The sequence below is a fragment of the Nicotiana sylvestris genome, chromosome 12, assembly GCF_000393655.2.
Source record: "Nicotiana sylvestris chromosome 12, ASM39365v2, whole genome shotgun sequence".
Taxonomy (NCBI): domain Eukaryota; kingdom Viridiplantae; phylum Streptophyta; class Magnoliopsida; order Solanales; family Solanaceae; genus Nicotiana; species Nicotiana sylvestris.
This window is the reverse complement of record NC_091068.1, coordinates 122532458-122594351: the sequence shown is the minus strand read 5'-3', so window position 1 is coordinate 122594351 and position 61894 is coordinate 122532458. Positions and strand designations below refer to the sequence as shown.

Genomic DNA, 61894 nt, shown 5'->3' with positions numbered 1-61894 from the left:
GATGCCTTGTTACTGCTGCTGTGTTTCTTCTCTAAACTTGAATTTGGGCATACAAATCCCTTTTTATTGAAGAGCGTATCCACCAGGTTATCCAACGCCTCAGGAGTCAGTCGAAATCCATCCCAATGCAAATACGAAGCCCGATCAAAACATGCAATAACTCTGTGGCATATTCTGGTTTGCGAATTGGGTCACCCTCGGGAAACAGAGTCCGAAAACCAGAAAGCAGCCCACGAATGAATTCCAGATACTAAGTTTTTTATTTTCTCCAGCTTCATTGATGAGCTTTTCAACTGAATTTTTAATAGTCTCCACCACTTCAGGCACAAGATGAGACACTTCAGATATGGATTTTCCATGTAAGAAAGCCTGCTTGTCGTCATTGATACCGAGTTGATCCATAAAGATAAGTGCTTTCTGGAGAACCCTGTTTCTGCCAGAGTCATGAAAAAAGGTGCAGTCTTTATAGAAGAACTTCATGAAGGAGACAATCTTAGATAGGTTATGAGATTGACCGGCAGTGCAGTTTTTCAGAAAACCACATATATATGTAATTCAAAAAATGCACATAAACACCATATTCTTGTTTCATGAAAAACTTAGTTATCTAATTAGATGTGAGTGAGCTCTGATACCAATTGATGGATTATTATATGCAGCGGAAGCAATCCCAGTATCAAAATCACATGTAATTTAGACAACTAGCATAAACGGGATTTCACGGGTTACCTCTTGAAGCGTGAACATATCTCTTCTACCACGTGAGCCTTCAGTTCCATAACTTCTCAATGGAATCTCCATCACCCGCACAATCGTGATCCTCGAACGTTCCACGGTCTTCTACTGTGTTACCCAAATAATACCCGAAAATAGCAATTTCGTGTGGGCGAAATTTCTAGGAAAACTTGGCTAAAAGTTTCAGCCACCATGTACTCATCCCTCTAGGTGGAAAACCTTATGTATTTATAGCACAAGTTTTAAGGGTTAAGACCCTTTTCCAAAACCTGTTAGGTTTTCTTTTCCACCAGAAAAATGATTCCTTTATTTCCTATTATTTAGGCACAGTAGGGACCACAGAATTTAATTAACAAGGCTTCCAATTATGGAATTAATTTGTAATTTTCGAAATTAATATCCACCATAATTAATTACGAATTATTCCACTAAAAATTCGTAATTACACTCCTTATTCAATTTCGAAATTCATCCATTAAATCTTATTTAACTCCCCATGTTAAGATTCAGATACGAATCAATTAAATTAAATTACTGACGATTTAATTTATTGATTATTTCCTTTAGACTTTCGCTTAACTTATTTCATGTGTCGGATACAAAATCCACCGGCCGGGTTTACACATGCAAACTTATAAGCTTTCATAAAGGTATATCATCAATCTCTAAACCGAGACATGGATTCCATCAACTAACTATTATTTCGCCAATGTATATTATTATTATCCAATTTACCAGGCATATTGACCCACGAAAGAATCTCGCCTTTTAATAAATCAAAACAATAATAATATACACAACTAATAATAATTATATCAAGATTAAGAGTATAAGTACATTTAATGGCTAGAGAGTTTATTTTATTAAGTCAGTATAAAATACTTATCTCTACCTGGTCCGTTCAATACATACAAAATGTACTAGCACAAGAAGTTGGAATTAAACCATTCCCATAATCAAGATTAATTATATTTAATCTTGTGCTACAATCATTCCTGATGGTTTGTCCAATTCCATCATTAGATTGTGAACTCAAACTTTATACTTATAAGAACCGATGATTTAATCTTCCGTGTATAAGCTAAACTCTATACACTAAATTATCTACTATATAAGCAAAAGACACAGACTATTATATGATCTATTTAAAACTTTATTAAAACTGAATAAACAATTATTTCATAATAAATACTATATCTGAACCAAACTCATGGTTAATAGTATATATCCCAACAATCTCACACTTAGACTTTTAACCATGATAATTATTAGAATATACTATATCCAAATGCATGGTTAATAGTATATGCCCCAACAACAATTTGATCATGAGCTAATGATGAAGAGTCGCTATCCCCAAAACTGTAAATGGAGTTAAAAGGGCCGTCTTCCTTCGCAAAAGAGAAAGACAGAACAAGGAGAAAAGACTGGAGTACTGGACCAATAGCACGAGCAACAAATAATGGCTGCTACAAAAGAAAGCCATTGAAGCAAAGAAATTAAGAGCTCAAACAATATGAGAAAGAGCAAGATTGATGCAAAAGTGGTTACAGATTGTGATTTATTTCCTTATTCTTTCTTTTTCTATCTTTTATTGCAAGTTTCTTCACTTTTGCAATAAATCCAGGCTTATTTGCTTATTCTTTCTTTATTCCAAAGTAGTTACAGGAGAAGGAACATTCTTAACGTTCCGCTTCTACGAGGATATGGAAAGTGACACTGCGTTTTCTTTTTAACAGATCCTAGTAATTTTTATTATTCAAACAACCCCATGACTTTTTCTAGCTAATTATTTATCCACCTGAGAAAAATAATGCCAAAGAAACAAATTATACAATCAAATAGGCATTAGAAACATATAATGTATAGTTTTGGGTATCTTTCTTTTTGAAAATAAGGCATATTGATATATACAATACAGTGGTGAAACTAGTAATTTATTCAAGGGCATTCAAATTTGAAAGAAGTGAAAAATATTCTGACAAATGGTGTTCAATACATATTATATACCTCTAAAACATAATATTTTATCTATATACACAATACAATTTTTCGACGAACTTGTAACCATGTGGCTTCGCCACTGACACGACAGGATATGCATTTCCAATGATGACTGATCGTAACGCCATAACAACAACAACAACAACAATGATCCAGTATAATCCCACAAGTGGGGTCTGGGGAGGGTAATATGTACGCAGACCTTACCCCTACCCCGAAGGGTAGAGAGGCTGTTTCCAGGAGACCCTCGGCTCAAAAAAGCAATAGGAGATGATATATTAGTACCATAAAAATGCATAATAAAAATAACAACAATATATAAGAGATATGAAATACAGAATACGAAATACGAAATACGAAATAGATGGCTGGTATAGTACAACTAGAAGGTAAAGCCCTGCATCGATAGACGACCAATGACATTCCTAGTCTAACTTCTAACTGGATAGTCTCACTCTATTGTGCTGTAGAAATATTCACACTCTCCCCTAACCTACAACCTTAATGTTCGACCTCCATAATTCCCTATCAAGGGCCATGTCCTCAGTAATCCTAAGTCGCGCCATGTCCTGTCTGATCACCTCTCCCCAATACTTCTTAGGTCGTCCTCTACTTCTCCGCGTGCCCACTACAGCCAGTCGCTCACACCTCCTCACCGGTGCATCAGTGCTCCTCCTCTGAATGTGCCCGAACCATCTGAGTCTTACTTCCCGCATCTTGTCCTCCATGGGGGCCACACCCACCTTCTCTCGAATATCTTCATTCCTAATCTTATCCATCCTTGTATGCCCGCACATCCACCTCAACATCCTCATCTCTGCTACTTTCATCTTCTGGATGTGTGAGTTCTTTACCGGCCAACATTCAGTTCCATATAACATGGCAGGCCTAACCACTGCTCTATAAAACTTACCTTTTAGTAACGGTGGCACTTTCTTGTCACACAAGACTCCCGACGCTAACCTCCACTTCATCCACCCCACCCCTATACGGTGTGTGACATCCTCGTCAATCTCCCCGATCCCCTGAATAACCGATCCAAGGTACTTGAAACTACCTCTCTTGGGAATGACTTGAGAGTCAAGCCTCACTTCAACTCCCGCTTCCGTCGGCTCAACTCCAAATTTGCACTCGAGGTATTCCGTCTTCGTCCTACTCAACTTGAAACCTTTAGACTCAAGAGCATGTCTCCAAATCTCTAGCCTCTCGTTGACGCCGCCTCTTGTCTCGTCAATTAGAATAATGTCATCAGCAAATAGCATGCACCATGGGATTCTCCTGATCCAATCAAAATCATGCAAGCTAGTTGGGGCTACGAGAGATGCTGGTCTCATTTTCCCATGCCATCTTTCTCTTTTTCTAACAAAATAGAAATATACATGTAGTTATCGGAAAAGGCTGGATTTACCGCGAAAACTCTAGTTGCTTTTTGAAGGGACAGCAGAATCAGATCTAGTACATTCTCTGACCATCTGGTAATTACTCAATAATAATAAGATTTGTGATTGTTATATCTTTATATTTATTGTGCTATTGAACATCATGTCCCTTTATAATTTACTATTTAAGAAAATGACCTTTACTTATATGTAAAAAGACAGATGTCTTACCAAGTAACGAAAGGAATATGTGATAAGGAATTCACCAAGTAATTCGCCACAATCCCCTTTTTTGAAGCACTCTGCTCGTTTAAGCAAACAGAATTTCAAAAGGAGTGAAACAATCACTGTAACGTCGTTAAGATGCTTCTGTGCTCACCTTCTTCCATCTCTGCTCACAATCTTAGCAGAAACAGAACCAGACCTTCGCCTATCAATTCTATGGCAGTTGACAGAAGCAGCTCCCGCGTTGCCACAACTGCTCCGCAGCGCAGGAACGGCACGTCAGCTCTCGAAGCTCGCATCTCCCTCGTCATCGCTCTCGCCTCCCAAACCTCTTCTCTCTCTCAGAAACGTAATTTCTTCACTCCAATTCCTAATTTCTCGCTTTAATCGGATTTTAAGCATTTGTCTCTCAAAAAAATTGATTTCTTTTAACATTTCGTCCGGTGCTTTCCAGGGAAAAAAAATTAATTTAGTTTAAAAGACTAATTATTTACCTGTACGGGAATGGAATTGTGCTTGATGGCTGAAGCGCAGCAGATATAAATGATTCATGTTGTCCTCTGGCTAGTTTAGGAATGAGAACCTAGTCGATTGACTGATTCATTAATTGTTATTACATTTTTTTTTATTGTTAGCAGTTCTGACGGAATTGGCGGGTGAAACCGCGAAATACGTGTTTTCGAAGAGGATATTCGAAAATCGGACTTTAGAGGAAGCTTTGATGTCTGGTATTCTTTCTCAATTTTTTCTATGATTGTTATATTCTCTATTTTAATAATAATGAGAATTTTGATGGTTAAAATTAATGACTAGCTCCCATTACTGTTATCTTCTTGAAGTGCCGGATCTGGAGACAGTGAAATTCAATGTTCTGAAACGCAGTGATCTGTATGAGATAAGACAAGTTGAGGTATTTACCCTATGATTCTATTTATTACTAATGTTTGACTCAAAAGATATTAAAACTTTTTTGAACAAATCAATCAAAGATGAAGGGGTAAATCTTAGTCAAACATAATTAATTCAAGATCGAAAAATTATCAACAATAATTGCATATGGGATGAAAGAGATGTGATCGATCTTATTAAGATTCGGCATTGTCTTTCTCATCAATCGATGAGGAAACAGATTTACACATTTTCTTCGAGGTCATTTCCTCTTTTTTTAGAATACAAGAAGGGAGCTTTTTGTCTTTCTTTTGGGAAATCGGAGAAGCCCCCAAGTTGAGAGCTTTCCCTGGCTATATATAGTCAGGGTATCCTTGCCCTTTGCTTGACTCGACATTTTCTTGCCGCTGATGTGTCTTGTTCATGATTTTAGGCGTCACTCTTACCGATTCGTCGGATGTCATAGAAGAGAAATGGAGTGGGCTCTGTTGACCTTCACTGCCTAGTTACTTAGACAGGTGTCTGTCAGCTTGGTCGTGATGGTCAGATTTTGACCAATACAGTTAGTCCCTCCGTCTGTCGGGGTCGTCCTATGTCGGACTCGGCAGACGGATCATGTTCGTTACGACTTCAAGAGAAATCTGACCTACGACTTTCCGTTCCTTAGTCACATTTTGTAGGTTTTTAACGGAGTGGCGACGTTCTTTTGATCCTCTTGGACCGTTGCGGCGGTTTCGAAACCGAAACATCGTTTGGTATTGAAGCGTTGGTTCGTGGTTATCACCATTATGACACACGTTTCTAGGAGACTGAAACGTTTCGTGCCCTATCTGATTTGAATGGCGACTCTTAGGTTTCGTGCTCGGGGGATTTATGTCTCTTATAAATAGAGGAAACTTGTCATTCGATTGACACACTTCATCTTTCACTTGGGAGAATTCTGCTGATATACTTTCTTTCCGATACCTCGAATTTCTTCGTGCCCCCCTTGTTTGCTGAAAACTTTCATCTCTTCTTTCTGTTATTTCTTTGGCGTACTTTCTGACAAGAATGGCTGGTGATTCTTCTCGTGACAATCTCCCCGCTGCTAATCCGACACCGGAAAATGTTTCCCAGATCACCGGAGGGGCAGACGTGGTGGAGGATGAGGAGGTCCCCTCAGTGATTGAGATCTTGGCCCGCCTTGTGAGAGAGCCGACTGACTTCAATACTCCTGCCGGGGTTGAACCAGAACCTGTTCACTCTGTCATGAGGGAGAGGGACATTGTAGAGTTGAAGGAAAGGTGGGGGATTCCCGGTTACGTGGATATGCGGCCGGCAGTGGGAAAAGACATAGTTCATTTCGACTGCCCCGGGTACTGTGTGTTCTACGCCTACCCCTTCATCGTAGGGTACACACTTCCTCTTCCCCTATTGGTAGTGGATTTTTGCCGCTTCTACGAAGTGTGTCCCGCCCAACTGTCGCCATATTTGTACAAGATATTTCTTATGCTGCTCAAGTATGCGGAACTCGCCAGTCGTGAGGTTACTTTGGACCATATGCTCAGCATCTTTGCTCCTCAACTTATTCGTGGTTCAATGATTCACATGTGCCCTCGGGGGTCGAGGGGTCTGGTGGTGAAGATGGACGACAGGACCAACCGTCGTTTCTATGAGAATTACTTTTATGTGCGGACTGAACATATTGTGGCGGACCCAACGGGATTCCCTGAGAGATGGAACTCCTCACGTAAGTTTGTATTTTTAGTTAGTGAAATGCTCGACCGTTTTTTGCGAGTACTAAACTTTATCTCGTCTTTGCAGCTGAGAGATTGCCCCCTTTGCCTGTCGAAGGTATCCGTGAATGGGTGGAGGCCATACTTCCCCATACAGTGGGGATTCGCACATGATCGACCTTTCATGAGAGGTTCGGACGCAGGCCCCTTACAGGTGAGACGACTTCTCTGTCTACTGTTCTTCCTCTTTTTGTTTAGCTTCTTATGCGTTGTTCGTCGTTGTTAGGGAGGGTGCGGAGAGCAAGGGCTCCTTCGTTAGCTTTCCGCCAGCTGGCCGCATCCGCTCGCCCTATCGCAGTACCCACTGCCCGACCTTCATCGAGGGTTGCTTCAGTTGAGTCTGCGGCCTTGGTTACTCCGGCGAGGGCCACTTCTCATGACGAGATTCCGACCAATATCGTTCGCCCAACGGGTGAGTCACCATCTACTGGAAAGGAAGAGGGACCGTTGAAGAGACGGAGAGTAGAGTTTGAGACGGCGTCCCCCAACAGTAATTCATCTGGACGACTCTCCCCGACGGGATCTGGAGAGGGTGCTATTGCGGCTCCACCCATAGGGACGAAGCAAACCGTTGGAATGGTCGGTGTCCGCGATCAGCAATCAGAAACTCCCGCCGCCGTCTTGGCTCAATCAGAAATCCCTGCCGTTGTTGGTGACCAACAACATGTCGCGGTGGAGAATCAGACTTCTGGGGTTGCCGTCGTGATTTCAGACATGCCCTCATCTTCTGCAGCAAGTCGTGCTTCCTCTTCAGCTGCAGAAAGGGGAAAAGGCGTGGTGGTTGACGACTATGAATCTGAGTCAGACCTGGACCCCGATGATGTTAGGATGTTTGAGGAGGGTCTTACTCATTCGGTGGTTAATGCAGGGGGCTTGGCCCGTATTCTTCGGATCCCTTTTGGCGTTAATCTCTTGGCGGAAGGGGAGGATCTGGTACCGCAATTCAGCCTGTTATGCTCCGAAGCTGAGAATGAGTCCCTTCGGTCTGTTCCTGATGCTGAGTTGATAGACGAGGTGGCCGTCATGGTCTTAAGGGTACGATACATTTTATTTCGCTTTATGCTTCCGCCCTTCTCGAAAGTACTATTTTAACCCCGTCTTTACGTTTTTCAGACATATATGGTGGAAGTGGAAAACATTCACAGGGCCAACATCCGGGCAAGGATTTTCTTGAAGATGCTGGAGAAATAGCGTCGCTATTGCGACAGGTGTCGCGAGATGTATGAGCGGTTGAGGACGGACCCCCGTAATCGGGCTCTTGGTGAGGAGTTGGAGAAAAGAGACCAGGAATTGATGCAGACCATCCGCAGCAGGAGCGCACTCGAGGAGCAACTTCGAATTAAGGACGAGGAGCTCGAGCTGGGTAAGGGGGTTGCAGCGGAATGCGAGCATCTGCAGGGAAGGTTGAGGTCGATGCAGCCGGAGATGGACCAGAACTTGGTCAAGGTCGAGGCGATGAGCGTGGAGTGGATGAGAAAATTGACTGCGCTGGAGAGCAAAGTTGCTGGGTTGGAGAGCATTGAGAGTGCCTGGTCCGAGGCTTTGGCGAGGGCGATGGCCCTGGAGAACACCATCCGCGTCCTCCAATTCGAACAGGAGTCGGAGAGAGCGACAACTACCCTCAGGGAGGCGAGGCTCGAGGAGCGCATCAGCGTGATTGATCAAGAGGCATCGGTTCTGGGAGATCGGGTCGCGGCTTTGGAGGCAGAAAATGAGCGATTATTGGCTTAAGTTGAGTCATCTTCCGCTACCGTTCCGGCCCAATTGCATGAGCTCTGGGTTTATGCTGAAGCCCAGCGGGATATATATAAGAGTTTGTGGGAGGCGAGCACCGTGGCTGAGGCTGCTTATGAAGAAGCACGAGCGAAAGCACGGGAGGCTCGCATCAATTGTGGGTATGACGCAGCGACGCCCAAAGCTAATGGGGATGCGGATGATGGTAATGGAGAACCTCTTGGAGACGACGATGATGGTGGTGATGGTGATGGTGCTGGTGACGGCGGTGATGACGCCGAATGAAGAATGTTGTCCTTTGTTTTTATTTTCAATTGTTTGTCGATTGTCGTTCGTTCGTGTTGTTGTTGTTTTTTTTTGGTTGGCTTGGGCCATATGTAAGTGGCGATAGCCCGCACTGTGACTTTGTATAAATGAGAGTTCTTTTCTTAGCTATTTGTCTTGTACTTCACTTTTATTTCAACTGTTTATGGCTTTGGTGCAAGATAGATGCCCGTATGGCGAGTCCCGGTTTTTCTTTCCTTCCGTGGTTTTCAGCCTTAACGGGTGTTGTTTCGAACTTATCGAAATGACGGCCCGTCGTCGTTCTATCGAGGTCGAACCCTTCTCTTTTTTGGCGAAAGCCCTTGGCCTTTAGGGTATTATTTCGAACTTATTGAAATAACAGCTCGTCGTCGTTAGATCGAGGTCAAATCTTTCTCTTTTTTGGCGAAGGCCCTTGGCCTTAAATGGTGTTATTTCGAACTTATCGAAATAACAACCCGTCGTCGTTCGATCGAGGTCGAACCCTTCTCTTTTTGGCGAAGGCACTTGGCATTAAAGGATGTTATTTCAAACTTATCGAAATAGCAGCCCGTCGTCGTTCGATCGAGGTCAAACCCTTCTCTTTTTTGGCTAAGGCCCTTGGCCTTAAAGGGTGTGATTTCGAACTTATCGAAATAACAACCCGCCGTAGTTCGATCGAGGTCGAACCCTTTTCTTTTTTGGCGAAGGCCCTTGGCCTTAAAAGGTGTTATTTCGAACTTATCGAAATAGCAGCCCATCGTCGTTCTATCGAGGTCGAATCCTTCTCTTTTTTGGCGAAGGCCCCTGGCCTTAAAGAGTGTTATTTCGAACTTATCGAAATAACAGCCCGTCGTCGTTCGATCGAGGTCGAACCCTCCTCTTTTTTGGCGAAGGCCCTTGGCCTTAAAGGGTGTAATTTCGAACTTATCAAAATAACAGCCCGTCGTCATTCGATCGAGGTCAAACCCTCCTCTTTTTTGGCGAAGGCCCTTGGCCTTAAAGGGTGTTATTTCGAACTTATCATAATAACAACCCGTCGTCGTTCGATCGAGGTCGAACCCTTCTCTTTTTTGGCGAAGGCCCTTGGCCTTAAGAGGGTGTTATTTCGATCTTATCGAAATAACAGCCCGTCGTCGTTCGATCGAGGTCGAACCCTTCTCTTTTTTGGCGAAGGCCTTTGGCCTTAAAGGATGTTATTTCGAACTTATCGAAATAACAGCCCATCGTCGTTCGATCGAGGTCGAACCCTACTCTTTTTTGGCGGAGGCCCTTGGCCTTAAAGGGTGTTATTTCGAACTTATCGAAATAACAGCCCGTCGTCATTCGATCGAGGTCGAACCCTCCTCTTTTTTGGCGAAGGCCCTTGGCTCGAACCGTCGTCATTCGTCGTTCAGTTTCATCTTGTTGCAGGCGTGCAACCCGATCCCATTTCTCATATCTCGTGGTAGGCGTACCACCCGCTCCCATTTCATTATATCTCGTGGTAGGCGTACCACCCGCTACCATTTCATTATATCTTATGGTAGGCGTACCACCCGCTTCCATTTCATAATATCTTGTGGTAGGCGTACCACCCGCTCCCATTTCATAATATCTTGTGCTAGGCGTACCACCCGCTCCCATTTCATAATATCTTGTGGTAGGCGTACCACCCGCTCCCATTTCATAATATATTGTGGTAGGCATACCACCCTCTTCAATTTCATAATATCTTGTGGAAGACGTACCACCCGCTCCCATTTCATCACACAATTACAAGAAATCTCGGCAAGGGAACATAAGCGATATAATAACCTCCTGGCGAGGGAACAAAAACAATATAATAGTTTCCCGGCAAGGGAACAAAGATATCGAAACAATCATCTCGGCAAGGGAGAATCAGCTATAACCAATCTTAACTTAGCTTGTACTCAGCCCAAATAATGACAATGCTCAAACATAAATAAGATCTACGAGGATAGAACAATTCTTTGCGCAATATAAAAGATCATTAATTAAAGCATCTGAAATGTCGTTTAAGGACACAACCACTTTCAATTTAAGACTCACGGTCATGCTTGACACCAACGTATAGATACTCGTCATCATGCCTATACGTTGTACTCAACAAGAAGCAAGTAGCAAATATGACTCCACTCCTAATCCCTCAAGCTAAGGTTAGACCAAACACTTACCTCTAAGCTTTGAACACCGCTCAAGCCTCAATTACAGCACCCACCGCGGACCGCGCAAAGGCGACCGCGGTCGCGCTGGCCCCTCCGCGCCCGCACGCAATTCCTCGCGGGCCGCGCTAAAGGGTTCAGAGGCCTGCAATATTTACCTGAACCTGCAACATCTGATCTTTTAAGCCTACAGCATCCCGGAACCTATTCCGAACTCACCCGAGCCCTCGAAACTCTAACCCAAGTATGCACACTACCTCAAAAACACCCTACGGACATATTCGTGTAATCAAATCACCAATATAATATCATGAACATCGAATTAAGCCTCAAAATCAGTGAAATTTCTTAGATTCCCTTTCAAACATCAATTCCCAATTAGGGTCCGGATCACGTCAAACGACGTCCGTTTTTAACCAAACTTTACAGGAGTGATTTAAAACATATATAAGACTTGTACCGGGCACCGGAACCAAATTACGGGCCCGATACCATTACTTTCTAATCAGGTTTCATTTAAATTTTCCTTAACAATTTCAAAAAAACAATTTTACTCAAAAATTCATTTCTCGGGATTGGGACCTCGGAATTCGATTCCGGGCATACGCCCAAGTCCCATATTTTCCTACGGACCCTCCGAGATCGTCAAATCGTGGTTCCGGGTCCGTTTACCCAAAATATTTACCGAAGTCAAATTTTATTCATTTTAAATATCAAAACTTAGCATTTTTCACAAAATTTCATATTTAAGCTTTCCGGCTACACGCCCGGACTGCGCACGCAAATTGAAGCGACTCTAAATGAGGTTTTCAAGGCCTCGAAAGCACATAATGGGTAAGAAAACAGGTGATGACCCCTTTGGGTCGTCACAAGAACAAAACTTCAGCTCAAAAACATGTTGTACTTTTACAAAACACAAAACCGAAAAACTTCAGATCAAAACTTATAGAACATATTGTGTCGAGTAATTCATTGTCATCAAAGTCACTTGTAAAACGGTAAGAACGACTATGGGTACGAGATGATTCGCCAATAAAAGGAGTTTGATTCGCTTCTTTTGATCGACTCCGATTACGTGGTGATTCACCAATAACAAGAGTTCGATTCAATTATTTTGATCGACTCAGAGTACGTGGTGATTCACCAGTTGAAGGACTCGCGTTAAGTACCTTTGAATGAATCCGACTGCATGGTAATTGGCCAATTAAAGGCATTGAATTCAATTCCTCTTCTGTAGGAATTATATCCAACACCCTAAAGCTGCGATATTTCTGTTTAATACAAAAAAGTATATTATGAAAAGAAGAAAACTAATACGTCAACATATTAATACAAAGACAAAAAAAGTAACTTACTTCATGACTACGGAACATCTCAAAAAGTTCGGGAAATTTAGGCTCTCCCACACATACATAACGTAACATCCTGGGAACCTGAGGGGTATCAAGGTACTCATCCTCTCTTATATACTTCTCCCGAATATCTGGGAAGCGCTCATAGAACCAAGCACATAACGGATAAGAAAATCCACCAAGTTTATACTCAGTTGCATGGAATTTGTTCTGCTTGTCCAATGCATGTTTCAGTGAGTAAATGAGCTTCTCATAATCCACATTACCCCAAGGATATTCAGCATAAACCTTATCATCTTCAACAATAGATGCATACTCCTCCATCACAGATGACTCAGTCTTTTTCCCAAATAAAATAGACTCTACAACAAGAATTTCCATAAGCTTCACAGCATCATCATCGCTCTCGCATACGTGTATGTGATTCACAACATTCTTTGGAATTTCATTCTGAGTCATAAAATCTCGAATATCCTTCAAAGTCACACCCTTGGACTTACCAAAATAGCGCTTCAGAATATTGCTCTCTCGATTAATTGGTTTTTTAACATTATATGCTGTGATCCGCAAACCACACATAATGTGAAAGTCTTCAAGGGTGAAGGAAACATCATGGCCAAAAATCTTGAAACTAATCGAGTCTCGATCATTCATGAATATTCGAGAAAGACACAGACAATGAACCAACTTCATGCTGCATTTGAAATTCTCCATAGCCATAATGTATCGAAATGTACTATTATGATGCTTATCCCGTTGTGTAGGAGTCAAGAAAGTTGCAATTAATTTCTTCAAATCGTGGTTCCCCTTCCAGTAACCCTTAGAGTTAAACCAATCTCGAAACTCAAAATATCTTTGACCTGGTCTTGTAGGTGGAAGAGCAGGGACATAAGGACCTGGGGGTATTACAGGTTGTCTAGGTGCTTTAGGTGTATTAGCTGCTTTGCGTACTTTAGCTGCATTAGGATCTTTAGGTGTTTTAGGTGCCATCTGTTCAAAAAAAGTAAAACATACAAAAAATAACATCAGGACATTATCAAAAAGATCAGTTAAAACTTCAACCTCTAAGAAGGCTGAAGTTCGACAGTTACAAAACAAAATTTCAGCTCTAAAGCTGAAGTTCGCCAGTTACAAAAACAAAAACTTCAGCTCTAGAGCTGAAGTTCGACAGTTACAAAAACAAAACCTTCAGCTCTAGAGCTGAAGTTCACCAGTAACAAAACACAAAAATTTCAGCTCACCAGTTACAAAACACAAAACATTCAGCCCTATGTTGTAGTTTTTACAAAAAACCAAACACAAATTCAAATCCAAAAATAATTCCAAAACATAAAAAAAACTTCAGCTCCTATCTAAGGTATCATCACTTTAATAGTATCATCTATTTAACTCTCAATTTTTTTTAAAATTTGGACGTCTAATCACTGAAGAATTTATAGAATTTTCATCAACAACATAAAAACTCGTTCAAAAAATCTAAAAACACAATCGTAAAAGTAAAACTAATGCACTTATCAAACTAAACACTAAGAAACTATTTAATCATAAATACATGACTATCAAAACCAAAACAAGAAAAAAAACAGGAAATCGTAAAATAAAACCCAGAAAATTAATGCAATGTACATGTGATTAAATCGTAATGTGGGAACAACGACGAATAGCAGTTGAAAAATCAAAATAACGACGAAAACCCTTTGATTTCAGAAAGAACAAATCAAAAAATGCGAATAACGGGAGAGAGAGACAGAGACAGTAAAGGGCTAGCGTATACTTGGAGAGAAAGTAGTCTTTTAATGAAGACGGCAAAATAGTCTTTTTAAAAGGCTTTTAAAAAAAACGGGTACGGGTACAAACAGAAAAACAAAGCGGCTACAGGTTAAAAAGGGGCGCCCAAATAGAACGCCCGTGCAATTTTTACGTATATTTTTCTACCATTTTAAAATGAAAAACAATTATAAATTATAGTAGTAGTACTCAAATGGAATGTAGTCTACAATCGAGGCCCACTAGTTAGTTATCAACCAAGTGGGCCTTAAACTAAACAAGAAACAAAAGCCCAATAAAACGCCAACCAACTTATAGCCTGTTTGGCCAAGCTTCCTTTGGCCAAAAGCACTTTTGGCCAAAAATTGAGGTGTTTGGCCAAACTTTTGGAAGGAAAAAAAAAGTGCTTTTGAGGAGAAACAGAAAAAAATAGCTTCTCTCCAAAAACACTTTTTTGAGAAGCACTTTTGAGAAAAATACATTTAGAAGTAGTTTTTTAAAGCTTGGCCAAACTAATTGCTGCTCAGAAGTGTTTTTCAAACTAATTAGCCAAACACAAACTCTAAAACACTTTTGAAAAAAAATACTTCTCAAAATAAGGTCGTTTTTGCAGCTTGGTCAAACCGGCTATTATTCTCCCTCATGGGCTGCAGAAGAAGTTTTTGCTCTGTTTATATTGCGGAAGCTCAACACTGGAGTTCGTTTGGAACGATACACAGAAGATTAGCATGGCCCCTGCTCAAAGATGATATGCACAATCGAGAAATGGTCCAAATTTTTTTTGCCCCTTCGCCGGCGGTGATGCTTCGCTCCCAAACTCAACTCTTTTTGCCGGTCGGCGGCGGCGATGCTCTCTCACGAGATTTCTTAAGGTTCGTAAACTATTCAGTATTTTTTTCATCTGTTTTATTTCCTGTTTCCCCAAATTTAGCTGACGGCGATAGGCGTGTTATTATTCCCTAATTTGATTGTTTAGCTTTTATCATGATGTTATTGTGAAATTCACACATATTACATTAGGAACATTTATCACTCCATGGTCTTTTGCGTTTCTTCTTTTTGAAGGTAAATTTTGAGGCAAATTTGAAAGATCATTCGTTGTTTAATTAGTTTTCTTTTAATCACAGCGATGTCGTAATGCAATGGTTTACTTTAAACTTGATTATCTTTTGTTCCCCATTATGCAAGGGTTTACAATTGCTTGTTTGCTATTCAAAATCAATAAATTCATAGATTCGTTCTACTATATTTAATCTACTTGCACATTGAGCCGCTTTTTGTGCAATGGCTTTTCTCCATCCTTCTATACTCTTTTAAGTTGAGGAAGCTCGTCCAAATTGTTGGTAAATTCCTTTATGAGATTGGTCTCTGCAGTGAAAAAACTATGAATACTAATTTGCAGTTATTCTAAGTCAAGCATGCGCGGAAGTATCTATGTTCTAAGCTTCTCATCTAGTAACCTTCGTGTCATATAAGCAACTTTTTCCTTTCTTTAACAATGACGTGTTAAAGACGTCAATGAAGCGAGGACATTGAAGGAGGAGCCTTCCTATGGAAAAGGTGAAAAAGGGATTTCAATGAAAGGTCCTATGGTTGTTCGAATAACACGTGGTTCTTTTATATGCTTAAATGTCATTATAGCACCTACGGATATGTGAAGGATGTTAAGACGAGGTACTGTGCTTTTTGTTAATGTTTGTTGATCTTTGAGTGCTGTGTGAACTGCTTTACTTCTTTCTTTTTTTTTATCAGTGGAATTACTGACTTAAGTTGTACGAAAGATAGAGACATGATTCTTTCTGAAGTCCCCGACATTTAAATTTCTTGACTTTTCATAAATGATATCTCTCTCCTAGTAATATTGCAGCATATAAATAACTATGCAGTTTGCGGGATCTATTCCTGATTCCCAGAAGATAGTGAAAGTTGGTTCAACAGATGGACTACAAAATGAGAAGACAATGGTACCTAATGAAGTGAATTATGAACTAATATAGAAAAAACTTATAAAATTGATTGTGTCTATCCCTTGCAGCCTGTTGTGCAAGCGACTAGTTCTGTCTGTCGAAAATGTGTACCACATGTACATGAGTTTTCAGTGTCCGAATAGCATAATTAACATAACCTAGAACATTTGTGATGCAGTAGGATGTTTTATCCTTTGCACATCTTGCGTTTGTTGTTCTGTTATATATGTGATAACATCAGAATGTCTAGATGGCTAATATCATGCGGCATATGTATTTTCAAAGTCAAACAAAATGGATTAGGTTCAATTTACCTTTCCCCATAATCCCCAACTTCCATCCCTAATGATTTGATCTGACAGAAATGTGAATTAACTGTGATTCTCCTAATTCTTGTATTCTCTCTTTACCAAGTGAAGTGAATTGGGTTAGAGCCTGAATTGCTGTTAACTGGATTTTCATATACAAACAGCGGATACCAGCAGGTAGACCAGACTCAACTAGTCTGCTTATGTTTGATCCTTCAACTAAGCCAAAAGGTTAATTGGGCAAAAAGATTGCTTTAGTTCTCAATCATCAAATCATAGATGATAAGTCACAACCCTATAGTGCCCAAGTCTTTTCACAAAAGAAAAAGAATCTTACTTATTAAGTACTAGATAAGTGTTGCCCGTGCATAGCACGGGCCCAACAATTTGAATTCTGATCCCGTTTTGTTCTTGTCTAATATCGCATTCACATAGCGAACCTACAAAACTATAAAGGTTTAGAATTAGGCCAGTCCGATGATTTTTGTGGTCTAAAGCCAAACTTTATGATAGCCTTAACTTTTTAATTTTTTTTTATGTGAACTCTATTTTTCTAGCTTTTTTTAGCTGCAAAGTTATTAATAATATTCTTATAATCAATTTCTTCTAAAGAGTGTTTCTCAATTGACAATATAGCTAATTCATTTAACCTCTCTTGAGACATTGTTGATCTTAGGTAAGAATAATTTTAATTTTGAAAAACTTCTTTCCGTTGAAGCAACGGTAACAAAAGCAATTAACATTATTTTATAAGCAATATAAACATTTGAAAAAGAATCAAATCTTTTTATTTGATTGAATATATCAATTAAACTATTATCTTCTAATTATACTATTTTTCTTAACACTACTAATTTATAAAATAAATCTAAACCATAAATATCTGATTGATTATTATGCTTTAAGGAACATTCATGATTAAGACAATATTTTTTCAAATTTCTATCATCTAGTGATCTCAGTTTTTTTACCGCTAAATAGAAAACCAAAAATATTTTCATATGCTTCAAAGTATTCAAATTTGTTGTGAAATAAAAAATTAGCCTAATCTACTATGTATAAAAAGTAATCAACTCTAAAGGACTCTTCAAGAGATTTTGAAATTTCATTATCAACATTTTCATCAAATTATTTCTTCCTACATATCACACGTTATTTGCGTTCGATATTCATTTCAAATGTAATTTCCTTGACATAAATCATAGCAATTGCTAATCCTTCTTCTCTATATTTGTTAAAGAAAGAATCAAACATTTTCATTCACAACATTTTTAGGTGTAATAAAAAATAAGACCCCCATAAATATGGGGCCTAAAACGTTGTTTTACCCGCTTTAAAGAAGGGATGCCCCTGTTTAGAATTGGACATAAGTTCACAAACATAGAAACACACTTCCAACCTTGGAAAATAGTGACAAATATAGAACAATATATATTGCTTCCCTAGATTTATCAAAATTGAGCAAATATTTCCTTTTCTTCAACTTCCTTTAAATATACTTACAAAATCAAACTCAAGCTCAAGTACGCCTTATTTCTTCATCGTTTTCTACCCACTATCTTATGCTACGTGATCAACTAAATATATCAGTTGCTATCCGTGTTTGTACTATAAACAAAAGAGAACATAGTCCAACTAAGAGCCACATAAAGTATGGCAAATATTTTGTGTATTGCATTCATACATCTGCTACTATGTGTTCTTCAGACAACCTGTCCTATTCCAAGTAGAGAATAAGAAGTCAAATATTTAGAGATAGAAAATATTAAATGATAGCAAGAATTGAAAAATATCACGACATAAAGAGATAAGTGCGATCACCACAAATAAACTACTCGAAAAATACTATACTCAAGAGTCAAATTATGGCCTTTTATAGCAAGACACTGTTACTACAATCTAAAGATACATCAAATATAATATTTTATCAAAACAGTATAGGATCTTCCTATCATTAAGATTTAACCACCTAACAATTAACGAAAAAATCGAAAAAATGCTAAGCCTTATGTTTTCTTTGATAAGCTAATGCTGACACAACTTATGTGAAATGCAAATGATGTCCAGAAAAGTTGGTCAATGCATTTTACTTTCCCTCATATAAAAGAAAAAGATACATTAATATCATATGACTATTAAGTGACACAAAAAGTTCATTCGTTATAAAGAACATATAAGGATATGAAGTAAATACATTGATATATTTTTTGTCATCACTGCAAGAATAAATATGGACTGATATTAATATTTCTTTTATGTCATCTCAGCATTATCTTAGTGTGGTCTTTGTCAATAATAAAATTTTCTAATACACGAAAAGGGAAATATAAAAAAGTGATCCACTTTGCTTTTCTCATTTTCTTCACAAACCTTAATTGAAAAGTTTCTTCTCTGTTTCAAGACATAGATAGATTGATTTATTGACTGTATTTATCACATAAAGTATCAAACTGAAGTTCCATAAGTCAAATATCGAAAGGAAACTGAGTAGATAGTTTAATTCAAGTACAAACTCTTCAAGACAATTACAATAAAACACATTCTTTATATCTAAATATATTGAGTAAGCTGGTAGTGCTCAAGACCTAATACATACCTCAGTCATGGGGTTCTTTTAAATCTCCCATTGATGAATAATCAATTTCTACCAGAGTCAACAATGAAAATAATTTAGAGTTCACGAAATACTGAAGAAGATATAATCAAACATAAAATTGTGTTCAAGATAGTTAGCTCAAGATGGTACTTATTCTAGAACTTCCCAAACAACGGTCAATCAACAAACTTCTAATGGTTGATCAACTAAGTAACAATAATGACGTTTTTGTGTTATTCTATCTGCAAGAGCACCTTATGTTTGAAATGGCACTCAGCCTAGGTAATATGTTTTTTTTTTTCCTCAAAATTTTGGTTTGTTCTTGTCACCCTTTTTGCATAAATTGCACTTTTTTATAAATACATTTGTAGTACATTATATTTAATTTGCAAAGACTTATAACCAAGGAAACAAACAAAGTTATACCATGCCACTGTTACCAAATACACTACAATAATTATGCAAAACTATCCTTGATTTCTTATTTTATTTGTCCTTAATCTTAGTAGATAAACTCATAGAACGGAAAAATATCTCATGGTATTAATACACTGTGCGAAAGAGTTATATACTTCAATTCACAAATAAAACTCAATACCTAACAATAGTACAATTTTACGAAGTACTTATTTCCGAAAGTGTACATACTACGACATGTTATTGTATCATAAATCACCCTACCTATTCAGCCAAATAAAAATTAAAGCAACTCTTGTAGCCACAAATAATAGGCAATATCAAAGCTAGAACTTTCAAAGTATGAATATAAAACCTCCTCGATCACCAGTTATTTCATGCATTACAATACTACCTTTTCTAACTAAGAGGAAAGTTTTTGAATGCTAGACTTATCGCCTGTTTGGCCCAGCTTCTCCAAAGCCAAAAGCACTTTTCTTTTTAAAAGAAGTACTTTTTTTTCAAAGTTAAAGTGTTTGACCAAGCTTTTTGAAGAAAGAAAAGTGCTTTTGAGGAGAAGCAGAAGCAGTTTTGGAGAAGCAGAAAAAAGTAGCTTCTCTCCAAAAGCACTTTTTTGAAAAGCACTTTTAAGAAAAATACACTTAGAAGCAGTTTTTAAAAACTTGGCCAAATACTAATTGCTGCTCAGAAGTGCTTTTCAAATTAATTAGCCAAACACAAACTGATTCTCACCAAAAAATACTTTTGAAAAAAGCACTTTTGAGAAAAAACACTTCTCAAAATAAGTTAATTTTTGCAGCTTGGCCAAACAAGCTATTAGTCATCATATGTTCCGGAATATTAAAAAAAAATCAATTGATCTTTGAACTTGTAACTACAACTTGAAAGTGATGAAATAAATTAAAAGCACAAAAGCAAACACACCAATTGATTTAAGAAACTGAATGCGAAGAGAGCTGGGCCTTACCATCAATAATCACAATGATAAACATAAATATGAAGAAAAAAAAACTTACACCCAAAAAGGAAGTAAAGAGCAGCATGTAGAGGCCTTGATGGATAAAAAGAAGGGTACCAAGTTAAATAGTTCACAGCCTTTGCCACTTGAAGTGATGGAGGAGGACCTTTGAGTACTCTTTCATGACCTTGAAAATAATCCTTTTTCTAGGTTCCTGTAATAGTTTTAATTTGTAAAAGTTGAAAGTAATCATCATGGAAGAATGTTTTAATACATGCTATATTTATGTTAAAACAAAGTGTATTTATGAATGCAATAATATTTTCCACTGATAAATATACAAACCTGATAATCCATATGCATTCGGTACTGAACTAACAGGAGAAAAAACCAATTGTCAAGAAGTAACCAAGTGAATCAATCAGTCAAGTATGCAAGATGGAAAGATCCATCCGTCACTTATACTTTTGGACAAAATATCTTAATAAAATACAAACTTAAAGAATATTCTAATAAAATTGCATAAAAGTAGAGAATAATAAGAAAGTATAGGTGAAGATAACATATGTTGATAATAAGACATGGACATATCAGTAGAAAATAAGACAAATTAGGCTTAAAGATGGGTGAATGAGAATTTCCAATAAGACAAACAACTATAATTTATAGTTGAACACACATTGTATCAGTGGATGCCAATAAACAAGGAATAAAAAAATAAAAAAAATTAAGCTACTTCCTTGGCTTAGGTATCCTCTTATACATGTCCTTACATCTCTATTCCTCTTGTCTGCTTCTTAAAGTTTTGGATATCTGTGCTATTTTCTCGTCCTTTTTCTGGACCATTAGTGTCTTGCAACTTCATACAATCTTTATCAATCCTCGGTGCTCTACTTCCTACTCCTCTACTTTTAAATATTCCTCTACTTTCAAATCCCATCAACAACAATGAGTCATCATATAAAGCAATCCCATTACATGCCCTTTAACATACCTTCCTTATTCCATAAATTTGTAGCCAGATAAATGAATTTAAGTTTAAACAATCAGATGTTGCTCGAACACAACTTTTAAGAAAAGTTCCCAAATCATCTTAAGCCTAATTAAGCATTCCTAAGACATGAAATAATGAATAAAATCTGTCAATAGAAATTTATATGCATAAATTTTTCCCAATAGCCATTTGACTTAATTCATTCACTTTATTTCAATCTCAACCCATACACCAATTTTAGTGCTTTATCAAAATTAGGTTATCATGAGTTCTTACTGTTCTTTTCCTCGGCTATGGAGAGTGAGGGGTGTGCGCAGAGGCAGTTAAGAAGAGCCTGAAAACATACTCGCGATTCACAATTCATAGAAATATAACATATACAAAAAATGTAAAGAAAAGGAAGAACAACATGAATTAGGAGTAAAATTAAATATCCTTTTTGTTTTAAGTTAGTAGAACAATAAATTTCAATACCTTATGAAGAAGAAGAGATAGAGGTGAATCAGCAAGAAGAAGGCAACATCAATGAAATTGGACGGAGAATAGCCCTTAAAATGGTAATTCCGCATCATCTGGTTGGAAAATACAAAATCCAAGGAAATTTATCCATGAAATTGAAAACAGTTAAATAGATCTAAAAGTAGCAAAGAAAGAAAAGAAGACAAAGAGAAAACAAAGAAGATGCGAGCAAGGATTGAGCGAATAATGCCTGAAATCTAATAGATAGATAAGAAGACGAAAAGAGCTACGAGTATTGTTGAAAGTTTGAAGAAGGCGAACTGAAACTCCTCCATCGGTTGGAATAGAAGAGACGGAAGACGAGAGCAGATTCTAGACTCTGTCGTGTGTGTCAAAAATGATGGAAGGCACTTTTTCCTTTGAGCAAAATGACAATTTTGCCCTTGATCGACATCTTTCCTTTTCTATATAATAGAAATAAATAGAAAAAATATAATATGAAGTTAATTGATGGTAAGATCCTTATTTCTGTTGCTAAGCTTCTTACAAATAGTTACACCTTTTTTTTTATTAATCTCAGGCTTAGAAATAAAGGTTTAAAGGCAACAGGAAAATAAGCTAGATAACAAACATATAAATAAGCCTTGGAAAAATATTTGAATTAAATCGGGATACTTTTATTTAGTATGAGCGAAACGAATTGCTAGTTGTTTCAGAAGCTAAGAGGGGCATTCCCCTGTACATATGAAGCAATGAGAACCTAGTCTTTGCATTAAACAGATTAGAACAAAATCTAATGCTATTGTATTGAATACAGAGAACTGGCATAGACGAGGAGTAAATTCCTAACAACAGAAGACATATCTCTAATTCGTGAATGATCTTGGAATGATGCCTTGTTACTGCTGCTGTGTTTCTTCTCTAAACTTGAATTTGGGCATACAAATCCCTTTTTATTGAAGAGCGTATCCACCAGGTTATCCAACGCCTCAGGAGTCAGTCGAAATCCATCCCAATGCAAATACGAAGCCCGATCAAAACATGCAATAACTCTGTGGCATATTCTGGTTTGCGAATTGGGTCACCCTCGGGAAACAGAGTCCGAAAACCAGAAAGCAGCCCACGAATGAATTCCAGATACTAAGTTTTTTATTTTCTCCAGCTTCATTGATGAGCTTTTCAACTGAATTTTTAATAGTCTCCACCACTTCAGGCACAAGATGAGACACTTCAGATATGGATTTTCCATGTAAGAAAGCCTGCTTGTCGTCATTGATACCGAGTTGATCCATAAAGATAAGTGCTTTCTGGAGAACCCTGTTTCTGCCAGAGTCATGAAAAAAGGTGCAGTCTTTATAGAAGAACTTCATGAAGGAGACAATCTTAGATAGGTTATGAGATTGACCGGCAGTGCAGTTTTTCAGAAAACCACATATATATGTAATTCAAAAAATGCACATAAACACCATATTCTTGTTTCATGAAAAACTTAGTTATCTAATTAGATGTGAGTGAGCTCTGATACCAATTGATGGATTATTATATGCAGCGGAAGCAATCCCAGTATCAAAATCACATGTAATTTAGACAACTAGCATAAACGGGATTTCACGGGTTACCTCTTGAAGCGTGAACATATCTCTTCTACCACGTGAGCCTTCAGTTCCATAACTTCTCAATGGAATCTCCATCACCCGCACAATCGTGATCCTCGAACGTTCCACGGTCTTCTACTGTGTTACCCAAATAATACCCGAAAATAGCAATTTCGTGTGGGCGAAATTTCTAGGAAAACTTGGCTAAAAGTTTCAGCCACCATGTACTCATCCCTCTAGGTGGAAAACCTTATGTATTTATAGCACAAGTTTTAAGGGTTAAGACCCTTTTCCAAAACCTGTTAGGTTTTCTTTTCCACCAGAAAAATGATTCCTTTATTTCCTATTATTTAGGCACAGTAGGGACCACAGAATTTAATTAACAAGGCTTCCAATTATGGAATTAATTTGTAATTTTCGAAATTAATATCCACCATAATTAATTACGAATTATTCCACTAAAAATTCGTAATTACACTCCTTATTCAATTTCGAAATTCATCCATTAAATCTTATTTAACTCCCCATGTTAAGATTCAGATACGAATCAATTAAATTAAATTACTGACGATTTAATTTATTGATTATTTCCTTTAGACTTTCGCTTAACTTATTTCATGTGTCGGATACAAAATCCACCGGCCGGGTTTACACATGCAAACTTATAAGCTTTCATAAAGGTATATCATCAATCTCTAAACCGAGACATGGATTCCATCAACTAACTATTATTTCGCCAATGTATATTATTATTATCCAATTTACCAGGCATATTGACCCACGAAAGAATCTCGCCTTTTAATAAATCAAAACAATAATAATATACACAACTAATAATAATTATATCAAGATTAAGAGTATAAGTACATTTAATGGCTAGAGAGTTTATTTTATTAAGTCAGTATAAAATACTTATCTCTACCTGGTCCGTTCAATACATACAAAATGTACTAGCACAAGAAGTTGGAATTAAACCATTCCCATAATCAAGATTAATTATATTTAATCTTGTGCTACAATCATTCCTGATGGTTTGTCCAATTCCATCATTAGATTGTGAACTCAAACTTTATACTTATAAGAACCGATGATTTAATCTTCCGTGTATAAGCTAAACTCTATACACTAAATTATCTACTATATAAGCAAAAGACACAGACTATTATATGATCTATTTAAAACTTTATTAAAACTGAATAAACAATTATTTCATAATAAATACTATATCTGAACCAAACTCATGGTTAATAGTATATATCCCAACAATCTCACACTTAGACTTTTAACCATGATAATTATTAGAATATACTATATCCAAATGCATGGTTAATAGTATATGCCCCAACAACAATTTGATCATGAGCTAATGATGAAGAGTCGCTATCCCCAAAACTGTAAATGGAGTTAAAAGGGCCGTCTTCCTTCGCAAAAGAGAAAGACAGAACAAGGAGAAAAGACTGGAGTACTGGACCAATAGCACGAGCAACAAATAATGGCTGCTACAAAAGAAAGCCATTGAAGCAAAGAAATTAAGAGCTCAAACAATATGAGAAAGAGCAAGATTGATGCAAAAGTGGTTACAGATTGTGATTTATTTCCTTATTCTTTCTTTTTCTATCTTTTATTGCAAGTTTCTTCACTTTTGCAATAAATCCAGGCTTATTTGCTTATTCTTTCTTTATTCCAAAGTAGTTACAGGAGAAGGAACATTCTTAACGTTCCGCTTCTACGAGGATATGGAAAGTGACACTGCGTTTTCTTTTTAACAGATCCTAGTAATTTTTATTATTCAAACAACCCCATGACTTTTTCTAGCTAATTATTTATCCACCTGAGAAAAATAATGCCAAAGAAACAAATTATACAATCAAATAGGCATTAGAAACATATAATGTATAGTTTTGGGTATCTTTCTTTTTGAAAATAAGGCATATTGATATATACAATACAGTGGTGAAACTAGTAATTTATTCAAGGGCATTCAAATTTGAAAGAAGTGAAAAATATTCTGACAAATGGTGTTCAATACATATTATATACCTCTAAAACATAATATTTTATCTATATACACAATACAATTTTTCGACGAACTTGTAACCATGTGGCTTCGCCACTGACACGACAGGATATGCATTTCCAATGATGACTGATCGTAACGCCATAACAACAACAACAACAACAATGATCCAGTATAATCCCACAAGTGGGGTCTGGGGAGGGTAATATGTACGCAGACCTTACCCCTACCCCGAAGGGTAGAGAGGCTGTTTCCAGGAGACCCTCGGCTCAAAAAAGCAATAGGAGATGATATATTAGTACCATAAAAATGCATAATAAAAATAACAACAATATATAAGAGATATGAAATACAGAATACGAAATACGAAATACGAAATAGATGGCTGGTATAGTACAACTAGAAGGTAAAGCCCTGCATCGATAGACGACCAATGACATTCCTAGTCTAACTTCTAACTGGATAGTCTCACTCTATTGTGCTGTAGAAATATTCACACTCTCCCCTAACCTACAACCTTAATGTTCGACCTCCATAATTCCCTATCAAGGGCCATGTCCTCAGTAATCCTAAGTCGCGCCATGTCCTGTCTGATCACCTCTCCCCAATACTTCTTAGGTCGTCCTCTACTTCTCCGCGTGCCCACTACAGCCAGTCGCTCACACCTCCTCACCGGTGCATCAGTGCTCCTCCTCTGAATGTGCCCGAACCATCTGAGTCTTACTTCCCGCATCTTGTCCTCCATGGGGGCCACACCCACCTTCTCTCGAATATCTTCATTCCTAATCTTATCCATCCTTGTATGCCCGCACATCCACCTCAACATCCTCATCTCTGCTACTTTCATCTTCTGGATGTGTGAGTTCTTTACCGGCCAACATTCAGTTCCATATAACATGGCAGGCCTAACCACTGCTCTATAAAACTTACCTTTTAGTAACGGTGGCACTTTCTTGTCACACAAGACTCCCGACGCTAACCTCCACTTCATCCACCCCACCCCTATACGGTGTGTGACATCCTCGTCAATCTCCCCGATCCCCTGAATAACCGATCCAAGGTACTTGAAACTACCTCTCTTGGGAATGACTTGAGAGTCAAGCCTCACTTCAACTCCCGCTTCCGTCGGCTCAACTCCAAATTTGCACTCGAGGTATTCCGTCTTCGTCCTACTCAACTTGAAACCTTTAGACTCAAGAGCATGTCTCCAAATCTCTAGCCTCTCGTTGACGCCGCCTCTTGTCTCGTCAATTAGAATAATGTCATCAGCAAATAGCATGCACCATGGGATTCTCCTGATCCAATCAAAATCATGCAAGCTAGTTGGGGCTACGAGAGATGCTGGTCTCATTTTCCCATGCCATCTTTCTCTTTTTCTAACAAAATAGAAATATACATGTAGTTATCGGAAAAGGCTGGATTTACCGCGAAAACTCTAGTTGCTTTTTGAAGGGACAGCAGAATCAGATCTAGTACATTCTCTGACCATCTGGTAATTACTCAATAATAATAAGATTTGTGATTGTTATATCTTTATATTTATTGTGCTATTGAACATCATGTCCCTTTATAATTTACTATTTAAGAAAATGACCTTTACTTATATGTAAAAAGACAGATGTCTTACCAAGTAACGAAAGGAATATGTGATAAGGAATTCACCAAGTAATTCGCCACAATCCCCTTTTTTGAAGCACTCTGCTCGTTTAAGCAAACAGAATTTCAAAAGGAGTGAAACAATCACTGTAACGTCGTTAAGATGCTTCTGTGCTCACCTTCTTCCATCTCTGCTCACAATCTTAGCAGAAACAGAACCAGACCTTCGCCTATCAATTCTATGGCAGTTGACAGAAGCAGCTCCCGCGTTGCCACAACTGCTCCGCAGCGCAGGAACGGCACGTCAGCTCTCGAAGCTCGCATCTCCCTCGTCATCGCTCTCGCCTCCCAAACCTCTTCTCTCTCTCAGAAACGTAATTTCTTCACTCCAATTCCTAATTTCTCGCTTTAATCGGATTTTAAGCATTTGTCTCTCAAAAAAATTGATTTCTTTTAACATTTCGTCCGGTGCTTTCCAGGGAAAAAAAATTAATTTAGTTTAAAAGACTAATTATTTACCTGTACGGGAATGGAATTGTGCTTGATGGCTGAAGCGCAGCAGATATAAATGATTCATGTTGTCCTCTGGCTAGTTTAGGAATGAGAACCTAGTCGATTGACTGATTCATTAATTGTTATTACATTTTTTTTTATTGTTAGCAGTTCTGACGGAATTGGCGGGTGAAACCGCGAAATACGTGTTTTCGAAGAGGATATTCGAAAATCGGACTTTAGAGGAAGCTTTGATGTCTGGTATTCTTTCTCAATTTTTTCTATGATTGTTATATTCTCTATTTTAATAATAATGAGAATTTTGATGGTTAAAATTAATGACTAGCTCCCATTACTGTTATCTTCTTGAAGTGCCGGATCTGGAGACAGTGAAATTCAATGTTCTGAAACGCAGTGATCTGTATGAGATAAGACAAGTTGAGGTATTTACCCTATGATTCTATTTATTACTAATGTTTGACTCAAAAGATATTAAAACTTTTTTGAACAAATCAATCAAAGATGAAGGGGTAAATCTTAGTCAAACATAATTAATTCAAGATCGAAAAATTATCAACAATAATTGCATATGGGATGAAAGAGATGTGATCGATCTTATTAAGATTCGGCATTGTCTTTCTCATCAATCGATGAGGAAACAGATTTACACATTTTCTTCGAGGTCATTTCCTCTTTTTTTAGAATACAAGAAGGGAGCTTTTTGTCTTTCTTTTGGGAAATCGGAGAAGCCCCCAAGTTGAGAGCTTTCCCTGGCTATATATAGTCAGGGTATCCTTGCCCTTTGCTTGACTCGACATTTTCTTGCCGCTGATGTGTCTTGTTCATGATTTTAGGCGTCACTCTTACCGATTCGTCGGATGTCATAGAAGAGAAATGGAGTGGGCTCTGTTGACCTTCACTGCCTAGTTACTTAGACAGGTGTCTGTCAGCTTGGTCGTGATGGTCAGATTTTGACCAATACAGTTAGTCCCTCCGTCTGTCGGGGTCGTCCTATGTCGGACTCGGCAGACGGATCATGTTCGTTACGACTTCAAGAGAAATCTGACCTACGACTTTCCGTTCCTTAGTCACATTTTGTAGGTTTTTAACGGAGTGGCGACGTTCTTTTGATCCTCTTGGACCGTTGCGGCGGTTTCGAAACCGAAACATCGTTTGGTATTGAAGCGTTGGTTCGTGGTTATCACCATTATGACACACGTTTCTAGGAGACTGAAACGTTTCGTGCCCTATCTGATTTGAATGGCGACTCTTAGGTTTCGTGCTCGGGGGATTTATGTCTCTTATAAATAGAGGAAACTTGTCATTCGATTGACACACTTCATCTTTCACTTGGGAGAATTCTGCTGATATACTTTCTTTCCGATACCTCGAATTTCTTCGTGCCCCCCTTGTTTGCTGAAAACTTTCATCTCTTCTTTCTGTTATTTCTTTGGCGTACTTTCTGACAAGAATGGCTGGTGATTCTTCTCGTGACAATCTCCCCGCTGCTAATCCGACACCGGAAAATGTTTCCCAGATCACCGGAGGGGCAGACGTGGTGGAGGATGAGGAGGTCCCCTCAGTGATTGAGATCTTGGCCCGCCTTGTGAGAGAGCCGACTGACTTCAATACTCCTGCCGGGGTTGAACCAGAACCTGTTCACTCTGTCATGAGGGAGAGGGACATTGTAGAGTTGAAGGAAAGGTGGGGGATTCCCGGTTACGTGGATATGCGGCCGGCAGTGGGAAAAGACATAGTTCATTTCGACTGCCCCGGGTACTGTGTGTTCTACGCCTACCCCTTCATCGTAGGGTACACACTTCCTCTTCCCCTATTGGTAGTGGATTTTTGCCGCTTCTACGAAGTGTGTCCCGCCCAACTGTCGCCATATTTGTACAAGATATTTCTTATGCTGCTCAAGTATGCGGAACTCGCCAGTCGTGAGGTTACTTTGGACCATATGCTCAGCATCTTTGCTCCTCAACTTATTCGTGGTTCAATGATTCACATGTGCCCTCGGGGGTCGAGGGGTCTGGTGGTGAAGATGGACGACAGGACCAACCGTCGTTTCTATGAGAATTACTTTTATGTGCGGACTGAACATATTGTGGCGGACCCAACGGGATTCCCTGAGAGATGGAACTCCTCACGTAAGTTTGTATTTTTAGTTAGTGAAATGCTCGACCGTTTTTTGCGAGTACTAAACTTTATCTCGTCTTTGCAGCTGAGAGATTGCCCCCTTTGCCTGTCGAAGGTATCCGTGAATGGGTGGAGGCCATACTTCCCCATACAGTGGGGATTCGCACATGATCGACCTTTCATGAGAGGTTCGGACGCAGGCCCCTTACAGGTGAGACGACTTCTCTGTCTACTGTTCTTCCTCTTTTTGTTTAGCTTCTTATGCGTTGTTCGTCGTTGTTAGGGAGGGTGCGGAGAGCAAGGGCTCCTTCGTTAGCTTTCCGCCAGCTGGCCGCATCCGCTCGCCCTATCGCAGTACCCACTGCCCGACCTTCATCGAGGGTTGCTTCAGTTGAGTCTGCGGCCTTGGTTACTCCGGCGAGGGCCACTTCTCATGACGAGATTCCGACCAATATCGTTCGCCCAACGGGTGAGTCACCATCTACTGGAAAGGAAGAGGGACCGTTGAAGAGACGGAGAGTAGAGTTTGAGACGGCGTCCCCCAACAGTAATTCATCTGGACGACTCTCCCCGACGGGATCTGGAGAGGGTGCTATTGCGGCTCCACCCATAGGGACGAAGCAAACCGTTGGAATGGTCGGTGTCCGCGATCAGCAATCAGAAACTCCCGCCGCCGTCTTGGCTCAATCAGAAATCCCTGCCGTTGTTGGTGACCAACAACATGTCGCGGTGGAGAATCAGACTTCTGGGGTTGCCGTCGTGATTTCAGACATGCCCTCATCTTCTGCAGCAAGTCGTGCTTCCTCTTCAGCTGCAGAAAGGGGAAAAGGCGTGGTGGTTGACGACTATGAATCTGAGTCAGACCTGGACCCCGATGATGTTAGGATGTTTGAGGAGGGTCTTACTCATTCGGTGGTTAATGCAGGGGGCTTGGCCCGTATTCTTCGGATCCCTTTTGGCGTTAATCTCTTGGCGGAAGGGGAGGATCTGGTACCGCAATTCAGCCTGTTATGCTCCGAAGCTGAGAATGAGTCCCTTCGGTCTGTTCCTGATGCTGAGTTGATAGACGAGGTGGCCGTCATGGTCTTAAGGGTACGATACATTTTATTTCGCTTTATGCTTCCGCCCTTCTCGAAAGTACTATTTTAACCCCGTCTTTACGTTTTTCAGACATATATGGTGGAAGTGGAAAACATTCACAGGGCCAACATCCGGGCAAGGATTTTCTTGAAGATGCTGGAGAAATAGCGTCGCTATTGCGACAGGTGTCGCGAGATGTATGAGCGGTTGAGGACGGACCCCCGTAATCGGGCTCTTGGTGAGGAGTTGGAGAAAAGAGACCAGGAATTGATGCAGACCATCCGCAGCAGGAGCGCACTCGAGGAGCAACTTCGAATTAAGGACGAGGAGCTCGAGCTGGGTAAGGGGGTTGCAGCGGAATGCGAGCATCTGCAGGGAAGGTTGAGGTCGATGCAGCCGGAGATGGACCAGAACTTGGTCAAGGTCGAGGCGATGAGCGTGGAGTGGATGAGAAAATTGACTGCGCTGGAGAGCAAAGTTGCTGGGTTGGAGAGCATTGAGAGTGCCTGGTCCGAGGCTTTGGCGAGGGCGATGGCCCTGGAGAACACCATCCGCGTCCTCCAATTCGAACAGGAGTCGGAGAGAGCGACAACTACCCTCAGGGAGGCGAGGCTCGAGGAGCGCATCAGCGTGATTGATCAAGAGGCATCGGTTCTGGGAGATCGGGTCGCGGCTTTGGAGGCAGAAAATGAGCGATTATTGGCTTAAGTTGAGTCATCTTCCGCTACCGTTCCGGCCCAATTGCATGAGCTCTGGGTTTATGCTGAAGCCCAGCGGGATATATATAAGAGTTTGTGGGAGGCGAGCACCGTGGCTGAGGCTGCTTATGAAGAAGCACGAGCGAAAGCACGGGAGGCTCGCATCAATTGTGGGTATGACGCAGCGACGCCCAAAGCTAATGGGGATGCGGATGATGGTAATGGAGAACCTCTTGGAGACGACGATGATGGTGGTGATGGTGATGGTGCTGGTGACGGCGGTGATGACGCCGAATGAAGAATGTTGTCCTTTGTTTTTATTTTCAATTGTTTGTCGATTGTCGTTCGTTCGTGTTGTTGTTGTTTTTTTTTGGTTGGCTTGGGCCATATGTAAGTGGCGATAGCCCGCACTGTGACTTTGTATAAATGAGAGTTCTTTTCTTAGCTATTTGTCTTGTACTTCACTTTTATTTCAACTGTTTATGGCTTTGGTGCAAGATAGATGCCCGTATGGCGAGTCCCGGTTTTTCTTTCCTTCCGTGGTTTTCAGCCTTAACGGGTGTTGTTTCGAACTTATCGAAATGACGGCCCGTCGTCGTTCTATCGAGGTCGAACCCTTCTCTTTTTTGGCGAAAGCCCTTGGCCTTTAGGGTATTATTTCGAACTTATTGAAATAACAGCTCGTCGTCGTTAGATCGAGGTCAAATCTTTCTCTTTTTTGGCGAAGGCCCTTGGCCTTAAATGGTGTTATTTCGAACTTATCGAAATAACAACCCGTCGTCGTTCGATCGAGGTCGAACCCTTCTCTTTTTGGCGAAGGCACTTGGCATTAAAGGATGTTATTTCAAACTTATCGAAATAGCAGCCCGTCGTCGTTCGATCGAGGTCAAACCCTTCTCTTTTTTGGCTAAGGCCCTTGGCCTTAAAGGGTGTGATTTCGAACTTATCGAAATAACAACCCGCCGTAGTTCGATCGAGGTCGAACCCTTTTCTTTTTTGGCGAAGGCCCTTGGCCTTAAAAGGTGTTATTTCGAACTTATCGAAATAGCAGCCCATCGTCGTTCTATCGAGGTCGAATCCTTCTCTTTTTTGGCGAAGGCCCCTGGCCTTAAAGAGTGTTATTTCGAACTTATCGAAATAACAGCCCGTCGTCGTTCGATCGAGGTCGAACCCTCCTCTTTTTTGGCGAAGGCCCTTGGCCTTAAAGGGTGTAATTTCGAACTTATCAAAATAACAGCCCGTCGTCATTCGATCGAGGTCAAACCCTCCTCTTTTTTGGCGAAGGCCCTTGGCCTTAAAGGGTGTTATTTCGAACTTATCATAATAACAACCCGTCGTCGTTCGATCGAGGTCGAACCCTTCTCTTTTTTGGCGAAGGCCCTTGGCCTTAAGAGGGTGTTATTTCGATCTTATCGAAATAACAGCCCGTCGTCGTTCGATCGAGGTCGAACCCTTCTCTTTTTTGGCGAAGGCCTTTGGCCTTAAAGGATGTTATTTCGAACTTATCGAAATAACAGCCCATCGTCGTTCGATCGAGGTCGAACCCTACTCTTTTTTGGCGGAGGCCCTTGGCCTTAAAGGGTGTTATTTCGAACTTATCGAAATAACAGCCCGTCGTCATTCGATCGAGGTCGAACCCTCCTCTTTTTTGGCGAAGGCCCTTGGCCTTAAAGGGTGTTATTTCGAACTTATCAAAATAACAGCCCGTTGTCGTTAGATCGAGGTCGAACCCTTCTTTTTTTTGGCGAAGGCCCCTGGCCTTAAAGGGTGTTATTTCGAACTTATCGAAATAACAGCCCGTCGTCGTTCGATCGAGATCGAACCCTCCTCTATTTTGGCGAAGGCCCCTGGCCTTAAAGGGTGTTATTTCGAACTTATCGAAATAACAACCCGTTGTCGTTCGATCGAGGTCGAACCCTCCTCTTTTTTGGAGAAGGCCCTTAGCCTTAAAGGGTGTTATTTCGAACTTATCGAAATAACAGCTCGTCGTCGTTCGATCGAGGTTGAACCCTTCTCTCTTTTTTGGCGAAGGCCCCTGGCCTTAAAGGGTGTTATTTCGAACTTATCAAAATAACAACCCATCGTCGTTCGATCGAGGTCGAACCCTCCTCTTTTTTGGCGAAAACCCCTGGCCATAAAGGGTGTTATTTCGAACTTATCAAAATAACAGCCCATCGTCGTTCGAACCCTCCTCTTTTTTGGCGAAGGCCCCTGGCCTTAAAGGGTGTGATTTCGAACTTATCGAAATAACAACCCGTCGTAGTTCGATCGAGGTCGAACCCTTTTCTTTTTTGGCGAAGGCCTCGGCCTTAAAGGGTGTTATTTCGAACTTATCGAAATAGCAGCCCATCGTCGTTCTATCGAGGTCGAATCCTTCTCTTTTTTGGCGAAGGCCCCTGGCCTTAAAGGGTGTTATTTCGAACTTATCGAAATAACAGGCCGTCGTCGTTCGATCGAGGTCGAACCCTTCTCTTTTTTGGCGAAGGCCCTCGGCCTTAGAAGGTGTTATTTCGAACTTATCGAAATAACAGCCCGTCGTCGTTCCCAGTTTCTTGAGAGTTGGACATCTTCCGTAGGAGTCCCAGTTTGTTTGGTATTGCTTGCACCAGACGGTGCAACGCTGGTGAATACGAGGTGTTGATATTTCGCTTAGGTTCGTGCTGTGTACGAATTATAGTTTTCTTGTCCGACTCCTGCCGTCCAGCTCGGAGATGTTGCTGGCAGGAGGTATTTCAGCTGTGTTGAAGCAATTTTTGTCCGTCAATCGAGATGTTCCTGTGTACGTTCGTCCACGCGGGTCTTATGTGCTTGTCTGGACAAAGAGTGGGAGGTGAGGATGAGATTTCCTTCGCTCCCGCTAGGTGGTCCGGTGGGGGAGAACAGGTTGGTAACACCGCTTGCCTTGTTTAGTATATGTGTGGTTGATGTGGCGAGGATTTCTAGGCTTGGTAATCCTACTTGGCTCTCCTTCCCTTACTGCGCTGCTCCCATGTCTCGCGTGGGTTGGATTCTCTCTTCGTGCTTCCTTTGGTGGGTGATTGTGTTTCTTGGCTTTGATCTGAGAGAAACTAGGAATTTTCACTAAGAAATCCCCACAGACGACGCCAAATTGTTTGATTCAAAAGATATTAAAACCTTTTTTAACAAATCAATTAAAGATGAAGGGGTAAATCTTAGTCAAACATAATTAATTCCATATCGAAAAGTTAACAACAATAATTGCATATGGGATGAAAGAGATGTGGTCGATCTTATTAAGATTCGACATTATCTTTCTCATCAATCGATGAGGAAGCAGATTTACACATTTTCTTCGAGGTCATTTCCTCTTTTTCTAGAATACAAGAAGGGAGCTTTTTGTCTTCCTTTTGGGAAATCGGAGAACCACCCCAAGTTGAGAGCTTTCCCTGGCTATATATAGTCAGGGTATCCTTGCCCTTTGCTTGACTCAACATTTTCTTGCCACTGATGTATCTTGGTCATGATTTTAGGCGTCACTCTTACCGATTCATCGGATGTCATAGAAGAGAAATGGAGTGGGCTCTGTTGACCTTCACTGCCCAGTAACTGAGACGGGGTGTTGGTCAGCTTGGTCGTGATGGTCAGATTTTGACCAATACAACTAATGTTCTCATTTGTTTTTCCAGTAGAGTCTAGATTTGTATGCATCCATTCTGCAACTTTATCAGGGGAGACTGGTTCCAGATGAGAGGGGAGCAATATTTGACTGGAAAAAAAATGAATCTTCATTAAAATATGTTGAAGATAGAGGGCAAACTTGTTATGAGAAACCTTTAGAATACTACTTACATAGATACAAATAGTAGGTAAGATACGTTTTGTTCACACCAGCTATATATTCTCAAATAAAGATTAATCATTTAGTCAGTAATTCTTGATATATGGTGATTATAGTGAAGTAGAATGATCCGTTTCTTGAAGTAATCAAGGTTACTAATACAAGAAAGCATTAGTTGGTAAAATTTACCAGGTCATGTAAATAGAAACAAGAGACATTCATGCAGATTTTGTTGTAACTTGATTCTACGATCTTTTCCAATAAAATGGGCCTTAGCTCATATATGTGATTTCCCTTATTATGGTCATAAAAAACAAGCACCTGGGGATTGCAAATGGATTATGAAATGCACAATACACATGGAACGAGGAGAGTAAGGTTGTTTAAGTACATGGCACAACTGGAGAGCGATAGTTGTAGCAGGGGGTCAGCATGTCTATTAATAAGAAAGAAAAAGAAACAAATGAACCTGAATGAGATTTGGTATTCAAAAGTATTTTGGAAAAGAATGGAGTTGACGGAAATAGACTAATGATCACAAATCAGGAGTTTTCTCAATTTTGAGAAACATGTTGTTGACTCAGTGTTAAAACATGATGAGAAAGCAGAGGTGCCAGTTTTTACAAATAATCATCTTATGTTCTAATTTTTGGTTTGATCACCTAGAATTAAGCATGTCATAAGCTCTTTCCGTGCACACGGAAGCCCTGGATCCTGATATTTGAAAGTCCTCATTGACATAAAATCGTTTTGGCAGATCGACTTTTGTATTAAAATTGAATCTGGACCATCAGTCGCCCTGTTATTTATGGTGCAGATATTTCTTCTTATGTGTATATGCTCTTAAATTCTTGTCCTCCTTAGTCATTCCTAACTTATTTTTATTAATAGCATTAATCTAGATTATAGATATGTTGTATTATTAGAACTTTAATCACCGACATCTCTTTATGTTGTCATATTGATAATTATTCTTTTCTTTATTGTCCCTTTAACCATCTTTTCTTTTCGTTATAACTCCGAGTTGATTTATCTAAAGTAATATTGTGACTTTAAACAGCCTTACTTTGCGGCGGAGGCTACAATGCTTGGGAAATATGGGTTTGATTTTAATGGTGCATCTCAATCCTTCAACACATTGGCAGAGTACTTGTTTGGTAAGGTAGTTAAAGGTACTTATAGAGAGTCAAACTTAGATCGCCTCCAACCACATTGTAATGGTGTTCTTCTTTGGTTATGTTCTCTTTCTTGATGATTTCCAGAACACAAAGAAGGAAAGTATGGCGATGACAACACCCGTAATCACTCGTAGAACTCAATCTGATGGGGAGAAGATGGAAATGACTACTTCAGTGATAACTAAAAGGGTACAGATCGTCTTCTGGTCATTCCTTTTTCCCTTTTAGTTCTTGTGCTGTGTATATTTACTACGTCATTCGTGACATATGGTTTGGTTACTAATGCGCATGCATTTTTGTATGACATGGTGTTACTCAAAATATTAACTGCTAATCTATTGAAGTTGAGTCACCACATAACTTGGGAAATGGTAAATGAAAAACTACTCTAAAATGACCACAGGTCGTCAAATGGAAATACAGACTTCACTGATTCTATTGAAAAGAAACATCATCTGGTTACCTATCACAAGGAAAACATTTAAGCTCTTGATCTGGAATTGATAAAAGAGGACATGTGCTTTAGATTGAGATTTGAGGATCTTTCAATTGTATGCTAGGCCTATACGCCGGGGGATGGGGGTACATATAAAACGTAAACATTCTGGATGCTTATAGTTTAAACCTGTAATACTCTCAGATAGTATTGCAAATCCATATCTGGGAGAGTGGAAACTGTTAGATTCCAGGTTTGATTATGTTGCATGGATCCTTCAAACAAGTGTGACATGGGTGTGGGTACTTCTTGCAGGTTCTTCAAAGTATACTAATAATTAGGAAAAAAATGCACAAAACTCCTATCAGATACTTACACACACACAAACACACACACATGGTATATACCTATAGGTTTGTCCATATAATGCGATATCTAATCTTAGTCTAGAACAAGTGTCGAATGGAATAACAGTCACAAAGAACGATCTTCTTAATGATAAAGGTTATGGTACGAATAAAATATACACCCCTATATAAACGATAACACATTTTCTTGTAATTCTTAAGTTAATTTCTGAGAATAACATTTTGTAACATAAAAAACCAATTTTATGTGAAAATGGGCCCTCCATATAGATTGGCATCCTATAAGAATTCTTTACTCCCAGAAACCTTGAAACCGGATTTAGTCCATTCTAGAAAAGAAAAACTCATTTTAGCTTGATGTATGATCCTATGTTATAGGGCTTAAACCCAGAAGAAAAAAAGATAAACATTGTGTATATAGTTTTTGTATTTCGGAATGTCGTGCGCACATATTTTCACCAAAAAATATACCCACTGGAATTTCATTAAGAATTTCATTAGGTGGAAGATCAAGGAAAGTGGAGGATGTCCTTTGTCATGCCCTCAAAGTATGGTTCGGACTTGCCACTACCAAAGGATTCCTCCGTAACTATCAAGGAGGTGCCTAGGAAAACTGTCGCCGTTGTTGCTTTTTCAGGTTTGTGATTTCAGATTTTAGCATGTCAATATAAAGTTCTATTTTATATGATGATGATATGAGTTGAGCTTATCGAAAGAAGTGAGGATTCATAGCGCCGACCCCAACTTTGTGGGACTGAGGCATAGTTGTTGCTGTTAATACAAAGTTCTAGACAGATTTGCATTAAAGTTTATTTGAAATTCAATATCCTAGTAATTGGAAGCCGAGCTCTGTCTCATTGGTCTATAGAAGTAAATCTTGTTTAAGTTTACTTAGTGCTTTATTGATAGCTTCTCTTGTTTTGATATGAGAGAAACTTGCATCTAGTTGTATTTTCTGTGCCTTTCCTTTGACGTGCTATATGCCTGTTGTGGTAGATAGCAATTTCCATTCAGAGTTCAAAAGCAAAAACATTTAGGAATTCTATTTTCAAGTTTTATATCCTAACTTAGCTAGCTTTCTCCCATTTGATTCACCAAAGGTTTTGTGACTGATGAAGAAGTTAAAGCCCGAGAATCAAGACTATGTGCTGCGTTAAAGGGAGATGCAGAGTTTCGGGTAAAAGATGGTGCCTCGATAGAAGTTGCACAGGTATATTCGTAGAACCATTTCAATAGTACTTGTAATTCTCCTGGGGAACAGATTTTGGCCTAGTGTAACCCCCAAGTGACATACTAGTTGTGTTTTTTTTATACTTCTGCTTGCAGTATAATCCACCATTCACTCTTCCATTCACACGTCGGAATGAGATTAGCCTGGAAGTTGAAAGGAAACAGGAATAGCTAGTCAGGGTGCAACATCTTGCAGATAAATCCGTGCACTGATATATAGAAACCAGTGAAGCAAAACATATATGGCGTAAATATATTGTGTTGATATACTCCTTGTATATATATATATGTATATATATATATTTGGTGATTGCTTGACATTTTGGTAACAAGGTTATGTACATGCACAGAAATGTAAGGTCACTTATGCTTCAACTCTGAATATAATAACACTGTCTTTAATACTCTTCTCGATCCTCCATTTGAATTCTATTGGGCATATTTTGGGTAATATTATTAATCTCCTGGAAGCTGATCGATGTTTGAATAGCAGATAATGTGGTTTTGTCCTGGGATACCTTGGAGCAACGGTAAAGTTGTCTCCGTGTGACCTGGAGGCAGAAGCGGATCCAGAATTTAAATTTTATGAGTTCAACTTTTAAAGTTTTTAGCATTGAACCCATTATATTTTTAAAGATATGAGTTCATATTTACTATTTTTGTAATTTTAATGAATTTTTACACATAAATTTTTACTCCGCGTCAAAAGTTATGGGTTCAGTTGAGCCCGGTAATACTACACTACATCACTGCCTAGAGGTCACGAGTTCGAGCCATAGAATCAGCCACTGATGCTTGCTTCAGGGTAGACTGCCTACATCACACCCTCTTAGGGTGCGACCCTTCCCCGGACCCTGCGTAAACTCGGGATGCTTCGTGCACCGGGCTGCCTTTTTTTCCCAGGGTACCACTTATATGTGAGTTGCTGCAGTTTAATGTTTTGTACTCCCTCGGACATGGATTGTTCCGAGTACTCCACATTCTTTTGTCATCAATTTTCTTATCGAGCATAAAGATTCCTTTCCTTTTAGCTTTATATGTTGCATATTACTTGACAATGCAACAACAACTAGGTATCAGTCTCAATCTAGTTAGAAGTTGCATATGAATTATCAATATACATACTATGTCCAAATATTTCAATGATTAATCATAAATTGACTAGATTTAAGTTGGTCTTTAACCTACTGCAACCATCCTTCTTTGTCATGGTTTGAGACTGATTATATGAGCAAGTACATGCGGAATATACGATAATTTAACTTTTTCAAAATAGAAGATCTGTAATTTGATTGTCAAGCATCTCAATCTCCCTTTAAGATAACCCGAAGAAGTAATGGTGACTTGAGTTCAAACTACTGAACTGTTGGTATTGATTATTAAACCTCTCAATCTCCCTTGTCGCCTGTAGGATAACCCGAAAATGTGAGCTGATTTGAGATCAGACTAATTTTTCCAAATCTCTCTGAGTTTGCTTCTCAGGGTCAATCTAACCTTACTTGTGACATATCTTTCTCATTTCTATTGTAGTGATGAATTGGTGAGAGGAGCATTACCCTGTCCCACTTTTCATGGTTATTCTACCTCCACTCGAGAGTCTTCCAATTTCCCTTAAAAAATGCAATTTCTTATTAGTGGAAACTTTTCATGTGACACTGAAATCATGTTCTTATGGTTAGAAACGTGAATATATGCACAAGAGAGGGTGTGTTTATAAAATTAATTTGGCCTTTAGATGTGGTGACTGGTGAACCCATCATTAGGACCTCTCCGTCATTGATGTAAGGAAAGAGGCAATCCATTAATTTCTGTCCATATTTACCAAATACTTATTAGTATGTCTTAATTAACAATAAGCTGTGGTCTAGTTAACCAGAAAAGAGCAGGAAAATGCATAATATTAGCTGCCTAACTATAGGCATATAAATTCTTTCTATTTTTTGGTATTACCAATAACTATCTGGAATTCACTAGCTTGACTAATCATAATGCTGCGTCCATCCAGGGAGTGATCTTATGCCTTCATAAAATTAAATAAATTGATAAACCGTTGGGAAACAATACTAGCTTCAGCTTAGGTCACACAAATCTCTATATTCTTTGGGATAATGCTGGCCAAACATTTCAGCGAACATAATTACTTGCTAAGATAGTTTTTCCTGTATAGGTTTTGGGTAGGACCCTGAAATCTTTTGTACTTATCTCATTTCTATACCAACCAACTTACTACCTCAGTATTATTTGATGACTTTTCTGGTGTCAAGGGCTCTCAACTAGTCACTCTCACCCATTAATCTATGGCTGCATGCTGCCAGTCCACTTAGGTTACCTTTTTCTTTTCTTCCCTTACATTACCCAAAGTCTAAGGGCACTCAATGGCCAATACATGTACATGGTTTTGCTCCATCCTTAAACATAATAGGATAATATATAGTTTCCCCTTAAATTTGTCTCGAAAAACACTACACACTTAAACTGTGCAGATGACCTTTTATTTCCAATTCTTTTTCTGAGTAAAACTAATATCCGCTCAAGTAATGTATTTTTCTCATACAAGGCGCGAGTGACAAGCGAAAAATCACTACTAGAAATTTGGGAATTATCGACCAAAAAATTGCGACCAAAGTTGGTCGGTCAAAAAAAACGACCAAAGTTAGTCGCTAATGTGGAGAAAATTATTAAATAATTATTTTAAATAATTTACCGACCAAGGTTGGTCGCTTTTTGGTCGGTAAAGTGGTCAACATGTTGACCGGACTGGTCAGACTTACTTGGTCAAAGAAATGTTGAAATTAGCGACCAACTTTGGTCGCTAATGTGGGACCCAATTATAATGTTTTAATAATTATATTATTATTTAAAATATTTTATAAAATATAAATAAATATTATTTAAAATTGGCGACCAAAGTTGGTCGGTTATGAAAGGGGAAGCAAGTAGCGACCAAAGTTGGTCGCTAATTTGGCGACCAACTTTGGTCGCTAATTTTTAATTTCTGGATAATTAGCGACCAAAGTTGGTCTCTTTTCAGGTCAACATTGGTCAAAATTAAAAATCACTTTTATATTTACTATTTAAATAATATAAATGTAATCCGTTAACACTTTTGTAATACAAGGGATGAATACATTAAAATATACTCTAACATGCTATATATGTAGTTAAAGTAGTACAACGAAGTGTTATATATATATATATATATATATAAGAGGGATGAATACACTAAAATATACTCTAACATGCTATATATGTAGTTAAAGTAGTACAACGAAGTATTATATATACATATATATAAGAGGGGGTATAGAGTTAAAAGGCTTTCAGTTGTATTTATACCCTAGTAGATGCTCATGACTTGTGACACCCCGGTTAGGGCTGTGTCGGGTTGTGCTTCCGTTAATTATATCATTAAATCATATTTAAACTGTTTATTAATGTTTAACTATTTTTGAAAAGGCGATATGAGTTTGTTGGCTGGCCTTGTCTTCACGAGAGGCGCCATCACGACCGGAGCGGGGTTTGGGTCGTGACAAGTTGGTATCAGAGCCTAGGTTACATAGGTCTCACGAATCATGAGCAGGTTTAGTAGAGTCTCGCGGATCGGTACAGAGACGTCTGTATTTATCCTCGAGAGGCTGCAGAACCTTTAGGAAAACTTCACATTCTTGAATTCTTATCGTACGTCCTTTGATTCAGCTTGAAATGTAACTCTTTGAATTCCTTCCACGCGTTCGTATGCGCGCATGAGAGCTCAGTATCAGATGTGCCTTGGTGGCTTGTGATTCCCCGATCGAGGGGCGAGATGTGATCTCTGTGAGTTTGATGTTGGGCCAGTCTGGAGGACTTAAGGCCGAATATTTGCCTATGGCTTGAGCACCGAGGTGCTGATTGTGTGAGCAAGTATTTTTGAACTTATATGTTCGGTAGTGTCCCTATTAGTGGGAGTGATGGCTGGATAACTATATGATAAGTATGTTAGTACTGCGAGATGTATCCATCTTGATTTGAGGTATAGCCTCGAGTTATGGGTGTGCAAAGAGTTTTTTCATGTGTCCTAGTTGGGAGTGAAGTAAATTTCATGTTGCGGTATGAGTTCAGACTCAGGAAGACTAAGTGACTGCGTAATGGTTATGACGGTGGAAGGTATACATAAATGTTAGTTTAAGGCGAAGAAGGTGGGTTATCTCATGCGAAGTGTTCTGAGGTTATACGATCCTTATGTGTCTGTTAGATTTGCGAGTGAAGGATATGTGTTGCAACTTAAATTGGGCCGCTTAGTGAGTGGGTGTAACTGTTGCGAGAGTGGAATGCGAGATTTGCAGAAGAGTTAAAATTCTAGATGATCTGTGTTTTCACAAGCTAATAAAAGATTTGAGTTTAATCTCATTATGGTATCATGACATCAATAGAGTATAATCGTTATGAGTTATTGAGCGTGTGTTGATCTATGGCTTCGAGCCAAGTGGGGGAGTCCGCTATTGAATAGTTGATTGCACGTTTATGTGCTCTAATGGTTCCAGTTCGAGGCGTATTTGTAAATCAGTTGTGGCTCGAGTAAAGGAAATTTCAATATAGTCTATGTTATGCTTTATGGGTGTACGAGAATCGGGGAATGACTTGAGTTGTGGTTGGTAACGAATGCTCGATGCATAGAGCAGGAAGTTGCTTGGTTATATTGGAATGAGGTCACATTCTGCAGTGTCGGAGTGCAAATGGTTGTTCGGTTCGTTTAATCAATCTAACTACGGTTTGAGTAGTGTGGATGACTATAGAGAATGATCGTATTGTGTTCAAAACTCTACATGCAATAATTGGAGGCTTCTAAGTTGTAATTATGGATAGAAACTGAGTTTTCAGTGGAAGATGGCAAGACTTGTGGTATTTTCTATATTAATTATGGGATTCTATATATCAGTATCGGGAAGGTGAAGGTAATGGCTTTGGGGAACACTTAAAGAGTATTCAGCAACGTAGGAGCCTTAGACGGTGTAGCTTTATGCTTGGGTTTCGTGTGATAAGCCTAGGTTGAGGAAATTGTGGTGCTACAGCAAGAAGGAATATCAAGTTGAAGATGAATCAGAAGGAATTTAGATAGATGGGGTATCCTGATAGTAGTCCAAATCGGTATGGTAAGGATATGATTAATTCCTTGTGTGTGTTCGAGGTAATGAGTTCCTACAACTATTTTGCAACAATGCTCTTGGGTTTTGATGGCTTGCTTAGCTTGGTCTAGTTGATACCAACTTGTCACGACCCGGATTTCCCACCATCGGGTGTCGTGATGGCGCCTACTATCGGAGCTAGGCAAGCCAAATATTTAAAACACCTTTCCTGCTTTCTTTCAAACAATATAATAAACGAGACAAAATTTAAGCGGAAGACTTTAAATCTAAAGCAACTGAAAACCAAAAGTGCGGAAGTTTAATACACATCACTACCCAAGGTCTGGTGTCACTAGCTCACGGACTACTACAGAATACTACAAACAATGTCTGAAAGGAAATACATCATGTTTGTCTGATACAAGATGAACAAACGAAAAACATGGAAAGGGACTTCGGCCTGCGAACGCCAGCTAGGCTACCTCGAGAGTCCCTGGACTGAAGATAGCTCCCAGAAGTCCTACTGCTGCGGTCCGTAAGCTGCTCCCTGATCTGTGCACCAAAAATGCACAGAGTGTAGCATCAGCACAACCGACCCCATGTGCTGGTAAGTGCCTGGCCTAACCCCGGCGAAGTAGTGACGAGGCTAGACAGTACCTACCACAATTAACCTGTACAGATATATATACAACAAGTGCAAGAAAACAATAACAAGATAATACAAAGTAAAACTGGGAGGGGACATGCTATCGGGGAGTAACAGATAAAAATGAAATATCGGAAATAAGCAGAAGAGACTCCGGTTCCCATGATATATATATATATATATATATATATATAAGTGGACGGCATGCCACACGATCCCATAATATCATATTTAAGTGGACGGCGTGCCACACGATCCCATAATATCATATATAAGTGGACGGCGTGCCACACGATCCCATAATATCATATATAAGTGGACGGCGTGCCACACGATCCCATAATATCATATATAAGTGGACGGCGTGCCACACGATCCCATAATATCATATATAAGTGGACGGCGTGCCACACGATCCCATAATATCATATATAAGTGGACGGCGTGCCACACGATCCCATAATATCATATATAAGTGGACGGCGTGCCACACGATCCCATAATATAGTTCATAATATCTGACTTCATATAGTAGACCCTTCCAGGGGAGAATGACAACTCAATACCTTTAACCCGACAAGGGTACAACTAACAGCCCAAAATATCCCGACAAGGGAGAATATATATATCAGTCTACACATCCCGGCAAGGGAGTATTCACAACACATTCTCCTTTTTAAATCCATTCTTCCTCAACTAACACATTCATGTTCGAGCTAACGCTCCAAAAGTACACCAATCACAATTTTACCTCAACCGTTCACATTATATGAAACTCATCAAATAAACAAGGAGCTTGTATCACATTATTCGAATTAAAAGCAATCAAGACTCACAGTCATGCTAGACTCCGGTGCATAGATAACCATCACCATGCCTATACACCGTACTCCACATTAGCAAGTAGCAAATATCATCCTAATCCTATTCCCTCAAGCCAAAGTTAGAACAAACACTTACCTCGAATGCTCCAAACTCAACTCACGCTTCTAGTATAGCTTTACCTCTTGATTCCACCACCAATCCGCTCGAATCTAGTCATAAGTTACTTAATCACATTAATAATTACTAAATGAATCATCCCCAATGCATGAAAATAGATTTTTCAAGGTTTTTCCCAAAAAGGTCAAAAATACCCCCGGACCCACGTGGTCGAAACTCGAGGTTCGGACCAAAACCCGGTTACTCATTCCCCCATGAATCCAAATATATGATTTGTTTTTAAATCGGACCCCAAATTGAGGTCCAACTTCTCAATTTGTAGAAAACCTAGGTTCTACCCAAAACACCCAATTTTTCCCATGAAAATCTTTGATTTGAAGTTGAAATTATGTTAAAAGATATTAAGGAATAAAGAAATTAAGTTAGAAATCACTTACCAATCGTTTTGAAGAAGAAAAGTTGTTTAGAAAATCGCCTCTTAGGTTTTGGGTTTTTGAAAAGTGGAAAAATGACTAAAAATCCCAAATTTATACATTTTTCTGGGGGCTGGCGCGGACCGCACAGAAATGCACCATGGCCGCGCCGAGGGAGGGGAGAAGTGGGCTCTCTCTGAACCCACCCAGCGCGGACCGCACTGATTTGGTGCGCGGTCGCGCTGGTCGACCCTCTGAACCCCACCACGCGGACCGCACAGAAAAGCACCGTGGCCGCGTGGCTGCCAGCGCGGACCGCGCGGAAATGACCGCGGCCGCGCTGGTGTCTGCAACACCTGAACCTGCATTTTCTTAAGTCCAAGACCTCCCGGGCCCCATTCAAAACTCACCCGAGCCCTCGGGGCTCCAAACCAAACATGCACACAACCTTAAAAACATCTTACGGACTTACTCGTGCGATCAAATCGCCAAAATAACATCATATACATAGGATCAAGCCTCAAACACATGATTTTCTTTCTTCAACTTTCATAACTCAAATTCTCCATTTTTAGTCCGAAACACGTCATATGACGTCCGTTTTTAGCCAAACTTTACAGATAGTGCTTAACACATATTTAAGACTTGTACCGGGCGTCGGAACCAAAATACGAGCCCGATACCTATATTTTCTAACCCCTTTTTCATTTCAAATTTTCATATCAAATTTCAGAAAAACAATTTCTTTCAAAAATTCATTTCTCGGGCTTGGGACCTCAGAATTTGATTCCGGGCACACGCCCAAGTCCCATATTTTTCTACGGACCCTCCGGGACCGTCGAATCACAAGTCCGGGTCCGTTTACCCAAAATGTTGACCGAAGTCAACATTATGCATATTAATACCAAAATTCATCAAATGTTTCACATAATTCACATATTCTAGCATCAAAACTTTTCGGCTACGCGCCCGAACTGCGCATGCCAATCGAGGCAACTAAAAGCGCGGTTTTCAAGGCCTCAAAAGCGCGGAACAAGGAAGAACTACGGTGATGACCCTTCGGGTTGTCACATTCTCCACCTCTAAAACAACCGTTCGTCCTCGAACGGACAAAAGAAAGAAGTACCTGAGTCGGGAAATAAATGAGGATAACGGCTCCGCATATCGGACTCGGACTCCCAGGTCGATGCCTCAGGAGGCTGACCTCTCCACTGAACACGCACCGAAGGAAAATTCTTCGACCTCAACTGTCGAACCTGCCGGTCTAGAATAGCCACCGGCTCCTCCTCATATGACAAATCCTTGTCCAATTGGACAGTGCTGAAATCTAACACGTGCGATGGATCTCCGCGATACTTCCGGAGCATAGATACATGAAACACGGGATGCACAGCTGACAAGCTAGGTGGCAAGGCAAGTCTATAAGCCACCTCTCCCACACGATCAAGAATCTCAAATGGACCGATGAACCTAGGGCTGAGCTTGCCCTTCTTCCCAAATCTCATCACGCCCTTCATAGGCGATACACGGAGCAATACCCGCTCACCAACCATGAAAGCAACATCTCTAACCTTGCGGTCTGCATAACTCTTCTGTCTGGACTGAGCTGTACGAAGTCTATCCTGAATAATCCTGACCTTGTCCAAGGCTTCCTGAACCAGATCTGTACCCAATAATCGAGCCTCTCCCGGCTCAAACCATCCAACTGGAGACCGACATCGCCTACCATACAACGCCTCATACGGAGCCATCTGAATGCTAGACTGGTAGCTGTTGTTGTAGGCGAACTCTACTAAAGGCAAAAACTGGTCCCACGAGCCTCCAAAATCAATGACACAGGCTCAGAGCATGTCCTCAAGAATCTGAATAGTCCTCTCGGACTGACCATCCGTCTGGGGATGAAATGCTGTACTCAACTCAACCTCGGTGCCCAACTCTCGCTGAACCGCTCTCCAGAAATGCGAGGTAAACTTCGTACCCCGATCCGAAATGATAGATAGCGGCACCCCATGAAGGCGAACAATCTCCCTGATATAAATCTCGGCTAACCTTTCGAACGAAGAGGTGGTTGCAACAGGAACAAAATGCGCTGACTTGGTCAGCCTATCAACAATGACCCAAACTGCATCAAACTTTTTCCGAGTCATCGGAAGTCCAATAACGAAATCCATCATAATCCTCTCCTACTTCCAGTCGGGAAGTGCAATCCTCTGAAATAGACCACCGGGTCTTTGATGCTCGTACTTAACCTGCTGACAATTCAAATACCGAGCCACTTGCGCAACGATGTCTTTCTTCATCTTACGCCACCAATAGTGCTGCCTCAGATCCTGATACATCTTCGCGGCGCCCGGGTGAATAGAATACCGAGAACTGTGGGCCTCCGCTAAGATCAACTCTCGAATCCCATCAACATTGGGCACACAAACTCGCCCCTGCAATCTCAATACACCATCATCATCTAAGGTTACTTTCTTGGCACCTCCACGCTGCACCGTGTCTCTCAAGACACACAAATGGGGATCCTCAAACTGCCGCTCGCGGATACGCTCTAATAGTGAGGAACGAGCAACCGTGCAAGCTAACACTCTGCTAGGCTCAGAAATATCCAACCTCACAAGACGATTGGCCAAGGCCTGAACATCCAAAGCAAGCGATCTCTGGCTGACTAGAATATAAGCAAGACTACCTATGCTGGCGGACTTCCTGCTCAATGCATCGGCCACCACATTGGCCTTCCCCGGGTGGTATAAGATAGTAACATCATAATCCTTTAGCAACTCTAACCACCTCCTCTGCCTCAAATTCAACTCTTTCTGCTTGAACAGATACTGAAGACTCTTGTGATCAGTGTAAACCTCACACGTCACGCCATATAAGTAATGCCTCCAGATCTTCAAGGCATGAACAATGGCTGCCAACTCGAGATCATGAACCGGATAATTCTTCTCGTGGATCTTCAACTGCCTCGAAGCATAAGCAATGACTTTGCCTTCCTGCATCAACACTGCACCAAGCCCAATACGAGACGCATCACAATAGACCGTATATGGCCCAAAACCTATGGGCAGAACCAATACCGGTGCCATAATCAGAGCCGTCTTGAGCTTCTGGAAGCTCGCCTCACACTCGTCCGACCACCTGAACTGGGCACCCTTCTGGGTCAATCTGGTCATAGGGGCTGCAATGGATGAAAACCTTTCCACGAACCGACGGTAGTAACCTGCTAACCCCAGGAAACTCCGAATATCCGTAGCTGAAGCTGGTCGAGGCCAGTTCTTGACTGCCTCTATCTTCTTCGGGTCTACCTGAATACCTGCTGCTGATATGACATGACCCAGGAATGCGACTGAACTTAACCAAAACTCGCACTTTGAGAACTTAGCATACAACTGACTATCCTTTAGGGTCTGAAGGACCACTCTGAGGTGCTGCTCATGCTCCTCCTGACTACGGGAGTATATAAGAATAGCGTCAATGAAGACTATCACGAACAAGTCCAAATAAGGTCTGAACACTCGGTTCATCAACCCCATGAACGCTACTGGGGAATTAGTCAATCCAAATGACATGACCAAAAACTCATAGTGCCCATACCGAGTGCGAAATGCTGTCTTGGGGACATCAGACGCCCTAATCCTCAGTTGATGATAACCAGATCTCAAATCCATCTTCGAGAACAACCTCGCACCCTGAAGCTGGTCGAATAAATCATCAATCCTCGGCAGTGGATACTTATTCTTAATTGTAACCTTGTTCAATTGCCGGTAATCGATGCACATTCTCATCGAACCATCCTTTTTCTTAACAAACAACACCGGCGCACCCCAAGGCGAAACACTGGGTCTAATGAAACCTTTCTCAAGCAAATCCTGCAGCTGTTCCTTTAACTCTTTCAACTCCGGCGGGGCCATACGATATGGCGGGATAGAAATGGGCTGAGTGCCCGGGGCCAAATCAATACAAAAGTCGATATCCCTGTCGGATGACATACCCGGCAAGTCTGAAGGGAAAACCTCAGGAAACTCCCGAACAACGGGCACAAAATCAATAGAAGGGGCCTCCGCGCTAGAATCGCGAACATACGCCAAGTAGGCCAAACATCCCTTCTCGACCATACGCCGAGCTTTCACATACGAGATAACACTGCGGGTACAATGACCAGAAGTCCATCTCCACTCTAAACGGGGTAAATCCGATAAGTCTAAGGTCACGGTCTTGGCATGGCAATCCAAGATAGCATGGTACGGGGATAACCAATCCATCCCCAATATAACATCAAAGTCGACCATGTCCAAAAGCAACAAATCAACACGGGTCTCAAGACCCCCAAACACTACGATACAAGAACGATGAACTTGGTCGACCACAATAGAATCACCCACCGGTGTTGACACATAAACAGGAATACTCAACGAGTCACTAGGCATAACCAAATAGGGTGCAAAATAGGACGACACATATAAATACGTAGATCCGGGATCAAATAGCACAGAAGCATCCCTATCACAGACCAGAATAGTACCTAATCACAACATCTGATGACTCAGCCTCTGGCCTGGCTGGCAAAGCATAACAACAGGGCTAGGCCCCACCTCCCTGAATCATATCCCTAGGACGATCTGCTGTTGGTTGACCCCTACCTCTAGCGGTCTGAGCTCCACCTCTAAGACCTCTACCTCCACCTCTATGTCCTCTAACCCCGCCTCTAGCTGGCTGGGTAGGCTGTGGGGCAACTGGTGCCTGGACCATCGGGCGAAAACCCTGCTGCTGCGAGCTGCTGGAAGCTCGAGGGCAATATCTGGCAATGTGACTCACATCGCTGCAAGTATAACAAGCCCTCGACTGCTGAGAAAAATGAAGTGGTGGTGCACTGATAGGTGCTGATAGTGAACTGAAGAGTTGCTGGTCAGAATACTGCGGCTGAGAACCACGACCACCTGGTGTACCATGAGAAGCCTGGAGAGTTGACTGAAAGGGCCTCGAAGGATGGCCTCTACCATAAAAATCCCTACCTCCAGACGAGGTACCACTAAATCTACCAGAATGACGGGGCCTCTTATCAGACCCATGACCACCTCCCTGAGCAAGTGCCATCTCTATCTGGCGAGCACCATCTGCCGCCTCCTGAAATGAAATCTCACTACCGGCACTCATGGCCATCTGAACACGGATCGGTTGGGCCAACCCATCAATAAACCTCCGCACCCTCTCTCTATAGGTGGGGAGTATCACAATGGCATGACGAGCAAGATCAATGAACCGGGTCTCATACTGGGTGACCGTCATAGGACCCTGCTGGAGACACTCAAACTGCCTGCGAAGAGCATCTCGCTGAGTAACTGGAAGAAACTTCCCCAGAAATAACTCTGAAAACTGATCCCAAGTCAATGATGGCGACCCTGCTGGCTTGGCTAAACAGAAATCCCTCCACCAAGTCTTGGCGGATCCTGCCAGGCGAAAAGTGGCGAAGTCAACCCCATTGGTCTCTACAATGCCCATAGTCCGTAGAACCTCATGACAGCTGAATATGAAATCCTGAGCATCCTATGAGGGGGTGCCACTATATGTGGTTATGAAGAGCTTGGTGAAACGATCAAGCCTCCACAAAGCATCCGCGGATATAGCCGCACCATCACTGGACTGAGCCGCAATACCTGGCCGGGCTGCCACAGCTGGCTGAACTACCACGGCTGGCTGAACTGCTGGAACCTGAGCCTGAGGAGCTACCAGCTCTGGAGTACGAGTATCGGGAGTCTGAACTCCTCCCCCAACCTGAGATGTGGCTAGAGCTACGGGAAGCAAACCCGCTCTAGAAATGCCCTCCATAAAGCCTACCAGTCGGACCAAAGCATCCTGAAGCACTGGAGTGGCTATGAAACCCTCTAGGACCTGAGTTGGGCCCACTGGAACAGTTGGGGTCGGAACCTCCTCCTCAAAATCGACCTGAGGCTCCGTCGCTGGAAATGCTGCTCGGGGCTGAGCTCTGCCCCGGCCTCGGCCTCTGGAACGACCTCGCCCTCTGCCCCTAATAGGAGCTTCTGCTGGGGGCTCAGGCTGTTGCACGGTAGAAGAGGAAGCACGTGTCCTCGCCATCTGCGAAAGAACAGAGTGGAAAGACAATCAGTACTTGAGAAACAAAATCGCACGACAAGAATGAACAAGGTGAAGTTTTCCTAACTCAGTAGCCTCTGCGGGATAAATACAGACGTCTCCGTATCGATCCTTCAGACTCTACTGAGCTTGTCCGTGAGTTGTGAGACCTAAGTAACCTAGTGCTCTGATACCAACTTGTCACGACCCGGATTTTTCCCCATCGGGTGTCGTGATGGTGCCTACTATCGGAACTAGGCAAGCCAAATATTTAAAACACCTTTCCTGCTTTCTTTCAAACAAAATAATAAACGAGACAAAATTTAAGCGGAAGACTTTAAATCTAAAGCAACTGAAAACCAAAAGTGCGGAAGTTTAATACACATCACTACCCAAGGTCTGGTGTTACTAGCTCACGGTTACTACAGAATACTACAAACAATGTCTGAAAGGAAATACATCATGTTGTTTGATACAAGATGAACAAACGAAAAACATGGGAAGGGACTTTGGCCTGCGAACGCCAGCTAGGCTACCTCGAGAGTCCCTGGACTGAAGACAGCTCCCAGAAATCCTACTGCTGTGGTCCGTAAGCTGCTCCCTGATTTGTGCACCAAAAATGCACAGAGTGTAGCATCAGCACAACCGACCCCATGTGCTGGTAAGTGCCTGACCTAACCCCGGCGAAGTAGTGACGAGGCTAGACAGTACCTACCACAATTAACCTGTACAGATATATATACAACGAGTGCAAGAAAATAATAACAAGGTAATACAAAGTAAAACTGGGAGGGGACATGCTATCGAGGAGTAACAGATAAAAATGAAATATCGGAAATAAGTAGAAGAGACTCCGGTTCCCATGATATATATATAAGTGGACGGCGTGCCACACGATCCCATAATATCATATTTAAGTGGACGGCGTGCCACACGATCCCATAATATCATATATAAGTGGACGACGTGCCACACGATCCCATAATATCATATATAAGTGGACGGCGTGCCACACGATCCCATAATATCATATATAAGTGGACGGCGTGCCACACGATCCCATAATATCATATATAAGTGGACGGTGTGCCACACGATCCCATAATATCATATATAAGTGGACGGCGTGCCACACGATCCCATAATATCATATATAAGTGGACGGCGTGCCACACGATCCCATAATATCATATATAAGTGGATGGCGTGCCACACGACCCCATAATATAGTTCATAATATCTGACTTCATATAGAAGACCCTTCCAGGGGAGAATGACAACTCAATACCTTTAACGCGGCAAGGGTACAACTAACAACCCAAAATATCCCGACAAGGGAGAATATATATATCAGTCTACACATCCCGGCAAGGGAATATCCCGACAAGGGAGAATATATATATCAGTCTACACATCCCGGCAAGGGAGTATTCACAACACATTCTCCTTTTAAATCATTCTTCCTCAACCGTTCACATTATATGAAACTTATCAAATAAACAAGGAGCTTGTGTCACATTATTCGAATTAAAAGCAATCAAGACTCACGGTCATGCTAGACTCCGGTGCATAGATAACCGTCACCATGCCTATACACCGTACTCCACATTAGCAAGTAGCAAATATCATCCTAATCCTATTCCCTCAAGCCAAAGTTAGAACAAACACTTACCTCGAATGCTCCAAACTCAACTCACGCTTCTAGTATAGCTTTACCTCTTGATTCCACCACCAATCTGCTCGAATCTAGTCATAAGTTACTTAATCACATTAATAATTACTAAATGAATCATCCCCAATGCATGAAAATAAATTTTTCAAGGTTTTTCCCAAAAACGTCAAAAATACCCCCGAACCCACGTGGTCGAAACTCGAGGTTCGGACCAAAACCCGGTTACTCATTCCCCCATGAATCCAAATATATGATTTGTTTTTAAATCGGACCCCAAATTGAGGTCCAACTTCTCAATTTGTAGAAAACCTAGGTTCTACCCAAAACACTCAATTTTCCCCATGAAAATCTTTGATTTGAAGTTGAAATTATGTTAAAAGATATTAAGGAATAAATAAATTAAGTTAGAAATCACTTACCAATCGTTTTGAAGAAGAAAAGTTGTTTGAAAAATCGCCTCTTAGGTTTTGGGTTTTTGAAAAGTGGAAAAATGACTAAAAATCCCGAATTTATACATTTTTCTGGGGGCTGGCGCGGACCGCACAGAAATGCACCGCGGCCGCGCTGAGGGAGGGGAGAAGTGGGCTCTCTCTGAACCCACCCAGCGCGGACCGCACTGATTTGGTGCGCGGCCGCGCTGGTCGACCCTCTGAACCTACCACGCGGACCGCACAGAAAAGCACCGCGGCTGCGTGGCTGCCAGCGCGGACCGCGCGGAAATGGCCGCGGCCGCGCTGGGCCTGCAACATCTGAACCTGTATATTTTTTTTTTCTAAGTCTAAGACCTCACGGGCCCCATTCAAAACTCACCCGAGCCCTCGGGGCTCCAAACCAAACATGCACACAAGCTTAAAAACATCTTACGGACATACTCGTGCGATCAAATCGCCAAAATAATGTCATATACATAGGATCAAGCCTCAAACACATGATTTTCTTTCTTCAACTTTCATAACTCAAATTCTCCATTTTTAGTCCGAAACATGTCATATGACGTCCGTTTTTAGCCAAACTTTACAGATAGTGCTTAACACATATTTAAGACTTGTATCGGGCGTCGGAACTAAAACACGAGCCCGATACCTATATTTTCTAACCCCTTTTTCATTTCAAATTTTCATATCAAATTTCAGAAAAACAATTTCTTTCAAAAATTTATTTCTCAGGCTTGGGACCTCAGCATTTGATTCCGGGCACACGCCCAAGTTTCATATTTTTCTACAGACCCTCCTGGACCGTCGAATCACAGGTCCGGGTCCGTTTACCCAAAATGTTGACCGAAGTCAACATTATGCATATTAATACCAAAATTCATCAAATATTTCACATAATTCACATATTCTAACATCAAACTTTCCGGCTATGTGCCCGAACTACGCACGCCAATCAAGGCAACTAAAAGCGAGGTTTTCAAGGCCTCGAAAGCGCAGAACAAGAAAGAACTACGGTGATGACCCTTTGGGTCGTCACAATTCAGTCCTGGCAGTTGCATTTGTGCAAATGGAATTGGGAGAGTTCTTATTGATTTCTACCGTGGTTGGAGAGGTGCAATTTCTCTGAGTGTGAGAAGCATAGGATATGTAATGATTTTTCTTCTATATGGGATCAATGGAAGTTCTTGGCTAGATGAGTTACAGTTCAGTTCTGAAAGGAAGTTCATAAAACTCTTAGGCAGTGGGTAGCCTCAGATGATTAAGGAAATGGTACTGCTAATTGGTAATGATTTGACGAGAGTCTATGTTTTAGTAAAAGGGCAATGTTATTAAGTTGATAGCACTTCGGTAGTATTGCGGCACCTTCTTTTTAGATCGACTGGTGATATTCGGGTTTGCTTGGTGGCACAGGGAAATTTTAGAGTATCTATAGTGGAATGATTGGGTATTAAAGGTGTGGCATATATTCGGACGGTGAAATTGGGTTAGGATATGGTGATTCATGTGCCGTATGGACATGGAGACGAAAGTTCTCATATTCAGGCTATGTTGTGATTGTAGATCGTGTGTATCAGCACTGTTTAGTGACTACCGAGATTTGGAGGCTTGAGTGGATCTTTCTTTGCTTGGTATGTTATATTTTGGATGTGATGTTGGGGATTTATATTGATCGTCTCAGTGTTGGGTTATTCTGGACTATTACATTATGGGCTAGGTTGGAAATACCAAAGGTTGAGTAGCGATGTGCGTCGGGTTATGTTCTAGTGGAGTGGTTTATATTTCATAGACCCAGCGAACGGCTAGGAAGGATTGCTTTTCTTAATTGGGCCTTCGTGATGGATGTTAGTGTAGAGGTTTCTACCATTGATTCAGTTCCGGTGTTGAGGGACTTTCCGAAAGCGTTTCTTGTGGCCTGGCATGTCGTCGGGCGATGTTGTGGATTTCGGTATTTATGTGATGCCGGATACCGTATCGTATGGCTCCGGAAGGAGTTATGGTAGTTGAAGGAGCAGCTTTAGGCTTCCTTGGTAAGGAGTTCGTTGGCAGGCCAATGTGGATGCGTGTTCTAGCTCGAGTCGGCTTGGTTGGCCCCGAATTGTATTGTTGAGGGATAGGTTGATTCGACCGTTATTGAGCTTATTAGTGATCTGGGGAGATCTATGAGTTGCCTTTCTGTGTTGTGAGACGATACGATCTGTTGGTTATAGGCACCTATGGTGCGGTTCTATCAGAGTTTCATAATGGAAGTCGAGCGGGAAGAGTAATTTGGTGTTGCTCGGTGAACGGTGTATCGGTTATGTCCTATCGGGTTTGCGTGGTGTATGTTATTTGCTTCACCGTGAGTATGATGAATTGCTTTGGTTCCAGATATCAAATTGTGCGTGGTTGTTGATTTCGAGCATAGTGACTTAAGGTGGTTCCATGTGGAGCAATGTTTAAATAAGGTCGCGCATTGCAGTGAATATATGTGGAGGTATGACCTTGCAGGTTAGATTCGTGCATTCTGTTTCTATGATGTGAGATGGGTTCTCAGTCCTGCATTGTGGTGGTACTGGTGAGCTTGAGGTACAACTCTTTCATTTGAGTCATTTTCATGATTTGAGTATGTTCGGACCGTTGCTTATTGGTGCGCGTAGTATGCTAGATGTGGCTTAGGCCTCTATTGGTGTGACATGTCACCAGGGTAGTGTGTTGGGTCAGAGGAGATCGTTGGGATCATTAATGAAAATAAACGGATTCGATTTCTGCATGTTTGATGGGTAAACATCGAGGTTCAGTTCAAAAAAATTTTTGCTATGGTAATTGCCAGAGGAGAAATGGCTTCATGAATGGTTGATTTGCGAAATGGTTATGATTTATTGCATGTTTCATTTATCGTTGGCAGTATATGAAAGTGTTGGAATGAGACTTTAGCTGATAAGAGGTTTTCTATCAGTATTTGGTTGTTATGGGCAGCTGCTGTGAATAGAAGTTATTGCTGCGAGCGTTAGAGTTATATGGTATATCATGGGATTGCTCCCGAGGTTGCAGGCATGGGTTACTACAGCTAGTTCGGGTCTATTCAGAGTATAAGTGTGAGGTTTTGATCGTATCGATGGTTTCAGAAATGAAAAGGTGGTTCTATGGCTTATGAGCTTGATTGGATTGTGCAATTTCAGTTGCAATGTGTTATCAGACCTATGTGAGATAGGGTGATGTGGGGTCACCCCCGGGCATATACATGGTAAGGTTATTCAGCTATGAGTTGGCTTCTAGAACAACTCTGGGGACGAACATGTGTTTAAGTGAGGGAGGATGTAACGACCCAACTAGTCATTTTGAGCTTTTGCACTTTGATCGCCAGTTCTCGGGCATGACTTGCCCCGTGTGGTGTATTATGACTTATGTAAATTGTTGGTGTTGGGTTTCAGGTTAATCAGAATGAATGTGGATGAACAGTTCTCAATTGAAGCTTGAAATTTGAAAGGTTTGACCAAGATTTGACTTGTTTGTATTTGATCTCGGATTTGAATTTTTATAGTTTGGTTAGCTCCGTTAGGTGATTTGGGACTTAAGAGCGTGATCAGAATGCATTTTGGAAGTCCGTGGAAGGTTTAGGCTTGAATTGGCGAAATTGAGATTTCGGCGTTTTCCGGTTGATAGGCGATATTTTGATATAGGGGTCGGAATGGAATTCCTGAAGTTGCAGTAGCTTCATTATGTCATTTGGGATTTGTGTGCAAAAGTTCAAGTCATTCGGAGGATGTTTGATAGAATGTTTGATCGAATTTGGAATTTGGAAGTTTTGGAATTCTTAGGCTTGAATCCGAGGCTGATTCGATGTTTTAATGTTGTTTTCAGCATTCTGAAGGCTGAAACAAGTTTGAATGATGTCATGGGGTGTGTTAGCATGTTTGGTTGGGGTCCCATGAGGCTCAGATAAGTTTTGGAAGAGTTTTTGGAAGATTTTGCCGTTTTGAGCATAAGCATGTAATGATCCAAATGTCCATTTTTAGTTCTAGAGATTGAAATTTGATTTCGAGACTTCCAGAATTTTGATAATGAATTATAGGACTGATCTGGAAAGTTTGGTCTAATTTCATCAAGTCGCGATTAGGTTTTTGACATGAAACATGAGTTAATTGTTTAACGAACGAAATGGGTATTGAACTGAGCAAATGAGCTCCTAATTGAGTTTCGACTGAAGGGCTATGTTCGTATTATTATTTGAGACTCATAGGAACAAGAATCATCGAATTCCGAGTTCGTATGATGGATTTAGGGCTTTTTAGTGAAAAGAAAAGTTGCTACAATTTTCTGGGCAGTTTCTGCATTTTTCACACGTGTGAACAGTAACCGCACCTGCGTGAACAATATCCGTGTTTCTGCATTTTTCGCACGTATGAACAGTAACCGCACCTGCGTGAACAGTATCCATGTACAGTACCATGTACAGTAAACATGAACAGTATCCGTGTACAGTACCATGTACAGTAAACATGAACAGTATCCGTGTATAGTACATATGAACAGTAAAATACGTGAACAGTAACCACGGAAATTCTGGACAAAATGTTGAGTTCCCATTTTCCATTTTTACCAAATTGGAGCTCGGGGAGAGGCGATTTTCGGGAGATTTTCAGAGAAAACAATGGGGTAAGTGTTCTTAACTTAATTGTGGTTAGATTACCCGAATCTATTACTAGTTTTGGCATTTAATTGGTGATTTTAGTTGGGAAATCTTGAAAACCCTCTTGGTTTAATTTGAAGATTTGAGGGTCGAGTTGATGTCGGATTTTAGTAAAATTTGTATGGTTGGACTCGTGGTTGGATGAGGTTTCATATTCCGTAATTTTTGTCGAGTTCCGAGACGTGGGCCCCACGGGCAAATTTTGAGTGCAATTTCGGATTTTTAATGGAAAATGTAGAATTTCATATGGAATTAATTTCTATAATTTTTATTAACTGAATCGAATTATTGTGGCTAGATTCCAGGCATTCGGAGGTCGATTTGAGAGACCAAGGGCATCACTAGCTAGAGGATTAGCCGGTTCGAGGTGAGTAATGATTGTAAATGATGTCCTTATGGTTTGAAACCCCGGATTTGCACATCGTAGTGCTATATTGAGGTGAGACCCGCAATGGATGATGAGCGCGAGGTCTTTTACTACCGGGGATTGTGACTTGGTCCATCCCGATTGATGATTTTACCGCATATTTGATTGAAACTTATTTGTTATCATCATGATTTGGGTTGATTGCCATACTTGGGCTTCGTGCCAATTATTTGAATCATTTGGGAATTTTTATCACTATTTCCTCACTGTTTTGACTTATATTTAAACTCAGTCCTGTTGATAATTATTGTTTTACAAACTCAGTCACTTTTATGCAGATTTGAAAACTCAAATGATATTTTTAAATGGTATTTTGGGCTGAGAACTACTGTTTTACAAATGCCCAAGGGGCTTATGATGATTTCCGACTGAGTGAGGCCGAGGGACATATGTGAGGATATGCTGAGTGATATGAGGCCGATGGCCTGAGATACTATTTATGCCACGAGGTGGCTTGAGTGATGTGAGGCCGAGTGATATGAGGCCGAGGGCCTGAGATACTATTTATGCCACGAGGTGGCTTGAGTGATGTGAGGCCGAGGGCCTGCGATACTTTATATGCCACGCGGTGGCTTGAATGATGTGAGGATATTCTGAGTGATGATGCCACGAGGTGGCTTGATATAGTGCTTGGGCCATAAGGGGCCCCTCCAGAGTCTGTACACCCACAGTGAGCGCGAGTACCCATTGTTCTGAGTGATTGTGAGGTAGCTCGAAGGGCTGATACTATTCTGAGAGTGAGCCCGAGAGGCTGTTACTGTTCTGATATTGAGCTCGAGGGGCTGGCACTGTTATGATATTGAGCCCGAGGGGCTGGTTTTGTTGATATTATGCCCGAGGGGCGGTTTGTTGTACATGTTTTGCCCGAGGGGCTGTTTACATTTCTATCATTTTTGTTACTCGTAAACTACTTGCTTTACTTGTTGGAACAAAAAGAAGGGATTTTCACTTGATTTCTCACTGCTTTACTGTTTAAAGTGATTTTACTGCTTCAGTATGGAATACCTTGTGTTTTGCATGATTTCTTGCCTTCAGTCTTTATTTATTATTATTACTCACTGAGTCGGAGTACTCACATTACTCCCTGCACCTTGTGTGCAGATTCAGGTATGTTTTGGCTGATCGGAGGCAGAGTCATTAGGGTTTAGCAAGGTAGCTGCCGGCGTTCGCAGCACTACTTTTCTCTCTCCTCATTTCATTAGTCTGTATTTGTACACTCCAGGCTTTTAGTTGTATTTATACCCTAGTAGATGCTCGTGACTTGTGACATCCCGGTTAGGGCTGTGTCGGGTTGTGCTTCCGTTAATTATATCATTAAATCATATTTAAACTGTTTATTAATGTTTAACTATTTTTGGAAAGGCGATATGGGTTTGTTGGCTGGCCTTGTTTTCACGAGAGGCGCCATCACGACCGGAGCAGGGTTTGGGTCGTGACAAATGGATTCCAAACTCTTTCGAAATCTATCTTGTCCAGCCTTGCAGGGTACTTCATTTGGCCCCATCTTCACATGGCTTGGTCAAAGATTCCTTTTGTGTTCGTAACTTTTTCTTCCACTCAAAATTTTAACTTGTCTTTAAGCACAACTAACATTACCTCTTGTCACATCTTCTCTACTTTATGTCACTTGTCACTTTTGTCTTTTAGCACAGCTAGCATTTCTTCATGTCACATCTTCTTTACTCTCTTGTTTTTCTCATTGGTACGCCAACATTATTGCTCTGTATACAAGCCTTGTCATTTTTCCTTTGTCTTTGGTGCTCTTTACTTGCTGTTTAACCTAGACTTTGCTTTTATGTGTCTAAATTATGTATAGCTATTGTAGCAAAACGCATTTCTGACTCATCATATGATCTTGAGCATCTTGATAATTTAGGTTGTCTTCATAGTTGTCATCTTCTCCTGAACTTTGGGTCTTTTCTGGACTTGGACTTGGACTTGGACTTGGATTCTCAACCATGTGTTTGTCTTGTTCTTCCTTTTCTTGAAAAAAGGTTTTCTAATGTCTGTTTAATTATATTTTCTATTTTTTCATTTTTTTTCTTTTTTGAAATTATACCCTTCTTTTTAACGCTTCTCCCTGTGTTAACCTTCTGGGTAGTCTTCTTCTAGATGGACCTTCATCTTCACTTTTTGGCAAAGTGAAAGCCATAAACGGATTTGATGTGTCTTTACCGGTTACCGTTTGAACCGGACTAGCTGTATCATTATCTGATACAGTGGATCTTGCTGCATTCATTGGGGAATGCACACCTTTCTCATCCATTTTTGTTTGAGATGGAGAACTCTGTTTTGGACTGTTTGTGATGACCCAAAATGTCATCTTTAAATTAAATAATCATCTCGGTATTTTTAAGACCTTGAAAAGCGGTATCAATAATTCCTCAACTTGCCTGCGCAGTCCGTATAATTTTCCGGAAGGTTTTTATGTGAAAAATAGATTAAATTGTGAACTAGAGCTTTAAAACTCAACTAAGTTGACTTCGGCCAACATTTTGAGCAAACAAACCCGGATAAAAGTTTTGACCATTCCGGTAATTCCGTATCGTGATTTGGGACTTGGTCATATGCCCGAAATCGAATTTGGAGATCCCTAGATTAAATTATTGCCATTTAACGAAATCTAGAAATCTAAGGTTAAAGATTTCTTAGGTTTGACCGGAGAGTTGACTTTTTGATATCAGGGTCGGAATCTAATTCTAAAAATTTTCCTAGCTTTGTTATGTCATTTATGACTTGTGTGCAAAATTTGAAGTCAATCGGACTTGATTTGATAGGTTTTTGCATCGAATATAGAAGTTAGATGTTCTTAGTTTCATTAGGCTTGAATGGGGGTGTGATTCACGATTTTAGCATTATTTGA

General features: G+C 40.7%; 3 protein-coding genes, 1 long non-coding RNA gene and 1 other non-coding gene across 17 annotated transcripts; 4 read left to right on the top strand and 1 right to left on the bottom strand.

The window, feature by feature from the left end:
• Positions 1 to 4340: 4340 nt before the first annotated feature.
• Positions 4341 to 16533, top strand: LOC104235733 (heme-binding-like protein At3g10130, chloroplastic). 8 transcript variants are annotated; one of them, XR_011404279.1, is made up of 6 exons: positions 4341 to 4692; positions 4979 to 5071; positions 5183 to 5253; positions 7035 to 7160; positions 14920 to 15178; positions 15709 to 16157. XR_011404279.1 is itself a non-coding variant. In XM_070165034.1 (5 exons), the coding sequence occupies exons 1-5, from the start codon at positions 4482 to 4484 to the stop codon at positions 15031 to 15033; spliced, it is 615 nt and encodes a 204-aa protein (XP_070021135.1). In that variant the 5' UTR covers positions 4341 to 4481; the 3' UTR covers positions 15034 to 15397. The 8 variants fall into 8 exon arrangements, 5 of the variants coding, with proteins under 5 accessions (XP_070021135.1, XP_070021137.1, XP_070021138.1 ...); XM_070165034.1 differs by lacking the exon at positions 15709 to 16157 and having other exon boundaries at positions 14920 to 15397; XM_070165036.1 differs by lacking the exons at positions 14920 to 15178; positions 15709 to 16157 and adding an exon at positions 7233 to 7280.
• Positions 14981 to 15086, top strand: LOC138884506 (U6 spliceosomal RNA). Its single transcript, XR_011404687.1, has one exon. It is a non-coding gene; the product is annotated as a U6 spliceosomal RNA (small nuclear RNA).
• Positions 16534 to 18038: 1505 nt separating the features above from the next.
• Positions 18039 to 22393, bottom strand: LOC138884128 (uncharacterized). 4 transcript variants are annotated; one of them, XR_011404257.1, is made up of 7 exons: positions 22256 to 22389; positions 22021 to 22118; positions 21823 to 21880; positions 20898 to 20926; positions 20670 to 20766; positions 19178 to 19225; positions 18039 to 18293 (listed from the first exon to the last, which is right to left on the bottom strand). It is a non-coding gene; the product is annotated as an uncharacterized lncRNA (long non-coding RNA). The 4 variants fall into 4 exon arrangements; XR_011404256.1 differs by having other exon boundaries at positions 20898 to 20921; XR_011404258.1 differs by lacking the exon at positions 20898 to 20926 and having other exon boundaries at positions 18039 to 18298; positions 22256 to 22393.
• A 4859-nt stretch (positions 22394 to 27252) lies between these two features.
• On the top strand, positions 27253 to 39041 carry LOC104213871 (heme-binding-like protein At3g10130, chloroplastic). Of its 3 annotated transcripts, none has more exons than XM_070165031.1 (8): positions 27253 to 27587; positions 27874 to 27966; positions 28078 to 28148; positions 36482 to 36583; positions 36684 to 36788; positions 37905 to 38040; positions 38504 to 38613; positions 38730 to 39041. In XM_070165031.1, the coding sequence occupies exons 1-8, from the start codon at positions 27377 to 27379 to the stop codon at positions 38802 to 38804; spliced, it is 903 nt and encodes a 300-aa protein (XP_070021132.1). In that variant the 5' UTR covers positions 27253 to 27376; the 3' UTR covers positions 38805 to 39041. The 3 variants fall into 3 exon arrangements, with proteins under 3 accessions (XP_070021132.1, XP_009761730.1, XP_070021133.1); XM_009763428.2 differs by having other exon boundaries at positions 27254 to 27587; positions 27877 to 27966; XM_070165032.1 differs by lacking the exons at positions 27253 to 27587; positions 27874 to 27966; positions 28078 to 28148 and adding exons at positions 29718 to 29855; positions 29930 to 30055.
• LOC138884139 (uncharacterized) lies at positions 30066 to 32317 on the top strand. Its single transcript, XM_070165030.1, has 2 exons — positions 30066 to 30936; positions 31015 to 32317. Exons 1-2 carry the CDS (start codon positions 30106 to 30108, stop codon positions 31090 to 31092), a joined length of 909 nt encoding a protein of 302 aa, XP_070021131.1. The 5' UTR covers positions 30066 to 30105; the 3' UTR covers positions 31093 to 32317.
• Positions 39042 to 61894: the final 22853 nt, after the last annotated feature.

Coding starts and splice junctions, on each gene's coding strand:
- LOC104213871 (XM_070165031.1), top strand. CDS start 27,377: ATGCTTCTGTGCTCACCTTCTTCCATCTCTGCTCACAATCTTAGCAGA. Junction 36,789..37,904: donor CTTCAGTGATAACTAAAAGG/GTACAGATCGTC, acceptor GAATTTCATTAG/GTGGAAGATCAAGGAAAGTG. Junction 38,041..38,503: donor CGCCGTTGTTGCTTTTTCAG/GTTTGTGATTTC, acceptor GATTCACCAAAG/GTTTTGTGACTGATGAAGAA.
- LOC104235733 (XM_070165033.1), top strand. CDS start 6,282: ATGGCTGGTGATTCTTCTCGTGACAATCTCCCCGCTGCTAATCCGACA. Junction 6,961..7,034: donor TGAGAGATGGAACTCCTCAC/GTAAGTTTGTAT, acceptor TCGTCTTTGCAG/CTGAGAGATTGCCCCCTTTG.
- LOC138884139 (XM_070165030.1), top strand. CDS start 30,106: ATGCGTTGTTCGTCGTTGTTAGGGAGGGTGCGGAGAGCAAGGGCTCCT. Junction 30,937..31,014: donor TGGCCGTCATGGTCTTAAGG/GTACGATACATT, acceptor TACGTTTTTCAG/ACATATATGGTGGAAGTGGA.